Below are 60,948 nucleotides of genomic sequence, written 5' to 3'. Positions count from 1 at the left end.
ACTTCCCTGTACTGTTTATGGCACAGTCATACAGGTCTCCTTTAAGTTCTATAAACCTGCTGTGCTTTTCCTGACCCAGGACCTTTGCACATACTGTTCTCTGCCTAGAATGCTCTTTCCTCCCCCATTCACTAGTTAAGTAATACTCATCCTTCAGATTTTAGCTAAAACATTCCTTCCTCAGGTAGGCTGATCTCCCCAAATAGGCCAAATTCCCCTACTATAAGCTCTCATGCCATCATTTGCCTTTTCACCATAATACTCAGCCCAAGTTGCAAGATTCCATTTGCTTGAATTATTTGATTAATTTCCATCTCCTCATATCTCTATGAGACTGGCAACCTTATTTATCCTTGGTCTCTAGAGAGTGCCTCATTGAATAGTTGTTGAATGAATGCATCAATGAATGAGTTAACTGTGATTTGGGGACCTTCTGAAAAGAAAGGAAATGAAGATTTAAATAAATTATACACATTTTTAATTATCAAAACAGTCACATTAAGGACACTTACATTGCCAGGCTAAAATCAGGAAGGGTTTAAAGTTACTCCCCTTTAGAAAGAGAAATGCAAGTCTATTACCAATACTATGTGAAATCAGCCAAGAGAAAGCAGATCCCTTCTCTTCTGACACAGAGAGGAAGCCATGAATACTGGCAATTACCATAACGGAAGTTTGTCTTTAAGTATAAGAAAACAGATCCTACAAAACGTGACTCTCATCACCTTTGGCGATGACATTATTTTCTACAGTAAACTAAAAATAAGAATACAAATATGATGCCTGTTATTGTAGGACGTGTCTGACATATTACACACCGTTGAAGTGACACATCACTCTCGCGCCCAGAGCATCAGTGGGGAAGGTGATGGAAAACAGTAGATGGATCCAGTGATTATTTGTAATTTCACATTCTGACTCCATCTGCGGCCTCATTAAGGTGATAGAAACATACTAGGAATAAGGCACCAAAAACAAAGGTACAAAGGCCCAGAGGCCATCAGAATGGAAACCTGTAACAGTGACATAGAATTCGTGAAGTAAAGAAATGTCAGCTCTAAAGAAATCATATATAATAATCCACTTCTAAAAATATCTTTGAAAAGGTAGTAAAAATCAAAGTTCGATCTGGCATAATTAACTTGGTTCCTGAGTTTAAAGCCAGGTAAAACCCTGTATCAAAAAACGGTTTTATTCGTGCTGTTTTACATGAATATAGTAGAAAGCTGCTGGTTTTTAAAAGGTATCAAAATGGTAACTCTTAGAATATGTATTAAAAAATTCACAGATCCTTCATCAGTCACAATATTTAATAGTGGTCTCTAAACTATTTGATAAAATGGCTGTTGTTTAGAAACAGTTAAATAGCCAACTCTAGTGACCAAACCAGGAAAAGGAAATCCTGAAGCAGGATCCTAAAACCTGTCACTGTGCATTTTCATATTCTCAGCAGTTGATGTATGGAAATGGCAAAGGTGTGGCGTGGGTTGCTTTTGAAGCAGCTAGCACCCAGACTGCTTCAGTTCTGACTGGCTGCAAAGTACAGGGTGTTAATGGCATAAAGGCAGCTTTTTAGTCACTTTCAGTCATAGAATTGTTTTGTTGTTGTTGTTGTTGTTTGAGACAGAGTCTTGCTCTGTCATCCAGGCTGGAGTGCAGTGGCACTATCTTGGCTTGTTGCAACCTCCGCCTTCCTGGTTCAAGAGATTCTCCTGCCTCAGCCTCCCAAGTAGCTGGGATTACAGGCGCCCGCCACCACACCCACCTAATTTTTGTATTCTTAGTAGAGACAGGGTCTCACCATGTTGGCCAGGCTGATCTCGAACTGCTGACCTCAGGTGATCCACCCGCCTCAGCCTCCCAAAGTGCTGGGATTACAGGCGTGAGCCACTGCTCCCGGCCTTCAGTCAAAGAATTGTGATGAGGACTGGAATGCATTGGGTAGCTCAGCAGTTAGATTTGATAGATTCCAAGGCTGGTCTGGTGAGTTACCTGATTTGGTCTATAGCCCTTCTAGAACTGTCCAGTGGAAACCTAAGTTCCTGAGGCTTCCAGGGTTGGTCCGGGCTCCCTAAGAACATTAGAACCAGGGAAGGTATGGGCTGAGTCTGTGTGCCCATTCGTCAGGCTTGCCCTCTGTTCCAGTTACCTGTTGCTGTGGAACAAACAAGCCCAAAACTTAGGGACTTAAGATAGCAATGTGGTTTTCTGGATTTATGGGGCAGTTCTCACTTGGGATGTATCATGCAGTATCAGTCATATGTTAGTAGAGTCCAGAATCACGTGAAGGCTTCTTCTCTCTCATGTTTGGTGACTGGGTTTGGATGGCTTGAAAGCTGGGGCTGGTCAGGCACTGTCCACATGGCTGCTTGGGCTTCCTCACAGCAGGGCAGTCTCAGGATAGGCAGACTTTTCTTTTCTTTTTTTTTTTTTTTTGAGATGGAGTCTCGCTCTGTCACCCAGCCTGGAGTGCAGTGGCACCATCTCAGATCAATGCAACCTCCACTTCCCAAGTTCAAGTGTTTCTCCTGTCTCAGCCTCTTGATAGCTAGGACTACAGGTGCCCGCACCACGCCCAGCTAATTTTTGTATTTTTATTAGAGATATGGTTTCACCATGTTGGCGAATCTGGTCTCGGACTCCTGACTTTAAGTGATCCACCCGCCTTCGTCTCCCAAAGTACTGGGATTACAGGTGTGAGCCACCACACCTGGCCAGGATAGGCAGACTTTTAAATGGCATCTGGCTTCCCCGATAGCAAGAGTTCCAAGGGACAGGAAGTAGAAGCTGTCAGCCTCTTAAGACCAGGATCTGAAACTGACACAATGTCACTTCCACTTTTGGATAAAGCAATCAGAGCCACCCATACTCAAGGGGAGGAGATAAAACCCTTAGGTCTTGGTGGACTGGAGTGTCAAAGAATTTGTGGCCACCTTTAGTCTTCCACATTCTCCAACCAGGATGAAAAGGGTTTGTTTTTCGTTGGATATTATCCTAGTCTGACCTCATAATGAAATGTTTTGCATTCATGTAGATCTTTACACATTAAAAGACAGTTCATGTGCAGTGTCTCAATTTTTCCTCACAATATCTCTGAGATAGTAGTTGGGCAATGAGGAGACAGAGGCACAGAGGTGAGAGGCCTAGGGTCACACAACTTCCTGGGGACAGAGTTGAGACTTACATCTGAATCTCTTTGCTCTCAGTCCATGCAGAGGGATTCTGGTTTGTTTAACCAGGTCACTTTGCTCTCAGTCACAGAGAGCTACAGAAGATGAAAGCACATTTCCCTTTGGCTGAAAATGTGGCCACAGAGCTTTGCAGGTGAAGTGCAAGTTGTTGGTAAAGGTCATGTTAATATGGGTACTGCAGCCCCTGCTATCGGTAAGAACTCTTTTTTTTTTTTTTTCCTCTGAGACAGTTTGCTGTGCCTCCCAGGCTGGAGTGCAGTGGCACAGTCTCGGCTCACTACAACCTCTGCCTCCCGGGTTCAAGTGATTCTCGTGTCTCAGCCTCCCGAGTAGCTGGGATTACAGGTGCATGCCATCATGTCTGGCTGATTTTTGCATTTTTAGTACGGACAGGATTTCGCCTTGTTAGCCAGGCGGGTCTCCAACTCCCGACCTCAGGTGATTGGCCTGCCTCGGCCTCCCAAAGGGCTGGGATTACAGACGTGAGCCACCGCGCCTGGCTTCAGTAAGGACTCTTGAAGCCACTGTACTGCCCTTCACTCTTGGGAAACTCTTTCCGGATCCTCCAGCGGCAGCAGCTGGGCAGGATGGCAAAGTCAGCCATGTCCTGGGAGCCGAAGCGCCAGGTGGCGTAGCACCTGTAGGCACAGTGCCGCAGCCGGCTGTTGGTGGAATCCACATCCAGTGCCAGCAAGGGCTCCTGGTAGAGCACGAGGAACTGCAGGACGTGTCTGGACAGGACCAGCTTCCGGAACAGCTCTGAGGTGGTGATGCAGGCCCCCGGCTTTTTCCGGCAGCACAGCTCCTCCAGGCACCTGCGGCTCTCAGGGAGTTGGGATGGGAGGCAGCTTCCACATTGGCACCAGACGGGGCTATCCCTGGATCTAGGAGTCGCCTCTTTTCTAAGCAGCTGTATCTCCTCTGGTTGTCCAGGAATTGGGGGTGTGTCATGGAGGGCCAGGGGCAGCTTGGACAAATCTGTGAAGTCCATCGCAGGTCTCTGAAAAAGCAAGTTTCCAAACCTATTAGCAATGACAAGCCCTCAGCTTCTAGGTTCTTTAATTTTATTAACTTATAAAGTTACATTTAATATTACATGAGTTATAGTAGCCATCATTTATTAGGTGTAGATATCAGGACCATGCATGTGTTCTGAAGCATTGCCTCATTCAAGCCTTTGAAGATGCTTGTGAGATAATGTATCCTTGTCTCTATTTTACAGATTTTTTTTTTTTAATTTTTATTTTTGAGAGAAGGTCTCACTCTGTCGCCTAGGCTGTAGCGCAGTCGTGTGATCTCGGCTCACTGCAACCTCCACCTCCCAGGTTCAAGCAATTTTCATGCCTTAGCCTCCTAAGTAGCTGGGATTACAGGTGCACACCACCATGCTCAGCTAATTCTTAGATATTTCTAGTAGAAACGGGATTTCAACATGTTGGCCAGGCTGGTTTGGAACTTCTGACCTCAGATGATCCACCTGCCTCAGCCTCCCAAAGTGCTGGGATTACAGGCATGAGCCACTGCACCTGGCCTATTTTACAGATTTTGGAAAGTGAAATTCAGAAAAGCCAGGCCTCTGTTGAGATGTCACCTCTTGTCCTGACCACCCTATCTAGCAGCTTTTCTCCTACATGATTCCCTTATCACACCATGGTATTCCACATTCTTCACAGGACTTAGCACTATCGGAAATGGTTTGTGTGTATGTGTGATTTTTTTTTTTTTTTTTTTTTTTTCAGACAGAGTCTTGCTCTGTCTCCCAGGCTGGAGTGCAGTGGCATGATCTTGGCTTACTGCAACTTCCGCCTCCTGCGTTCAAGCGATTCTTCTGCCTCAGCCTCCCGAGTAGCTGGGACTACAGGTGCGCACCACCATGCTCTGCTAATTTTTATATTTTTAGTAGAGACGGAGTTTCACCAAATTGGCCAGGCTGGTGTTGAACTCCTGACCTCGAGTGATCCACTCACCTCAGCCTCCCAAAGTGCTGGGATTACAAGAGTGAGCCACGGCACCCAGCCGTGACTTGGTTTTTAACAAAAATGTTTAAAAAGTAAAAATAAAAATAAAAAATGTTAAAAATAGACAAAAGTATATAGAATAAGGATATAGAGAAATAAACTTTTTTTTTTTTTGAGATGGAGTCTTGTTCTGTCACCCAGGCTGGAGTGCAGTGGCACGATTTCAGCTTACTGCAAGCTCTGCCTCCCGGGTTCACGCCATTCTCCTGCCTCAGCCTCCCGGGTAGCTGGGATTACAGGCGCCCGCCACCACGCCTGGCTATTTTTTTGTATTTTTAGTAGAGACAGGGTTTCACCATGTTGGCCAGGATGGTCTCAATCTCCTGACCTTGTGATCCGCCCGCCTCAGCCTCCCAAAGTGCTGGGATTACAGGTGTGAGCCACCACACCCGGTGAGAAAGAAAATATTTTTATACCACTGTACAAAGTTTAAAAAATTTAAAAATTTATAAAGTAAAAAAGTCACAGTAAGCTAAGATTAATTTATTATTGAAGAAAGATAAATATTTTGAAGCAAATTTAGTGTAGCCTAAGTGTACAGTGTTCATGAAGTCTACTGTAGTGCTAGGCTTTCACATTCACTCACCACTCACTCACTGACTCACCCAGAGCAACTTTCAGTCCTACAAGCTCCATTCATGGTAAGTGCCCTATGCAGATGTACCATTTTTAAGCTTTTATATCATATTTTCACTGTACCTTTTCTATATTTAGATATACAAATCTTACCATTCTGTTACAGTTGCTTATAGTATTCAATACAGTAACATGCTATACAGGTTTGCAGCCTAGGAGCAATAGACTACACCATATAACCTAAGTAAAATAGGCTATTCCATTTAGGTTTGTGTAAATAGAGTCTATGATATTCAAACAACCACAGAATCACCTACTGATGCATTTTTCAGAACATATCCCCATCATTAAGCGACGCATGACTGTAGTTCACTTCATACACAAATCCAACAAGAACATTACAAGAATGGAAACACTTTGGTCAGTCTTTCTCAAGAAGAGATGTAAAAATCATAAATATTAGTGAATGGAATTCAGCAATAAATACAAAGAATAGTACAACCCATTCAAATTGAGTTTACTTCAGGAATGCAAGGTTGGCTTAATATTTGAAAATCAATCAGTACAATTCACCTAACAGAAAAAAAGAAGAAAACTCATTGATATTTCAAAAAGAGCTGAAAAAACTTTTTTTTTTTTTTAGATGGAGCTTGTTCTGTTGCCCAGGCTAGAGTGCAGTGGCATGATCTCAGCTAACTGCAGCCTCTGCCTCCCAGGTTCAAGCAATTCTCCCACCTCAGCCTCCCAAGTAGCTGGGATTACAGGTGTGCACCACCATGCCTGGGCTAATTTTTGTGTTTTTAATAGAGACAGGGTTTCGCCATGTTGGCCAGGCTGTTCTCGAACTCCTGACCTCAGGTGATCTGCCCACCTTGGCCTCTCAAAGTGGCATGATCTTGGCTCACTGCAAGCTCTGCCTCCTGGGTTCATGCCATCCTCCTGCCTCAGCCTCCTGAGTAGCTGGGACTACAAGCGCCCGCCACCATGCCTGGCTATTTTTTTGTATTTTTAGTAGAGATGGGGTTTCTCCATGTTGGTCAGGCTGGTCTCAAACTCCCAACCTCAGGTGATCTGCCCGCCTCAGCCTCCCAAAGTGCTGAGATTACAGGCATGAGCCACCATGCCTGGCCATTTCTGTTGTTTTAAGCCACTTAGTTTGTGGTAATTCAGCCCTAGGAAATTGAAGATGCCCAGCAACCAGAACTCCTGGGGAGAATGTGAATGTGAACAACCATTTTTCAGCACTGTTTGTTAGTATCTCCTAAAACTGAACATATGTCTGCCTTATGACTCAGCAATTCCACTCTTAGGTAACTGCCCAGTAGAGTGCCATATGTTGAGCATAGCAGCGTTATTGGCATTAGCCCCAAACTGGACACTACCCAAATGTCCATCAACAGTAGGATGGCTGAATAAGTTGGATATTTATAAAACAGAATTATACAATGAGAATGAACTATACATGGCATCGTGAACAACTCTCACAAAAATAATGTTGAGTAAAGGAAGCCAGACACTCAACCGAGTATATACCGCTTACACACTATATGATTCAGTTTTTAGAAAATTCTAGCAGAAGTAAAATTAATCTTTGGAAACAGGATAATGACTACTTTTAAGAGAGGGCAGTTGGTGGGCTTGGTACAGCTGAGGTGGGAGGACTGCTTGAGACCAGCCTGGGCAACATAGTGAGACCTCGTTTGTAATTTAAAAATATACATTTTTTTCTTTTTTTTTTTGAGACGGAGTCTTGCTCTGTCACCCAGGCTGGAGTGCAATGGCACAATCTCGGCTCACTGCAACCTCCACCTCCTGGGTTCAAGCAATTGTCCTGCCTCAGCCTTCTGAGTAGCTGGGATTACATGTGTGCCACCACACCACCTGGCTAATTTTTGTATTTTTAGTAGAGACGGGGTTTCACCATGCTGGCCAGGTTGGTCTCGAACTCCTGACCTCAAGTGATCCACCCGCCTTGGCCTCCCAAAGTGCCGGGATTGCAGGTGTGAGCCACCATGCCAGGCCAAATTTTAAAAATTAAAAAAAGAGAAAGAGAGGGTAGTGATTGGAGGGGGGCATAAAAGGGATTCCTGCTAGTAATTTTCAATTGTTTAATCTGAGTGCCGGTTACATGAGTATGTTTACTTTGTTAAAATCCATCAGTTTTGATTTGTACAAGTTTCTAGATGTGTTTATATTTAACAGTAAATTTTCTTAAAGAAAAAAAAGACAAAATGATTTAACTTACTGGGACTTCTTCGCCCTTGACATCTTGCAGACTTCTCCCTAGTAGCTGCTGGTTCACCATCCTAATGTGGGATTCATCCACAAAGGACACATACTTTAATGTCTAGGAAAAGATCGTTTAAAAGTTTACTCATTTTTGTACAGAATTATCAAGAATTGCCTATCTAAAAGCAACTGTAATTCCTATTTGCCAAATGATAGACTATTGAACAAGCTGGCTCAAAACTCTCATTAACCAAGAATGAATGATTTCTGAGTCTAAAGGTAAATCAGAAATGGAACCCCATGCTTTTTTTTTTTTTTTTTTTTTTGAGATGGAGTTCACTCTTGTTGCCCAGGCTGGAGTGCAATGGCGCGATCTTGGCTCACTGCAACCTCCGCCTCCCAGGTTCAAATGATTCTCCTGCCTCAGCCTCCTGAGTAGCTGGGATTATAGGCATGCACCACCATGCCCAGCTAATTTTGTATTTTTAGTAGAGATGGGGTTTCACCATGTTGGTCAGGCTAGTCTTGAACTCCTGACCTCAGTTGATCCACCCGCCTTGGCCTCCCAAAGTGCTGGGATTACAGGAGTGAGCCACCGTGCCAGGCGGAACCCCATGCATCTTAACTTGTAAATTCAACACAGCCACAGCTTACTGCTTAATGTTTTTACATTGGACCCCCCAATTGCTGCATAAAATTTCTTTGTTATATTCTCTCAATTTCAGTAACTCTAGATTCAGTATCTCCAGAAATTTGTACTATTGCACCTTAAATTATTTATATGTTTGTGAAATTTCATCTCATCTTGGGCCATGAAGTGGTGATTAGTTTTAGCTGCAAAGATGAACTTTTATTTCAAATTGTGAATGCATATACAATGGACAGTGAATTGTGCATTCAGCTGCTGGAACAGGACAATCATGTTCTTGGATGAGAGAAAGACAAAGAAATCGTCTTTGTTTTTTTTTTTTTGAAACGCAGTTTCGCTCTTGTTGCCCAGGCTGGAGTGCAATGGCGCCATCCTGGCTCACCGCAACCTCCACCTCCTGGGTTCAAGTGATTCTCCTGCCTCAGCCTCCGGAGAAGCTGGGATTACAGGAATGCGCCACCACGCCTGGCTAATTTTTTGTATTTTTAGTAGAGACGGGGTTTTTCCATATTGGCCAGGCTGGTTTTGAACTCCTGACCTCAGGTGATCTGCCCACCTTGGCCTCCCAAAGTGCTGGGATTATAGGTGTGAGCCACCGCATCCAGCCAATCGTCTTTGTTTTTAGGTACCAGAGATTTCTCTTTGGGGGAAATCATGGAGTTGAATGCAGAGGACCTACTTAATAAAGTCCAAATTAATCAAATCAAAACAATACAGATGACGCTAAAATCTCTTTGACTACTCCCCCACCCTAAGCTCCTTTCCAGAAGCAGCCACTGGTACAATTTTGTGTACATATATACACCCACACATATGTATATGTATGTGTGTGTACACTTGTGTATATATAGTATACATGCAGAAAATATATAGATTAGCTTCTGTGTCTAGCGTTTTTTTTGTTTTTACCTATATATCATATATATTGTTCTACAGTTTGCTTTTTTTTCTTTTAACAAAATGTCTTGGAGATCTCCTCTTGTCAAGCCATATATATATACACATATATATAATACATATATATATACATATATATAATACATATATATATACATATATATAATACATATATACACACATATATACATATATATACATACATACATATATACATATATACATATATACATATATACATATATACATATATATATACACATATATGTGTATATATATATTTTTTTTTTTGAGAAAGAGTTTCCCTCTGTCACCCAGGCTGGAGTGCAGTTGCATGATCTCGGCTCACTGCAACCTCTGCCTACCAGGTTCAAGCAATTCTCCTGCCTCAGCCTCCCAAGTAGCTGGGACTTCAGGCGTGCACCCCCACACCTGGCTAATTTTTGTATTTTTAGTAGAGATGGGGTTTCACCATGTTGGCCAGGCTGGTCTCGAACTCTTGACCTCAAGTGATCTGCCTGCCTCAGCCTCCCAAAGTGTTGGGATTATAGGCGTGAGCCACCACGCCCAGCCTTGGGCCAATTATTTAACCTTTCTGAGGCTCAATTTCCTCACATATAGAAAGAGATAATAGTAGCATCTGTCTACATCAGGTTGTTGTGAAGATTGAGTGAGTTAACAGATAAAGCATTTAGAAGTGCTGTGTAAATGTTTGCCATTATTATTATCTATCTCATTTTTTTTAAACTGGTGCCTGGTATTTCTTTCTATGGATTTACCATAGTTTCTTTCACCATTCACCTGTTGGATATTTGGTTAGATGCTATTTCTTCACTGTTGATAATCATATATTATTGATAATTTAATAAACAATCCTGCTTTGAACATCTTGTACTCATGTACGCTTGGGTATTCACGTGAGTGTTTCTCTAGGGCAGGTATGGAGAACTGAAAATGCCAGGCTGTAAAGTATGTCCCATTTAAACATTAGTCACTGCCAAATTGTTCTCCAAAGTCGTTATTCTTCTTTTCTTTTTTCTTTTTTTTTTTTTTTGGCCATACCAATTTAATAAATGACAAAACAGGCTGGGCTCAGTGGCCGAGTGGGTGGATCATTTGAAGTCAGGAGTTTGAGACCAGCCTGGCCAACATAGCTAAACACCATCTCTACTAAAAATATAAAAATTAGCCAGGTGTGGTGGTGTGTCCCTGTAGTCCCAGCTACTTGGGAGGTTGAGGCAGGAGAATCACTTAAACCTGGGAGGCAGAGGCTGCAGTGAGCCGAGATCATGCCACTGCACTCCAGCCTGGGTGACAGAGCAAGACTCCATCTGAAAATAAATAATAAATAAATAAGTGACAAAATTGGCAAGTCCTAGACATAAAAATTTGCCTTCCCTCTATCTTGCCCCTCCATTTTTGTTTCTATTCTTCTCTAAGACCAAAAAATTTATCTGAGAGTTGGTTGATCGGGGTAGAGCCCAGAGACGTATCTATCCACTGTAGGATGAAGCCTGTGATTTGGGCCTAACTTCCGTGCATTTCTCAGTGATTTCACGGAATCTCTCCGTGTCTTGGTGTCCTGTGACACAGCGGCCTCACCGGCTTTGGCTCCACGATGGACTCGCACTTCTTCCTGTAGTAGTATTCGTTGACCACACAGGGCTGACAGCACTTGCACCAGGGATAAACGTGGGAGCGACAGCAGTTACTGGAGTAAGTGTTGATGAGGAAGTCGATGAACACAGTTGCCTGGGGAAATGCAGACAAGCACCATGTTAGTAACTTCCTTCTCCAAACCATTTTCCTAAAGCGTGGAAAAGAGAATCTCTTACCAGACCGAAGTAGGAGAGGGTTGAGCCGATGTACACAACCAGCTGGATAACGTCAAATTTTCCTCCCTAAAAACAGAGTGGGAGAGTTTACTCAGGTGAAATTCAGAGCAACGCTCTTTTGCTTCCATGTGCAATTGTTGGTTCTATCAGGGAGCGGAGCCTCATGCTGTGACTTGGATAGATGCGTTCAAGTGCTGGCCAAGGCAGAGACTATGCAGACTGAAACTGACTCTCAGGCATCCTGCTTCAGCTGTGCGGGGTGTGCTTGGACCCATAAAAGTTTTACATGAGCAAGCACTGGGGCCCACACATTAAGGGGAGACCCACTGAAGGGCTATCGTTTCTCCATACAAGGTGAGGGTTTCAGACAAGCTTCTCCTCCAAAACGGTTGACATTACTTCAGAAGCAGAGGGAAGGAATGTCTGGGTGGCCTCGTGGGTTTTTTTTTTTTTTTTTTTTTTTTTTGAGACAGAGTCTCGCACTCTTGCCCGGGCTGTAGTGCAGTGGCGCCATCTCGGCTCACTGCAAGCTCCGCCTCCTGGGTTCAAGAGATACTCCTGCCTCAGCCTCCCAAGTAGCTGGGATTACAGGTACCCACCAACACGCCCAGCTAATTTTTTGCATTTTTAGTAGAGACAGGGTTTCACCATGTTGGCCAGGCTGGTCTCGAACTCCTGACCTTGTGATCCACCCGCCTCAGCCTCCCAAAGAGCTGGGATTACAGGCATGAGCCACCGTGCCCGGCCCAGCCTTGTGGTTTTTATTCCCAGTGGTCTTTGCATTCTCTCAGCTATATCTTATTGCTTCTAGTCCTGCTTATCACCATCTTACATAGATAACATGCTCTTGAACAGGATGTTGTGGGATATGTTGATTTTTGCATACCTGGCATCTTTTCCTTCCATCTTCAGAAGGCAACACTCCAATTTTCTTTTCAGTCCATGTAGTGTGTGTGTGTGTGTGTGTGTGTGTGTCTGTGTGTGTGTGTTGAAGGGGCTGGGGTGTTGGCCTCTCTGCTGGCCCCTGGGCTGGCTTAGGGCTGGTTCAAGACCAACCACTGGGAGTATGGCATGACCCTGGTCACAGTGATTAGTTCAGCAGTGGGCATGTCATCCATAGTGGGCCAATCAGAGCCAATGACATTTGTCTGAGACCTTTGCTGAACCTTCTGGCAAAGAGGTGTTTTCTTTTCACTGAAGTTGCTAAACTGGTCAGATCAAAGGTGCTGCCTGATACCTTCATAGAGAGATGGCTGCCAAGACCAAGGAGGACGTATATATGACACGGAGGGTGGCAAGTTCTTGATGATGATGTTGTTGTTTGAACACCTGGATCCAACCATGCTTGCAGCTTAAAAATAACCCCTGGATTTTTTCAGTTATGTGAACCCAAAAAAGCCCACTCAAAATGTTTTTTTTTCCCTTAAGCCAATTTGAATTGGATTCTGTTACTTACAAACTATTTTACCGAGAGATTTCTTTCTCTCTCTTGTTAAGTATCAGAGTATTTTTAAAGCCGAATGTTAGAATTGCTTTCCAGGCCCACTCCTGTACTCATCAGATGACTCATTCAGGGACAGCAGCCCGAGGACATCTTCTTCCTCTTTTATCCCATGTATGAAATGCCCAGTGCTAGCTGATGGCTGAGACCAAAACCCTTCCCTCCATGGAGGCCCCACAGCAGTAATTAGGACACAGTCATAGGATGCCGGTGCCCAGAGCTGGGAAAGGAGACTTACGGTGCCAAAAACCAGGATGTCAAAACGGATCCCGAAGACTTTTATCAGAGTCCGTTTCTCAACATTGTTTTCCTTGTAGTACTTGGCGTATCTGTAGGAAGAAAAGGATCTGTATTTATAAGATCTCTTTGAAAGTGCTGGGTTTTTGGGTTTTTTTTTTTTTTTTTTTTTTTTTTGAGACAGGGTCTCACTCTGTCACCCAGGCTGGAGTGCAGTAGCAGGATTACCGCTTACTGCAGCCATGACTTCCTAGGCTCAGGTGATTCTCCCACCTCAGTCTCCCAGGTAGCTGGGACTATAGGCATGCACCACCATGCTCAGCTAATTTTTTGTATTTTTTGTAGAGACGGGCTTTTGCCATGTTGCCCAGGCTGGTCTCGAACTCCTGAGCTCAAGTGATTTGCCTGCCTCAGGCTCCCAAAGTTCTGGGGTTACAGGCATGAGCCACTGCATCTGGCAAAAAATGCTGGTATTTTATGGAAGGAAAAGCCAAAACAGTGGCCCGTCTAGTCCTCCTGGTCTGTCCCCTGGCTCTGTGACAGGTGGCAGGAGAAGGAACACAATCCAAAGCCCTGGGTCTCTCTCCAACCACCTGGAACAAAAGAGCATTCCCCGCTCCCCGTGTCACCAACTGTACTTGCATCATCTCAGAGTGACAGAAAATCAGCTTGTCGCTTAAGATTAAAATGCACATTTTAAACCAACACAGGATTAACAACAAGCAGAGAAATTTAAAAAAAAATAACTTCAAGCAATATGACTATTCCTTAAGGGGGAAGAAGAGGTTTGGCATCTAGAACAAAGTGGGAGTGGGTGGTGATAAATCTTGCATACTAATTACTGGACTGGGGACAGGCACACCTCAGCAAACTGTATTTTCTTAGATTCTTTGTATGTCTATTTGGCAATCATTAATCACAGGGCCAAACTAAAGGCTGAAGTTGTGTTTTTTGTTTTGTTTTGTTTTGAGGTGGGGTCTTGTTCTGTCACTCAGGTTGGAGAGCACTGGCATGATCAGAGCCCACTGCAGCCCCCACTTCCTGGGCCCAGGTGATACTCCCACCTCAGCCTCCCAAGTAGCTGGGTGGGACTACAAACGTGCACCACCACACGTGGCTAATTTTTATTTTTAAAAGTTTTGGCCAGGCACCGTGGCTCATGCCTGTAATCCCAGCACTTTGGGAGGCCAAGGCGGGTGGATCACTTGAGGTCAGGAGTTCAAGACCAGCCCGGACAACATGGAAAAACCCCATCTCTACTAAAAATACAAAAATTAGCCGTGCATGGTGGCACATGCCTGTAATCCCAGCTACTCAAGACGCTGAGGCACGAGAATCACTTGAACCCAGGAGACAGAGGTCGCAGTGAGCCAAGATGGTACCACTGCACTCCAGCCTGGGTGACAGAGCAAGACTGTCTCAAAAAAAAAAAAAAAAAAAAAAAGAAAAAAGAAAAAAAAATTTTTTCAAAAATGTTTTGTAGAGTCAGGATCTCATTCCTTCAACCAGGCTGGAGTGCAGTGGTGTAATCATAGCTTGTTGCAGCCTTGAACTCCTGGCTTCAAGCCATCCTTTCATCTTGGCCTCCGAAGGCTGAAGTTGTTTACATCTCCTCTGCAATCCAGCTTTTGTGAAGGTGTGAAATCATATTACAAACCCTCCAACCAATCCGTCAAACACCTCCTTTTCTAACTCTCCAGTATTTCTCCTTAGGGACAGGTAGGGTGAGGGCCAGACATTTAGAGACCATTCCTGTAACTCAGAACCCACTGGCATTATTCAAAGTAGTTAACCCTAAACTGTTTCCCCAGTCCTGCCTTGCCCTTCCATTGGGCAACACAATAAAGCTCTGGATCATTCTTTCCCCTTTATTCTGCCTCTTGACCGAATCTGGTACTTCCTCCTGTGGCCCTGTCTAGCGTGGCATGGCCTGGTGTGGCCTGGCATGGTGTGGTGTGGCCCCATCTCTCGGGAAAAGTATGTAATAAATTCTTCTTGGCTAGGCGCAGTGGCTCACGCCTGTAATCCCAGCACTTTGGGAGGCGAAGGTAGGCAGATCACCTTAGGTCAGGAGTTTGAGACCAGCCTGGCCAACATGATGAAACCCCATCTCTACTAAAAATACAAAAATTAGCTGGGTGTGGTGGCGGACACCTGTAATCCCAGCTACTTGGGAAGGTGAGGCAGGAGAATCACTTGAACCCACAAGGCAGAGGTTGCAGTGAACAAGATCATGCCTCTGCGCTCTGGCCTGGGTGAGGGAGTAAGACTCCCTCTCAAACAAACAAACAAACAAAATATTCTTTCAGTGGCATTGACCTCTCTCTGTCATCACTCAGTACTAACTTTAAAAATTAAGCCCCAGGCACAAATCATCAGTCACCCATGATATGCAACCCTCACCAGTGCTGCACTCAGGAAAAGTGGTGTGTTTTGTTTTTCAAGAATAATTAAGGAGGCTTAAAACGAATGCTTCATAAAACTTTTAAATCTGCCCCTTCTTCTCACCACATTTTGATGATTGTTTTTAGATAAGGTTACATATACATATATATTTTTTCTGAGTTATTAATTCACCATCTAGTTACAAGATGTGGGGAGAGAAGAAAGCAGATGGCAGATGTTCTGCCAAAAAAATAGTAAGAAACATCTGAAAATGTTTTTAAAAAACCTCTCAAAACCTGACATTGAAATCGATCAGATATTCTCAGGCACTTTAGTGCCTCTTTCTGACTGGAGGGAATTCAATTTCTTTGCATATGACTATTTCAAGAGAGCTTTTTCTCCTGCTGCTATATTGAGTGATTTATCTTTGTTGTTGTTGTTTGTTTTTGTTTTTTGAGACAGGATCTGGCTCTGTCACCCAGGCTGGAGTGCAGTGGCTCGAACACAGCTCACTGCAGCCTCCGCCTCCCGGGCTCAAGTCATCCTCCCACCTCAGCCTCCCAGCAGTTGGGACTACAGGTGCAAACCATCACACCTGACTAATTTTTAAATATTTTTTATAGAGATGAGGGTCTCACTGTGTTGCCCAGGCTGGCTTGAACTCCTGAGCTCAAGTGATGCACCCACCTCAGCCTCCCAAATTGTTGGGATTATAGGCATGAGCCAACGTGTCCAGCCAGTGATTTGTTTTTTAATACGCAAGCAAGCATGCATCGCCACTGCCTACCCTGGGATTGGCATTATCTCCTATGTGAGTTGGTTTGCCTGGGAAGGTTAACATTGTGTAGTAAGCATGTGAATTTCTGCTTCCAGAGTCTTGTTACGGTGGCTCTTAAACTGAAGGCAAGAATCACCTGGGGTGATGGCCGGGCGCAGTGGCTCACACCTGTAATCCCAGCACTTTGGGAGGCCGAGGCAGGTGGATCATGAGGTCAGGAGATCGAGACCATCCTGGCTAACATGGTGAAACCCCATCTGTACTAAAAATGCAAAAAATTAGCCAGGTGTGGTGGCAGGCACCTGTAGTCCCAGCTACTCAGGAGGCTGAGGCAGGAGAATGGCGTGAACCTGGAAGGCGGAGCTTGCAGTGAGCCGAGATCATGCCACTGCACTCCAGCCTGGGGGACAGAGCAAGACTCCATCTCAAAGAAAAAAAAAAAAAAAAAGAATCACTTGGGGTGAGTGTGTTCAAAGGCAGACTCCTGAGCCCCTCCCCCAAAGAGTGGTTGCAGAAGCTCTGAGATGTTTCTAGGAGTCTGTATTTCCAATACAGTTACCAAGTGATTATTCTGATGCAGGTAGTCAGTGGGCCATGCCCTGAGAAACATTGGGCCTTGAACAAGTGTGTTTTTCGTACACTGGAACGGGTTGAGCCCCCAAATAAAATATGTTCAAGTATCTAATCCCTAGTGGCTGTGATATGACCTTATTTGGAAATACAGTGTTTGCAGATATAATTAAGTTAAACATCTCAAGATGAGATTATCCTGGATTTAGGGTAAGCCCCAAATCTAATGACTAGTATCTTTATAAGATAAAGGAGAGATCAAATCGCTTGAGCCCGGGAGGTAGAGGTTGCAGTGAGCCAAAATTACGCCATTGCATTTCAGTCTGGGAGACTGGAGTGAAACCCTGTCTCAAAAAAAAAAAAAAAAAAAAGAGATTGAAGACATAGAGACACGGGAGAAGGCCATGTGAGGATGGAGGCAGAGATCTGAATGACGCTGCTATAAAGTTATGGAATGCCTGGAGCCACCAGACGCTGGAAGAGGCAAGAGAGGACCCTCCCGTAGAGCATCAGAGCCGAGTGTGGCCCTGCTGACATCTCGATTCCAAACTTCTGGCTTCCAGAACTATAAGAAGATTAATTTCTGTTGTTTTAAGCCACCGCATTTGTGGCAATTAGTCATAGCACCCACAGGAAATTAACACAGACACATACTCCTGCTGGGCCTGAGAAGCGCGTCGTGCATTCTGTGTGGCCTGATCCACTTCACACAGGTCGTGCATAAGCGGAATCACCTATTCACTGAATAAGGACTTTTCACCACAGATCATTTTGTAAAGGACGGAATTCTGTAATGTGATCAACTTCTTCAACTTCCTATGTTTTAGAAAGTTATATTTTCTGAAATACCTCCTATAGCCTGTAATTTCCTTCTCTTTTGTGTGTCTGCTGGAAAATAATTTGTCCACTTACCCATCAGACCTCAACAATTTATTTACTTATTTATTTATTTAAGGTTTTTTTTTTGAGACAGAGCCTCACTCTGTCGCCCAGGCTAGAGTGAAGCGGCATGACCCCGGCTCACTGCAACCTCCACTTTCCGGGTTCAAGCAATTCTCCCTGCCTCAGCCTCCCAGTAGCTGTATTACAGGCACCTGTCACCATGTCCAGCTAATTTTTGTATTTTTAGTAGAGACAAGGTTTCACCATGTTGGCCAGGCTGGTCTTGAACTCCTGACCTCAGGTAATCCTCCTGCTTCGGCCTCCCAAAGTGTTGGGATTACAGGCATAAGCCACTGCTCCCAGCCCTCAACAATTTATTTTTGGCCAAAGATTTCTTCAGGTGCTCATTCCAGACAACAAATGCTCTACCACTTTGTTCTAAAAGAATATTAACATCATAATTGGCTCAGGCCTTCAGAGGGCTCCGATCTCTCCAGGAGCAGATGTTCTTGGGCTCAACTCAGCCACTGGAAGGACATTTGCTGACACCTGATTGGTACACTGCCCCGCATGCTTCTGCTGACAGCTAGAAAAACACCCTGGAAGGGCAGTCAAGGGACCATTCATCCTGTCCTCTCTTCTTACTAATGGCCATAAGCCTATTCAGCACAGCTGCAGGGGATGATCAAAAAGTTATCACAATTAGGAGCTGGTTTCATTGCCTTGGATGAAATTCCATTGACCCAGAGGAAGCAAAAAGCATCAGCCCACCTTTAAGTCAAGGGTTTCAAACTCAAATGCCTACAGGGGCCAGGCAGATGACAGAAATGAGTGATGCGGGCCAGGTATAAGCACTAAGGAGTGGCGGGGACAGTGAAGAACCAGAAAGCCCAGCCCCTTTCTAAATAGGACCACTGACACTCAGCTCCAGCCAGTGGCCACCATGTAAGATACGGACCTTGGGTTGTCAAATAGTTTAATTTTTTTTATCAAATAGTTTAATTTTTCAAAAAAGCAGAAAGTCCAAGGTTTTACATAGAATGTCTCAAATTTTATTTTTGTTTATTAATTTTTGAGACAGGGTCTCACTTTGTCACCCAGGCTGGAGTGCAGTGGCACAACCACGGTTCACTGCAGCCTCAACTTCCCAGGTTCAAGTAATCCTCCTGCCTCAGCCTCCTGAGTAGCTGGGACCAGAGGTGCATGCCCCCATACCTGGCTGATGTTTTAAAAATTATTTGTAGAGATGGGGTCTCCCTATGTTGCCCAGGCTAGCCTCAAACCCCCAGGTTCAAGTGATCCTCCCACCTTGGCCTCCCAAAGTGCTGGGATTATAGGCATGAGCCACCGCACCTGGCCTGTCTCAAGTTTTAAAACATCATGCAGGCCAAAAAACAAAAAAACAGAAACAGAAACACATTTAAGGGGCTGCCTGCCAGTTTATGAGGTTGCTTTGAGTAATATATAAGGAATACTCCATCATATACAGCATATGCAGAACTTTGCATAAGATCTTTTCTACTGAAGACAGTATTTCAAAGCCCACGAGGAGAACTCCCACCCAAGTTACTTCAGATAATAGGTTGGTATGAAAGGAATGATGCAGTAGAATGGACAGAAGGATTAGGATCCTTAAGGTAAGAATGGGACTCACTGGAACAATAATAGATGACTTTGAAAAAGCACCAAATAAAAATCCTACAAATGAAAATTATAGGCCAGGCGCAGTGGCTCACACCTGCAATCCCAACGCTTTAGGAGGCCAAGGCAGGTGAATTGCTTGAGCCAGGAGTTTGAGACCAGCCTGGTCAATGTAGTGAGACCCTGTCTCTACAAAAAGATTTTAAAAATTAGCTGGGCATGGTGGCGTGCACCTGTAGTCCTAGCTACTCAGAAGGCTGAGGTGGGAGGATCGCTTGAGCCTGGGAGGCAGAGGTTGCAGTGAGCTATAATTGCACCCAGTCCACTCCAACCTGGGTGACAGAGTGAGACTCTGTCTCAGAAAAAAAACCAAACATTATAACCGTAGATATTTTTAAAAATAAAAAGCATATGATAAAATGTGCACAACTTTTGATTCAATAAGTCTAGAAACTTATCCTAAGGAAGTAACCTGGAATTCAAAGAAAAGTTTATGTGCAAAGATGCACACTGTGGTTACTTGTAATAGAAAAACTGGAAGCAACTCAAATAGTCAATCATGGAGGCGTGGGTGAGAAAATCATGAGATGGGAAGGAAGGGATGGAGTGTGAGTGTGGGGTCAGAGTGATGTGAGTTAGAATTATTCAGCATGTACTATCAGCTGTGGGTCTTGGGCAAATCATCTTCCAGAAACAATATCTTCCTTCCAGGGTTGTTGGGAGATTTAGGGATGGTGACGGGGAGTGCTTGGTGTATGGAAAACCCTCCTTGGGCCGGGCGCAGTGGCTCATGCCTCTAATCCTAGCACTTTGGGAAGCCAAGGCGGGCAGATCACTTGAGGTCAAGAGTTCGAGAACAGACTGGCCAACATGGTGAAACCCCGTCTCTACTGAATATACAAAAATTAGCTGCGTGTGGTGGCACATGCCTATGGTCCCAGAAACTTGGGAAGTGGGAGGATCGCTTGGACCTAGGAGGCAGAGGTTGAGTGAGCTGAGATTGTGCCACTGCACTCCGGCCTGGGCAAACAGAGTGTGATTCCATCTAAAAAAAAAAAAAAAAAAAAGAAAAGAAAACACTCCCTGAATTGTAGCAGTTGTTATTTGTTCACTTACAAAATGGAAAGTTATGATCATTAATGTGATGATTACAAAGAATTTTGAGTGACTGGGGTATGAAAAACCCCACAGAATACCACGAGAGAGAGAGATATATATGCAATGGTCTCACAGGAGCTGTATGAAATAATTGGTACAGATGAGGAAAATTCCCCCAAGGGTTGTTATTGATTATTTCAGGGTAGAGGAATTATGGGTGATTTTGATCCCCCCCTATGCTTTTCTGTTTCCCAATAGTTTTGTTTTATAAACAGTGTGCATCCGCCTGTAATCTCAGCTACTTGGGAGGCTGAGGCAGGAGAGTCGCTTGAACCTGGGAGGCGGAAGTTTGCAGTGACTGAGATGGCGCCATTGCACTCCAGCCTGGGTGACAGAGCGAGACTCCATTTCAAAAAAATAAATAAGTAAAAAATAAAGAGTGTGTGTCTCTTTTGAGAATTTTAAAAAATTATGGAAAAAATTCAGTTATCGCCTAGTTCTTAGAGAAAGTCTTTTTTCATTCATCTTGTTGCCTTGGAAACCAAAATTAGTCTCATCAGTTCCTGGGAATGCGATTCAGCCACTGGGTGAGTTTGACCTGGGCCTTGGAGTTACCTGAAGTTGTAGCCAGGGTACAAGGACACGTTGGTGGTCTTGTCGTCAAGGCGACGGAAACTGTATTTGGGACGGCAGTGATGGAACCAACGGTCTAGGTTGCAGTCCCAGTAGATCTCAATGCCCATTATTCCGCCCTGAAGGATCAACAAGAGACAGTCTCTACGGCTGCTGGGTGTGAGTTATGCAACCGCCAGACATCTCCCTGCATAGCCATGATTGCTTAAGGTTTTTAGAGGAAAAACGCTGAATTGAAGAACCGTATGTACAGCCCCATCTAACTCGCACAAGTGTTATTGTGGCAGCCACCATCGCATCTCCTCACTCTCCCTACCCCCATCTGGGACACATCACCGTTAAACTCATTGTCCTAAAATACAACTTTCAACAGACCACTCCTGTACCTAAACACCTTTAATGCCCCCCACGCCCCCATTAAAGATCAAGTCCAAACTTATTAGACTGGAATTCAGGGAACTCTATCAAATATCTTTTCTGCTTTACCTCCTAGTACTCCCCTAGGGAAAGCTCTTTGCAGATGCGATTACATGAAGGATTTTTTTTTTTTTTTGAGATGGAGTTTCCCTCTTGTCACCAAGGCTGGAGTGCAGTGGTGCAATCATGGCTCACTGCAACCTCTGCCTCCCAGGTTCAAGCAATTCTCCTGTCTCAGCCTCCCGAGTAGCTGGGATTACAGGAGCCCACCACCACGCCCAGCTATTTTTTTTTTTGTGTGTGTGTGTTTAGTAGAGATGGGCTTTCACCATGTTGGCCAGGCTGGTGTTGAACTCCTGACCTCAGGTGATCCGCCCACCTCAGCCTCCCAAAGTGCTGGGATTACAGGCATGAGCCACCGTGCCCAGCCTAAATGAAGGATCTTGAGATGGGAGATTATCCTGGATTATCCAGCTGGTCCTTAAATGCCCCCTCTTGTAAGTGCTCTCTCTCTTTATAAGACAGAGGCAAAGAGCGATTGGACACAGGATAGGGAGTGAAAGTGACCACTGAGGCAAGATGTTATACTGCTGGCTTTGAAGAAATGCAAGGAATGCAGCTCCAGAAGGTGGAAAAGCTGAGGAACTGGATTCTCCCCTAAAGCCCCGGAGGGAGCATAGCCCTGGCTCAGGGAAAATCATCTCCAACTTCTGATCTCTGGCAACATAAGCAAATATGTGTTGTTTTAAGCCACTAAGCTTTGGTAACTTGTTACGGCAGCCACAGGAAAGGAATACACCAAGTAGCTCTCACTTATAAGATTGTTTTGGGATTTGACGAGGTAGCGTAGGTAAAGTCCTTAGCGCAGTAGGTGGATTTACTAAATGCTCAGTAAATGTGAGCCACATTATGAAGACCCAGTGGCCCGGCCTTTTGGCTGTTTGACATCCTCCATCCCCAGACACACAGCCCCACATCCCAGTGTACAAAGCACCACCAACCTGAATTGCCACATCTGAAAAATTATCGCCTGTTTCTCGGAAGATGTCTCCTAGTCGGAAAATGGGACACTGTGGATTCTGAGTCTTGTGGAAGGTACAAGTGATGTTTAAACCTGGCAAGATGTTTCTCCTGTGCATAATTAAAAGCAAACAAACATCTCGATTGAAAACAGATCTGTCTCTTTCCCAGGAGTGAGCCAGTGTGGTGGAGAGGTTCCATGAAAGCCCCAAATGATCCCTGCCTCCTGGGACCCCTGGGCAGTGGCCTCTTACATTGGACCAGGGTTGATCTGTGTGACCAATGGCATATGGCAGAAGTGTTGGGGTCTCACTCCCAAAGACTGTGGCTTCCATCTTGGTTATACTCTTGGTTGCTTGCTCTGTCTCTCTTGGGTCACTTGCTCTGGGAGAAGCCAGCCACCATATATCAAGGATACTCAAGTGGTCCTAGGGCGAGGTTCACGTGGTGAGGAACCGAGCCCTCCCATCAGCAACTGTGTGAGAGCTTGGAAAAGGGTTCTCCAGCCCCAGTCAAGCCTAGAAATGACTGCAGGCCTGGTTGACAGCTTGGCTACAACCTGACAGACCTTGAGCCAGAACCACACAGCAAAGTCATTCCCAGATTCCTGACCCACAGAAACCATGGGAGACAATAGGCGTTTGTTGTTTCAGGCTTCTGAGGTTTGGGATAATTTATTACGCAACAGTAGATAACTAAGACAGCCAGGCAGCCTGGGCACTTACGTGGTGTAGTTGTGGCCGGGGAAGTCGATATTGTTCTTGATGAGCACGGTGAAGTTTTCGGCACTGTTCAAGAGAGCAGGCCTGGGAGAGAGACAGGCAAAATTGCCATTAGTGACTGTGGTGACTTAGGGAGCCCATGGGCCAGTGGGACCAGAGGCTTCTGGTTTCTTGGCTTGGTCTTTGGGATGCATGAAGAGAAATGGATACAGCAAACCTAGTGGGCAAAGCATTCTGAAACTCTCCACAAAGCCCCTCCAGCTCCTCCAAGAATTTCTCCCTTCTTGAGATCTGGTATGGTTTGGCTCTGTGTCCCCACCCAAATCTCATCTTGAATTGTAATCCCCATGTGCCAGAGGAGGGGCCTGGTGGGAGGTGACTGAATCATGGGGGCGGACTTCCCCCTTGCTGTTCTCGTGATAGTGAGTGAGTTCTCATGAGATCTGATCATTTAAAAGTGTGCGGCACATCCCCCACAACCCACCTCCTGCTCCATCATGGTAAGATGTGTTTGCTTCCCCTTCGCCTTCTGCCATGATTGTAAGTCTCCTGAGGCTTCCTGTTAAGCCTGTGGAGCTGTGAGTCAATTAAACCTCTTTTTTTCATAAAGTATTCGGTCTCAGGTAGTTCTTTTTTTTTTTTTTTTTTTTTTTTTTTCTGAGATGGAGTCTCACTCTGCTACCCAGGCTGGAGTGCAGTGGCGTGATCTCGGGTCACTGCAACCTCCACCTCCCGGGTTCAAGCGACTCTCCTGCCTCAGCCTCCCGAGTAGCCGGGATTACAGGCGTGTGCCACCACACCTGGCTAATTTATGTAATTTTTGGTAGAGATGGGGTTTCACCATGTTTGCCAGGCTGGTATCGAACTCCTGACCTCAAGTGATCTGCCTGCCTCAGCCTCCCAAAGTGCTGGGATTACAGGCGTGAGCCACCGCACCTGGCTAGGTAGTTCTTTGTGTGAGAACGGACTAATACAAGACCCAGTGGCATTTACTGTGGCACCTCTCACACTGATGTAATTACACATTCAGGTATGTACAGAGGTTGAGACTTGCTCCGTAATTGGGACTTGTATTTTACCTAAAACTTAGCAAAGTCTCTTATGCGTAGTTACGTAGTTATGTATGAAATAAATATCTAACACCTACTACATGGTGATGGATGTGTTGAATGAATGATTAAACGAACCATTTTAGCTAATTCATATAATACATGAGAAACTGAAGTTCAGGGAGTTGCTTGCCCAGGTCACGTCAAAATCCAGCCCAGAGGCAGGCACACTGGAGATGCAGTTTATTTAATGAGTGAGTTGATGGCAGAGCTGGAACTGAAACTATAGTCAGTCAAGGGCCACTTGTCTTGAACAAGGACTACTTGAGTGGAGGCTGCTGTATCTCCCACAGCTGGGTGATTCCTTCTGTGACAAAGAAATGCCCCTGACCTAGAAATGAACCTGAGTGGAGCTATTAGCGATTGAGAACCATGAGGGGTGATGCTGCTGAGCGCACCCCCCATCTCGGCATTGGAAAACCTTCGCCTGAGCCTTCTATAGGCCAGCTTGGGGCAGTTTTCTCTTTGCCCCACAATGCTGAGGGAATGATCCTGAATCACGTCGGTCTAGAACTGCGCTGTCCAATATGGTAGCCACTAGACATGTGTGGCTATTTAAATTCAAATTAAATTAAAAATTCAGGCTGGGAGCGATGGCTCACACCTGTAATCCCAGCACTTTGAGAGGCCAAGGCAGGAGGATCGCTTGAGCCCAGGAGTTCAAAACCAGCCTGGGCAACATAGCAAGACTCTATCTATCTATCTATCTATCTATCTATCTATCTATCTATCTATCTATCTATCTATCTATCTATTATCTATCTATCTATCATCTATCATCTGTCATCTATCTTTCAAAAATTCGGTAGTCACATTTCATGTACTCAATAGCCACATGTACCTAATAGCTGCCCTATTGGACAGCACAGATACAGAAATTTCCATCACTGCATCAAGTTCTATTGGATAGTGCTGGTCTAGAACCACCACACTTCTAGGGGCAGATTGTGTGTGTGTGTGTGTGTGTGTGTGTAAGCCAGGCATGGGGCTTACCTTACAATAACTGTACAAGTATCATCTCATTTAATCCTTACAACAGCCCTATGAAGTTGGTGAAATTGTTATTCAGCTTTTACAGGTGAGGACACTGAAACTCAGAGAGGTTAAGCCATTTGCCCAAGGACACACAGCAAAAATGTGTTAGAGCTAGGAATTGAATCCAGGTCTTTCTAATTATTCTCTGCTGAAATACATCAGCCCTTGTGGCTTCTGAGATTTAACATTGTGACTTTGTGTATTGAAGTGAAGCATCAATACAAGGAACCACCAAATCTGTATGTCATTGTAAGCATTTAATTTGAGAAAACTTCCTTTCCCTCCCCTCTTTTACCCTCACCCCTTTTCCTATTTCCTCCCCTTCCCCTTCTCTTTCCTTGCTTCATCCTTCCCTTCCATCTCCCTCCTTCCTTCCTATCCTTAATCACTCAGTATGGACACTGACAAGTCAGAAGGGATCCTGCTGTGGCACTAGAGGAGGGGGTCTGGGGGTACCCTGGAAGATCTGGGGGAGGGAAGGGGGCCAGGGACACCCAAGGATGCTCAGGGTAGTAGCTATTTACCAGTTGGTACAGGATTGTTATAATAGTTTACCAACCACCATGGCCCTCCCAGAGACACTAGTTTGTGCCAAGCAGTGCATCCAGAGTGCAGGGGTCCCCAAGCCGGTAGGACCCAGGACTTTGCAGGGCTGTGCTGAGAGGGGAAGGCCCAAGCAGCCTCGGCAAGGCCTCATCTGGTCGCCGCTGAGGGCCACTGTGTCTGTCTCCCCATGCGACTCACCGGGGTGCCTCTTCCACTGCCTCGATGGGGCACCAGGCAGAGACTTCACAGGTCTTCTGCTTCCCTTCATATACTACACACCTTCCGGTCTGAATTCCTATAGGGGTCAAAGCATCGTAGAACCACAGATGTGAAAGAACTGCGGAGAGGATGTTCTCCAGGAGGGACATCATTAACTCAACCCAGGCGAGAGACTAGGCTTTGACCAGGCTTTCCAACCCACGCAGCTTCAGCTTCCATCAAGCCCATCCTAACCACAATGAACACAAGGCAAGGCAAACAAGCAAAACATAATAAAGATCAGAGAGAACACAGAAAGACTGTGGATTCTGCTGGCTCTTTTGTTTCTTTACAAGAAAAGGTGCCCATGAGGGGAGCGAAACAGGTGTATGCTCTCACTTAGTATAAATGGACTAGAACATGGCTTCTCAAAGGGGCACAAGTCCCCCAAGGGGTACACAGCCTGTCCAGGATGTGCAAAGCCATGAAATCAGCATGGCACATCTTCCTGGAGTGTCAGGATGATTAATCAGTTTCCAAGGGAGAATTAATTAAATAGTGAGCAATGTTAAAAAAACTTTTATACCAACTCAAATACACATACAGTATGGAGTAGAATGCAGTAATGGGCATATGCCTTTTTGTGTGTGTTTGCATTATAACCACTGATTTTTTTTTTTTTTTTTTTAATATTTGCAGTATTTTAAAAATTGCCCTATGCCTTTTTTTGTTTGTTTGTTTGGTTTTTTTGATGGGGTCTTGCTCTGTCACCCATGCTGGAGTGCAGTGGCACGATCTTGGCTCACTGCAACCTCTGCCTTCCAGGTTCAAGTGATTCTCATGTCTCAGCCTCCCAAGTAGCTGGGATTACAAGTATGCACCACCATGTCTGGCTAGTTTTGGTATTTTTAGTAGAGACAGGGTTTCACCATGTTTTCCAGGCTGGTGTCGAACCCCTGACCTCAAGCATCCATCTGCCTCACCCTCCCAAAGTGCTGGGATTACAGGCATGAGCCTCTGCACTCGGTGCCCTGTGCCTTTTTAAGTTAAAACGTGAGATAAAGAAACTCTGCAGGTATCTCAATAGCACTGCTCTTAGATATAAATAAAATCAAATGAAAATAAAATAAAACAGTACAAAAAATGTTTAAAAAATAAAATAAAATAAAAAACAAAAAAAATTCTGCTGGTTAATATGGGTATTGCTGCCAGGTTCCCTGGGGGTATAAGTTTATGGTCCTCAACCTTTGAGGAAATTCAGGGGGAAAGTTTAGAATACTCAGATGATGCTATAGGCCATGTGAATTTTCTACCAATTAGAATCCTGAACCTGCTAGGTTTTTAGGAGCTTCTTCTCTCACTGGAAAACTGGAGTCATGTTTACAGTCAGCAGCTGGTCTGCTGGGGACAGAGCCGAAGCATGGGCAGACTCGCCTATGGCTTGGTGATGGTGGAAGAGGGCAGCTGAGAGCAGAGGCTGAAGACCTGAACTGGGCATCACAAATGTCACCAAGATGCCAGACCATCCACCCCTAGGGTCTCGGGAAAAGAAACAGAAGGTACCTTTGCTCTGCGGGTCCATCCATCCCTTTTTACAACCTCGGTCAGAGGAACAGAGCGTCCTGCGGGTGGGATACTGCAGATAGAAGGATGAGAGAGTGGGGAGTAAGTGACGTGTGTTACTAAGACGTGGAGAAGCAATTCGATATCCACCAGGATGTGCACACGAAGGCTTATAGCAGCACTACTCAGAATCGCCAAAAAAGTGGAAACCACGCAAGTGGCCACTGACGGATGAATGGACAAATAAAATGTGGTACATTCATACACAGAATCTTATTTAGCCATAAGAAGGATGAAGCGTTGACACAAGCTACAACATGGATGGACCTCGAGAACATGATGCTGAGTGAAAGAAGACAGACAAAAAAGGCCACACCATGTACGATTCTATTTATAGGAAATGTCCAGAACAGGCATCTATAGAGACAGAAAGTAGACTGTGGCCAGACACAGGGGAAGGGGAGAATGGGGAGTGACTGCTATCAGATTTTGGGTTTCCTTTGTAGGTGATGAAAATGTTCTGGAGGCTGGGCACCGTGGCTCATCACGCCTGTAATCCCAGCACTTTGGGAGGCCAAGGCGGGCAGATCACCTGAGGTCAGGAGTCTGAGACCAGCCTGCTCAACATGGTGAAACTCCGTCTCTACTAAAAATACAAAAATTATCAGGCATGGTGGTGCGTGCCTGTAATCCCAGCTACTAGGGAGGCTGAGGCAGGAGAATCGCTTGAACCCAGGAGGCGGAGGTTGCAGTGAGCTGAGATTGCGTCACTGCACTCCAGCCTGGGTGACAAGAGCAAAACTCCACCTAAAAAAAGAAAGAAAGAAAGGAAGGAAGGAAGGAAGGGAGTGAAGGAGAAAGAAAGAGAAAGAAAGAAAGAGAAAGAAAGAAAGAAAGAAAGAAAGGAAAGAAAGAAAAAGAAAGAAGAAAATATTCTGGAATTAGACGGTGGTGATGGTTGCACAACTCTGTGAATATAATAAAAACCACTGAATCGTATGTACACTTTAAAATGGTGGGGTTTACGGTATGTGAATTATATCCCAATACAAATAAATAAAAATGGGAAAAGCAGAGGTCTGGGCAGCTAGGGATCACTTTCAGGGATGTTGGCTGGAATGGAGGACAGGCGGCTTGGTCCAAGTGGCCTTGTGGCTGAAAGGACTGAGCAGGGCAAACAGGTGCGGGGACTCAGCAGGACACATGGAACTGAGAGACATTGGCCAGGACACTCGCCTGGCCCAAGAAAACGAGACCAGCTGGGTCTCAGGGCTGAAGGACAGAACACGGAAAAGAGAAATGAGCTGCCCTGATTTATGCATATTTCTCTTCCTGTTTTCTAGGGAGCAGGCTTCATGGCCAGTCTTGGGGAAGCCAGAACGTGATATAGGTGTGAAAATAGCCTCTGCCCCTTGTCATCTGTGCAATTTGTGGCTTCTACAGTGATTCAGGTCAAGGACCTAGGTCTTGGACCCAGGTATATCTGGTTCAGCAGTAGCTGCACCATTTTCTAGCTGAGAGACCTTGGCCAGCTCACTCACTTCTCTGAGCCTCAGTTTCATCATCTGTAAAAGCAGGGTGAACAAATTTGTCTTTTTTTTTTTTTCTTTTTTGGAGACAGAGTCTTGCTCCGTCGACCAGGCTAGAGTGCAATGGTGTGATCTTGGCTCACTGTAACCTCCACCTCCTGGGTTCAGGCAATTCTCCTGCCTCAGCCTCCTGAGTAGCTGGGATTACAGGCATGCACCACCACGCCTGGCTAATTTTTGTATTTTTAGTAGAGACGGTGTTTCACCATCTTGGCCAGGCAGGTCTTGAACTCCTGACCTCATGATCTGCCCACTTTGACCTCCCAAAGTTCTGGGATTATAGGCGTAAGCCATCATGCCAAGCCAACAAATTGTCTTGCATGGTTGTTGTGAAGATTAAATGAGTTATGAAAAGAAAGGGTTTAGCACATAGTACATGCTTAATGAATGTTTCTTGTAGTTTTCAAACTCTCTCATGATCTCTTTATTTCCCAGGCTGCCTTGTCACGTGGCATGCCGTTGGTCTCCACCCCTTGTGGCTCCCCAAATTAGATTATGAACCCTTTGAATACATAGCCAAGGTCATCTCTTTGTAGCCCAAGTCCCTGGCAAATAGTAGGTCTTGATAGTCACGGAAGGAATGAATGTGTGATCATTCACTGTGGCTCATGGAAAGTTACATTTTCATTATCAACTGGAGATGAATCTCAGGAAAGAAGAGAAATCAGTTTTATTTTGCTCTCCAAAAGGAATTCTAAAATTTAAAAAAAAACAGCATTAGTTTTGTTTTAATCTTCTCTTTTGTGATTGTTGCATGGATTAAAGATGGCCACAAATTCTTCGTCACTTTCTCCATTGAGAGGTGGAGTGTTTCCCCTACTTTCTGAAGCTGAGCCTATGCTGTGACTGCAAAACCAATAGAAGCAGCAGAAGGAATGCTGTTGCCAGTTCCAGGCCTAAGCCTTAAGAAGGCCTGGAAGCTTCTATTTTTTTGTTTTGTTTTGAGGAACCTGAGCCACTATTAGAAAGTTTGACTACCCTGCTGGAGAGACAATGCTGACAGACCTTGAAGAGAGGGTAACTCTTAGGGGTTCCCAGAGAGGAAGAGATGTCTAGCTATCCCTGGGTGCCAGTTGAGGCTCCAAGGGATGCCAAACCCAGCTGCCATCAGACTGCAGCTCCTTGAGAGATCCCTAGTGAGACCAGCAGAAGAACCATCCAGCTGAACTCAGTCAACCACTGAACTGTGAGAGTTAATAAAACGCTTGTGTTAAGCCCGCCATGATCAGGGTAGTTTGTTTTGCAGCCACAGATAACTGGAGCAAATATCTATTCATGTTAGTGTGTAACTGGAACTTGGTCATATTTACCGAGACAACCCGAGATAGAGGGGTGTTGATGGGCAGAGAGGAGGCAAATGCCCAATTAGACCAGCCCAAACCAGCCTGGAGCATAAGTTAAAATCCCAAAGAGTCACATGTGCTCTCTGGGCTGGTAGTGCCTCCATGGAGCCTGTTGGGTTCCAGCCACTCTGAGTGACATCCTATTTGAGGAATAACATGTCATTGAATCATAACAACTGACATTCATTGAGTGCTTATAATGTACCATGCCTTGTTTTAAGCATGTCACAGGTATTCACTCATTTGTTTCAATGATCCGAACAGCTAGGTTTTATTCTCAGCCCCATTTTACAGATGCACACAACTTGGCACAGAGAGGTGAAGAGTCACCTGCCTGAGGTCACAGAGCTAAGAATTTAAGTTTTGAACCTTTAGCAGTCTAGCTTCTGAGCCCAGGCTCTTAATCTCTGGGCTATCCTAACTCTTTTTCTTCCAAGTCTCAATAAGTCCAAAAGTGTCTTTATGTGTACATGGAGGTAGAGTGTGGTGTAGAGATGACCAAAGGATGGGACAAAAGGGAAACAGGCCCCCAAACTGGATTGGAGACGGAACACTGCTGGGGAGGGAGACAGAAGGGAGCGCTTGGCTGGCCTGGCTGTCAGAGGTTTCATCTGAGCAGCAGGGACAGTTAAGGGGTGATGAGGACAAAACAAATGTAGAAAGCTCTCCTTTTAGAGGGAGTGTTATCAAGATAGACACCAAGGGAATGTTATCTTGGTTCTGAGTTTGGGTACAAATGATGGCAAAGACTGTACTCAAAGACAGCACTTTTACCCAGAGGTCCTGGACACTCAGGAAGCTAGACCTTATTGCCAGAGTGGTCCCGTGAGCAAAACCCCACCGGCAGGGCTGGTCCTGCTCATCAGTGGAGGATCTGGCTGGGTATCACTAGCGCTGCTGCAACCGTCAGTGTTGGAAATGGTCCCTGGTACAGCACAGTTACGTTACCTGAGAGGGAAGCCTGGGAGGTTGGGAGTTATAGGTAATGCCTAGCAGTAACACGCTGGTATAGATAAACTTAGAAGAAAAGCTGGTTTAAGAGCAGAGAGCAGGATGGTGAGGTAAAGAATAGGACAAATACAGTTTTTGTTTTGTTTTGTTTTGTTTTTAGAGACAAGGTCTCACTATGTTGCCCAGGCTGGTCTTGAACTCCTGGGCTCCAGTGATCCTCCTGCCTTGGCCTCCCAAAGTGCTGAGATTATAGGTGTGAGCCACCGTGCCTAGCCCAGAATAAAGCAAATATGATTTGATAGGGAAGAAGCTCTTCCAGAAAGAGGCGGCTCTTTGGAGAGGGCAAAGCCAAGTTGGAAAGATCGTCTGGGGTGGTGGCAGGGAGTCATGGGGGCACATGCACGTGATGGAGAGGCTGAGACTCTAAGAAGTGGATGAATGAGCAAGAGAGCTGTGTGCTAGGGTTTTCCAAGACCAGCCCTGCAGACAGTTCACTGTGAACCGTCGTAGGAGAAGCTGTCAGTGAGGACACTCAGGTCCTAACCCTGGCTCTGCCTGCAGCAAGCTGTGTGACCCTGGGGAAGTCACAACCTCTCTGAATCTGTGTTCTGGTTTGTAAAATGCCATTTTTCTCCTAAAGTCATTGTGAGCCTCAAATCAAATGTGAAATGTTGTGCAAATGCCAAGAATCACCATTGTCATAAGCTGCGAAGAGAGCCAGAGATAGAAAGAGCAGGGTTGCTGTCTGCACGGGTCCCTAGTGCTAGAACCAGAGACCGAGGCAGGCAGACAAAGATCTGGTGGCCATGGAGGGACATTGCCACATGTTCTCTCTTCCTCCACTCAGCCCAGCCCTACCCCACAAAAGAGGCAGGTGCTCAGCAAATATTTGTGGGCTCAAATACACCCCAGGGTCCTCATTTCTGCTTCTTCCAACTTGCACCTCCCCCAGGAACTCTTACGACCTGACCCACCACTCCAGGTCCCCTCCTTACCTCAGGACACAACCGCTGCTCTTGGCCTTCTGTTTTGAGAAAGTTTGTCATCACGAAGAAAGAGTTCCCCTGTGGAGAAGGAGAGGCTAAGAAAATGCAAGGCCTTTGAAAAGAGAACTACTTAATTATAATAATCCAGCTTGCTGGGCGAACCTCTCCACTTTTCTAAGCTTCTAGAAATCAGGATCTGTGGGCAACTTGGAATATGCCGAGGGGTTAATATCAAAGCTGGACGAGCAGCCCTGCTGAGCTGAGGGAGGGTGAAGGAGCATTTGAATGGGTTGAGGAGTCATTTATCAATGCAGTCTCAAAACAGCCTTTTCCTGTTTTTCTTTTTTTTTTTTTTACACAGTAAAATCTCACTAAATTGAAACTCAAGAGACCTGGGGAGGCGAGGGTAGGGGAGCAGGCTTCATCAGAATACTGTTCAGATTTTCCCAGACTTTAATGAAAGGGCACTAGGGCATCCCACCACCTGAGCAATCACAGGATTTTAATGACCCACTGTTAGAAACAAACAGATAGCAGCTTGGGCTTTATGGGTTTTTGCAAAGCATTTTAGCTCCCCAGGCCGCAAACATGCCCCTTTGTTCCTCCTGCCCCCTTATCTGTTTTTTGGCCTCCTCAACCCTACTTTAATTTCTCCTTTTTGGCAATTCTGCTTTCATTTTCCCTGCTTGCAAATTTAGAAGTCACACGCCTTCTCTCAGTGACCGATGCCTTTCTTCTTTTTGTCATTTACATCCTTTCTTTGTGGAAAAATGTACCCAAGAATGGTCTCCTGGAGTCATTTTTGTTGATGAAATGCTACACAATCTAAAAGGGCTGGTACTCTTTGGTAGAAAGTTCTCTGTCCTGAATCTAGGCAGACCTTGCTGGCTTGGTGGCTGTGCCTCTAAAAAGCTGTGTATAAATCAAGCATGAGTGAATCAAATCCTGTTTTCAATGCACCAGGACATGAGGCTATTTTGAGAAACCCTGTAGGACTTGATAAAGCAAAGAATCATCTCCTGGATCTCACCCAGTTTTGCAGTTTTTAGGTTTTCTCAGTTGGGATGTTCACAGAGCTTTTAAAATAGGACCAGCGTTTTTTCTGGAGTGAGGCTCCAGATCCTAGGGGAAAGGAGCAAGGCCCTGGCGATGGTGACCAGCAACGAGCCTGGGAGATGCTACGAGGTGCTTACCTGCAAAGGGAAGGTGTAGTCTGCGGTGTCAAAGACACTGTGCACCAACTTCTTCACTCCGTTCTCCACGATCTCCTCTTTCACCTCTGCTATCCCCTTCACCTTGGTGTGCACAGAACTGATGACAGGCTCTTTCCGCTGGTACAGCTTGTCACTCACCAGAGCAAAGCTAAATGGAAGACATGGGAAAGCATCAACGGGAGGCATAGCACAGCGGGTTGGGATGCAGGCGTTGGAGGATGCAGGCACTTCTGTTCCAATCCTAGCTCTGCTGCGTGACTTGCTTCCATGTGACTTGTTTTCCCTCTCTGGACAATGGGAAGAATAGTCATACCTGCCTCATGGATTGTGAGGATGAAATGAGGGATGTCTGCAGAATCCTTTGCCCAGTATCTGGCACATGGTGAGCACTTGCTACAGGAAAGCTACTGCCCCCAATCCTATTCTTTAATATTCCCTAACATGGACCCTCATAGATAGGAGAGCTTCTCAAGTCATAAAGTCCCGACCTGGTGGGTTCACCAGCTTTGTCTGGAGGCTCAGTAAGACATCAGCACCTTCCAGTCTAAGGCTGTATCTGGTGCATTTTCAGAAACACCCACCTGCTTTTTATCAATAACATTGAAAATGGCAGCTGCTCTCTCCTTTTTTTTTTTTTTTTTTTTTTTTTTGAGACAGAGTTTTGCTCTTGTTGCCCAGACTGGAGTGCAATGGTACAATCTCGGCTCACTGCAACTTCCACCTCCCAGGTTCAAGTGATTCTCCTGCCTCAGCCTCCCAAGTAGCTGGGATTACAGGCGTGAGCCACTACGCCCAGCCTCTCTTTTTTTTTTATTCCAGAGAAAGGGCCTTGCTCTGTTGCCCATGCTGGAGGGCAGTGGCGTGATCGTAGCTCACTGCAACCTCCAACTCCCGAGCTCAAGTTGATCCTCCCACCTCAGCCTCCTGAGTAGCTGGAACTACAGGCATGTACCACCATGCTCAGCTAGTTTTTATTATTTTTTGTAGAGACGGGGGTCTCTTTATGTTGCCCAGGCTGGTCTCGAACCCTTGCCCTCAAGCGATCCTCCTGCCTGAGCCTCCCAGCGTGTTGTGGTTACAGGTGTGGGCCACCACACCAGGCTGCAGGAGCTACTCTTTATTGAGCACTTCATATGTGCCAAGTGCTCTACACGCACCATCTCCTTTAATCCTCACAACAGTAGGAGATAGTTACCAGGATTACTGGCATGTGCCTCTGCACCCAGCCTAAAGGGTTTATTTTATTATGTTTTTTTGAGATGGAGTCTTGCTCTGTAGCCCAAGCTGGAGTGCAGTGGCGCCATCTCAGCTCACTGCAAACTGCCTGCTGGGCTCAAGTGTTTCTCCTGCCTCAGCCTCCCGAGTAGCTGGGATGACAGGCGCGTACCACCACACTTGGCTAATTTTTGTATTTTTAGTAGAGACAAGGTTTCGTCATGTTGGTCAGGCTGGTCTTGAATGCCCAACCTCAAGTGATCCACCCGCCTCAGCCTCCCAAAGTGCTGGGATTACAGGTGTAAGCCACCGCACCCAGCCCTAAAGGGTTTGTTTTAAATGCTTTGTTTACTCATTCAGACTTTATTTATTTAGTCCCTTCTCTCTGCCCAGCTGCTGAGTGATATTAGCAAGTCTAAGATGCTGGCTGCCCTCTATGAGCTGACCTTGGCAAGCTGAGACAGAGTGGGCCAAGGCTGAGTCCCAGCTATTCTCCACCTTGGCTGTGTAAATCACCCAGGGAGCTTTCAAAATTGCAGGTCCCCAGTCCCATCCCTGGAGACTATGATTCCACAGGTCGGGGGAGTTATCCAGACACCCACATATTTTTTAAAAGTTCCCAAGTGATTCTAATGCATAGCCAGGGCTGAGAACCACTAGTAGGCTCCTGAAAAGACAGCTCAGATTTGACAATAGCACGTACATTTGAAGAAGAGCATTCCCCACGGCCCAGCAATAAAACTCTTACATTTGTGCCCTAGAGAAACTCTTGTACATGTGCCGGAGGAGCTATGGACAAGAATGTTTCTGCAGCATTGCTTGTAAGAGGGAAAGCAGGAAATAACCTAAATGTACTCAAACAATGAATGGATAAATAAATTGTTGGATTCATACAATGAGATGCTTTGAGCCAGGCACAGTGGCTCACGCCTGTAATCCCAGAACTTTGGGAGGCCGAGGTGGATGGATCACCTGAGGTCAGGAGTTCGAGGCCATCCTGGCCAATATGGTGAAACCTCGTCTCTACTAAAAATAAAATTAACTGGGTACGGTGGTGTGAGCCTGTAATCCCACCTACTCGAGAGGCTGAGGCAGGAGAATCGCTTGAACCTGGAAGACAGATGTTCCAGTGAGCTGAGATCGCACCACTGCACTCCAGCCTGGGCAACAAGAGTGAAGCTCTGTCTCAAAAAACAAAACAAAACAAAAAACAAAGAACAAAAATGAGCTGGGTGTGGTGGCACATGCCTGTAGTCCCAGGTACTCTGGAGGCCAAGGTGGGAGGATTGCTTGGGCCCAGGAGGTCAAGGCTATCGTAAGCTGTGATTGCACCCCTGTACTCCAGCCTGGGCAACAGAGTGAGACCCTGTCTCAAAAAAATAATAATAAAATAATTTTTTAAAATGAGATGCTTTGCAGCAGTGAAAATGAAATGACTAGGCCTGACATAGTGGCTCACGCCTGTAATCTCAGCATTTTGGGAGGCCAAGGCGGGTGGTTCACTTGAGGTTAGGAGTTCAGGACCAGCCTGACCAACATGGTGAAACCCTCTCTCTACTAAAAATACAAAAAATCAGCCAGGTGTGGTGGCATCCGCCTGTAATCCCAACTACTCAGGAGGGTGAGGCAGGAGAATCGTTTGAACCGGGGAAGTGGAGGTTGCAGGGGGCCAAGGTCACACTACTGCACTCCAGCGTGGGTGAGTAACATTGATGAACCTTGAAAACAATATAATTTATGGCTGGAGTTCAAGCGATTCTCCTGCCTCAGCCTCCCAGGTAGGTGGGTAGCTCGTGCCACCACACCCAGCTAAGTCAGAGACCAGTCACAAAAAGCCACATATTGTATGATTCCATTTATATGAAATATCCAGAATAGGTAAATCCACAGAGACAGAGAGTAGATTGGTCGTTGCAGGGGACAGAGTGGGGAGAAATGGGGAGTGACTCCTGAGGGCCATGGGGCGTCCTTTTGGGGTGACGAAAATGTTCTGGAGCTAGATAGAGGTGGTGGTTGCACAGCCCGAAATGCCACTGAATTGTTCATGTTTACAGTGGTTAATTTTATGTTATGTGAATTTCACCCCAATAAAAAATTATATATTTTTACATATGTAGACATATATGTGCTGTAGAAATATTAAAACAAACAAGGGAATTAAAAATGTCAAATTCAGGATTTCTTTTAGGCTGGGCATGGTGGCTTATGCCTGTAATCCCAGCACTTTGGGAGGCCGAGGCAGGTGGATCATCTGAGGCCCTGGGTTCGAAACCAACCTGGCCAACATGGCAAAACCCCATCTCTACCAAAAATACAAAAATTAGCCAGTTGTGGTGGTGTGTGCCTGTAGTCCCAGCTACTCTGGAGGCTGAGGCAGGAACCCGGGAGACGGAGGTTGCAGTGAGCTGAGATGACACCACTGCACTCCAGCCTGGGTGATAGAGTGAGACTTTGTCTCAAAAAAAAAAAAAGGATTTCGTTTAGAGATGGAGTCTTGCTATGTTGCCCATGCTGGAACACAGTGGCTGTTTCACAGGTGCAATCAGCATACTACAGCCACAAACTCCTGGGCTCAAGTGATCCTCCCATCTCAGCCTCCCGAGTAGCTCAGGCTGCAGGTGCAGCCACTGTGCCTGGCTGCAGGATGTTTATAAAGCGAAAGGAAAGAGAATGGGATGAAGGATGAGTTTGCAGGGAGCAAAACTGGATTAGTAATGCTTTATTTCTTAAGTTGGATGGTGGTACGTGGGTGTTATATTATTCACAATACATTTTAGTATTTCTATAAATTTATTTATTACTTATTTGAGACGGAGTCTCACTCTGTTGCCAAGGCTGGAGTGCAATGGTACGATCTCAGCTCACTGCAACCTCCGCCTCCCAGGTTCAAGTGATTTTCCTGCCTCAGCCTCCCAAGTAGCTGGGATTACAGGCACCCACCATCATGCCCAGCTAATTTTTGTATTTTTAGTAGAGACGGGGTTTCTCCATGTTGGTCAGGCTGATCTTGAACTCCTGACCTCAGGTGATCCACCTGCCTTGGTCTCCCAAAGTGTTGGGATTACAGGCATGAGCCACTGCACACGGCCAACATTTATTTAAAAAGAAGGATTTTCAAGAAAGATGTTGGGGTAAGATACCCAGATTTGAGACCCAATCAGCACACATGAGACATAGCTATTAAATAGAATTCCATAGACAAATATGATAATACTTGCTCATTAATACATTTCAGCCCAGCATCCCAACACATACATGGGCGTGCAGTGCTTTCTCATGCTGAATATTGCAACGTTCTCCTGGAACAACACTGGGTCATGTGACCCACCATTTGGGAAGCTCAGTTCTGATCTCTCATGTTCATCCCACAATGTGCAACATATGATCGATCAGCCTTCATGGAATCAGGCCCTCTCCTAAACAGAAAACCTGTCTCTGTGTCATCACGAACATGTAAATTTTAAGAATTAAAACGCTTCAGAGCTGCGTCAAAGACAAAAAGGGAATGAAAGCGAGTTTGCACACTTCACCTGTCGGGGGGACCCTGTGATCATGAAAGTGAGTTTGTAGTGTCCTCCCTTTGGAAAGAAAGTGCTAATGACCATCCCAGAAATACTCTCCCGACCTTGCTGGTGACTAAGGCAAGCCATGTCACCCCTCCAGGTGGTTGGTTTAATCCCTGAATGAAGAGAGAACTCCCAGCCTCCGCAATCCTCATGACCTTTTTGCTCTAAGAGGCTATAATGTTATGCATTCTGTAGAAGGCAAAGCCGCTGGTGCCTGGAGCTAATGGGAGTGTGAAGAACCTAGGGATTTCACTGGGCTGGGGAGGATGGGTAAGTTGTGGGGGTGTGGTGGTGTGCGCCTATAGTCGCAGCTACTTGTTAGACAGAGGTAGGAGGATCCCTTGAGCCCAGGAGTTCAAGACAAGCCTGGGCAACACGGTGAGACTCCAGTATCTAAAAAAGAAGAACAAAGCTGGAAAGACTTTGGGAAGTAGAAGAGAGCTAATGGGAGAGAATCCAGGGCTACTGATATAGTTTGGCTGTGTCCCCATTCAAATTTCGTCTTGAATTGTAGCTCCCATAATTCCCATGTGTTGTGGGAGGGACCTAGTGGGAGATAATTGAATCATGGGGGCAGTTTCCCCCATACTGTTCTTGTGGTAGTGAATAAGTCTCATGGGATCTGATGGTTTTATAAGAGGTTTCTTCTTTTGCTTGGTTGTCATTCACTTTTTGCCTGCCACCATGTAAGACATGCCTTTCGCCCTCTGCCATGATTGTGAGGCCTCCCCAGCCATGTGGAACTGTGGGCCCATTAAACCTCTTTCCTTTATAAATTACCCGGTCTTGGGTATGTCTTTATTAGCAGCATGAGAACAGACTAATACAGCCATCAAGGGGCACTCACAGGCAAGTCTGGCTGAGGAGGAGCCCTGGAGTGGCAGAGAAATAAGGATGGAGGGTGAGGTTGGGCCCATGGAACCCTCAGGCTGCTTGCTCTGGACCCACCAGATGGAGACGAAGGTGCCCACCATAAAGTCATTCTTCAGAGTTTCAGTCCACATGCTCTGAATATGAGTGACTGTCACAGACTTACACTGGCATCGCAGGTGGGATGGGCCCCATGCCAGCATGGTTAGATTGTTCTGCAAGCTCTGCAGGGAGGACCTCCCTTTCAGCAAAGTTCCTCTCCATCTTACAGCCCCTGGGCTTCCAGAGCAAAGGTAACATCAAAGGGCTGAGCCCCCAAAGTGTATCCCTTGTATCTCTTAGCTCACGCCTAACTCAGGCCAACAAACATCTTTATGGACCCCTAAAGAATGGTAGCTCCAGGCACTGTGCCTTCAGTGCGGCACAGAGAAGCTTGGCGTGCAGCCTCTGCATCTTTTATTTAAAATTCCAAGAGGAGAATCTGATCAGGTCCATCGCTGGTCCACCCAGCCATGGTGGGGACTCAGCAAGGGGCAAGGACCCAAGAGATGCTCTGAGAAGAAAGTTGGGGAGAGCCAGCACCCCCAGGGCAAGTTAAATCCCGATTGTATTAGTTTCTGGTTGTTGCTCTAACAAATTACCACAAACTTAATGGCTTTCAACAACACTAATTTATTCTTTTGCAGTTTTGGGGGTCAGACTCCTAAAGTCAGTCTAACAGGGTAAAAATCAAGGGTTAAAAAGAAAAAATATAAATTAAGATCACAGCTGGGTGTGGTGGCCCACGCCTGTAATTCCAGCACTTTGGGAGGCTGAGGCAGGTGGATAATTTGAGATCAAGAGTTTGAGACCAGACTGGGCAACATGGCGAAACCCCATTTCTACTAAAAAGGCAAAAATTAGCTAGGTGCGGTGGTGGGTGCCTATAATTCCAGCTACTTGGGAGGCTGAGGTGGGAGAATCATTTGAACCTGGGAGGAGGAGGTTGCAGTGAGCCAAGATTATGCCATTGCACTCCAGCCTGGGTGACAGAGCGAGACTCCATCTCAAAATAAATAAATAAATAAATAAATAAATAAATAAATAAATAAAAAAGATCCCAGCCCAAGTCATTCCCATAGGCAATGGGAGTGTCTTCTAGATATCTCTTTATATCCACACCTAGACACACAAATAGATATATTGATATTACAAATGTGGCTGCAAGCTGTTTTGTAACTTGTTATTTTTATTCAATAATATGTTATTAATTCTTTCTATGACAGTAAAGATATATCTGTGATAAAGATAGATCTATGATACACAGTCATTTTCAGTGGCTAAAGAGTATGCTAGTGTTTAGATTGAACATATGAAATGGCCCATTTTGGCTGGGCATAGTGGCTCACGCATGTAATCCCAGAACTCTGGGAGGCCGAGGCAGGCAGATCACTTGAGGCCCTGAGTTCAAGACGAGCCTGGCCAACATGGTGGAAATTCCATCTCTACTAAAAATACAAAAATTAGCTGGGCGTGGTGGTGCACACCTGTAATCCCAGCTACTTGGGAGGCTGAGGCAGGGGAATTGCTTGAACCTGGAAGGCAGAGGTTGCAGTGAGCCAAGATCGTGCCACTGCCCTTTAACCTGGCGACAGACTGAGACTGTCTCAAAACAAACAAACAAACAAAAAAACAAAACTGCCCATTTTGCATTTTGTAGGCCATAGCTATAGAATATAGGCAGTTCCATATGGTTCAAGCTAAAAGGTACACTGTGATAATTTATCAACCAGCCTCCAGGATGGATATTTACTGGAACCTTTGTTCAATTTTCCCAATTATAAACATTTTTTGGTAACCCTAATATAGTCCTTACCATGTGCCAACCACTCTTCTAAGTCCATTTTGCTAACATATATTAACTCTCCCCCGCCAAAACAAAAACAAAAAACCAACTCTATAAGGAAGGTACTAGTATTACCCCCACCTAATAGCTGAATAAACGGTGGCATGAATGAAGTGAGAAGCTTGTCCAAGGTCACATGGTAAATGGCAGCACCAGCTCCAAACACAGCCATGCGGCTTCACAACCTCAGCTCTCTTAAACGCAACAGTAAATGGAATTCTTTTTCCAATTTCCCTTTCAAATGTTCATTGCTGGTGTAAAAAAAAACCCACACAATTAGCTTTTGTGTGTTGATCTTGTTCCTTGCAACTTGACTGAATTGGTTTATTTGCTCTATCTAACAGTTTTCTTGTGAATTCTTTGGGATTCTCCCTATATGGGATTGTGCCACCTGTGACTAAAGATAGTTTTACTTCATCCTTTACCATCTGGATGCCTTTTATTGGTTTTTCTTGCCTAATTGCTCTGGCTAGAACTTCCAGTACAATGTTGAACAGCAGTGGTGAAAGTGGGCATCCTTGTCCTGTTCCTGATCTCAGGGAGATGCACTCAGGCTGTGCTCCTAACCACTGTGCTCACTGTCTGTCCACCCCGCATTCAGGCTGCCAGGAATCCCTGCACAAGCTTCTTATCACACCTAAGACATTAAGTCCATAGGACAACTCCTGGGTCAAAGGGTGTGCACATTTTATATCTGAGTTCATTTTCCCAAATCACAAAAACTTGAACCATTTCATGCTTCTATCAGCAAAGCAAGAGTGTGCACACTGCCTCTTCAGGGGGGCTTGGCCCGGCTCAGTGGCTCACGCCTGTAATCCCAGCACTTTGGGAAGCTGAGACAGGCAGATCACTGGAGGTCAGGAGCTCAAGACCAGCCTGGCCAACATGGTGAAACCCTGTCTCTACTAAAAATACAAAAATTAACCAGGCATAGCGATGTGTGCCTGTAATCCCAGCATTCGGGAGGCTGAGGCAGGAGAATCACTTGAAACCAGGAGGCAGAGGTTGCAGTGAGCTGAGATTGCACCATGCCCTCCAGCCTAGGCGACAGAGTGAGACTCCATCTCCAAAAAAAAAAAAAGTGGCTTTACAAATAACAGGATGGTCATGTGAACTTGGCTGGGACAGTAGAGGGTCTGGTCGCCAGGTTGGGAGCACATGGCCCGTAGGATGGGGGCTGTGAGTTTGAAGAAGAGGACAGACATAGTAGCAGTGTGCAGCCATTTGAAGAGTAGAAGAGGGACACAAGGCAGAACTCTAACCAAAGGCGAAAGTTACAGGGAGATAGATTGTGGCTCAGTATAAAGAAGAAATGTCTAACAGGGCAGTACCAGAGCAGAACAAGCTTTCCTTTTGGTTGCTGCTGGTGCTGGTGAGGAAGATGATGATGATAATTTTCATTTACCCCATCAACTTCCCTTTCTCTCCTGCCCCATTTCCATCTGCATTTAAACATCATTTCTCATCTTAAAAATGTCTCCCCTCCCCAGCTTAATCCCTCCTACCGCCACTCCGTGCCTCTCTTCTTTATAGCCAAGTCCCTTGAAAGAGTGAGTCACCAGGCTGGGTGCGGTGGCTCACGCCTGTAATCCCAGCACTTTGGGAGGCTGAGGCAGATGGATCACGAGGTCAGGAGTCTGAGACCAGCCTGGCCAACATGGTGAAACCCCATCTCTACTAAAAATACAAAAAATTAGGTGGGTGTGGTGGCACATGCCTGTAATCCCAGCTACTCGGGAGGCTGAGGCAGGAGAATCACTTGAACCCAGGAGGCAGAGGTTGTGGTGAGTGGAGATCACGCCACAGCACTCCAGCCTGGGTGACAGAGGAAGACTGCGTCTCAAAAAAAAAAAAAAAAGAAAGAAAGAAAGAAAGAAAGAAAGGGTGAGTCATCACATCCACTTCCACATCTCAATTCACTAACTCCTCTACCCACTCCAGTCTGGCTCCCACCCCCATCCCTTCTCTAAAGCCTTTCTTGCCAAGTAAACAACAACTTCATTGTCACTAAATCCAATAGATACACCAAGGACCTGACCTTCCTGGAACTCTCAGCAGCAGTTGACACTGACTGTGACCATTCCCCACTTCCCTCACCTCCTTCCCTTAGCTTGCAGGAATCCACTTGTGCCTGACTTTCATTGGATCGCCATGGCTACTCCTCAGAATCTTTTGGGGACTTCTGCGCTCCCACCCTTTAAAGGTTAGCACTCCTCGGGGGCGTCTTCTAGGCCCTTTTGCTTTCTTATCTACATCTTCTCTTGCCGGTCGGTTGCAGCTTCTTCCAGGGTCTGGTTGCCGTCTATATGCTGGTGATATAGAAACCTACATCTCAGCTCCAGATTCATATATCCAACCATCCATTCAACATCTCCATTTGTACACTCCATAGACACCTCAAACTCAATGCCTTCAGTCCTGACCTCATCTTCCACCCCAAATTGACTGTTTCTCCTGCATTTCCTATCCCAGCAAGTTATTCCAGTACCCATCAGTTGCCCAAGCCAGAAGCATGGTGCACTCCTTGACTCATCCCCTCCCTCTTGTCCACTCACCCGTTCAGTTGCCAAATCCTGCTGTTTCACTTCCTAATATGCTCAAATTCATCTACTTCTCTCCTCTGCCTCTATCACCTCCTCAGTCCAGGTCACCATCAACTCTCAGATCTGGACATCCCAATAGTCTCCTAAATGCCCTCCCTTCCTCCAATCTCACCCTGTCCCCTCCACTCTCTACACTGCAATACTTCAGTGAGAGCATAGACTTTGGAGTGAGGTTCAATCTCAGCTCTATTGCTTACTGACTACACGACCTTGGGTAAGTGACTTAATCTTTCTGAGTCATTGTTTCTTCTTTTGTAATAAGAGGATATTAGGGCTGGGTGCAGTGGCTCATGCCTGTAATCCCAGAACTCTGGGAGGCCAAGGCGGGTGGCTCATTTGAGGTCAGGAGTTCAAGACCAGCTTGGCCAACATGGTGAGACCCCATCTCTACTAAAAGTACAAAAATTAGCCAGGTGTGTTGGTGCACGTCTGTAATCCCAGCTACTCAGGAGGCTGAGGTAGGAGAATCGCTTGAATCCGGAAGGTAGAGGTCGAAGTGAGGCGAGATCGTACCACTGCACTCCAGCCTGGGTGACAGAGCGAGACTCTGACTCCCCCACAAAACAAGAGGATATTAGTATTCTACTGGGCAGGGTTTCTAGTTCTAAACAACAGAACTCACTCTGCTGAGTTGAAGAAGAAAGATTGTCCAGAAAAGACAAATCTGCAGAGGCAGAGAATAGATTCATGGTTACCTGGGTTGAGCAACCACCAGAAGGAAGTGGGAGTGGGGAGTGACTGTTAATGGGTGTGAGGGCTCTTACTGGGCTGATGAAATGTTCTGAAACTGGATTGTGATGATGGTTGCACAACTTGGTAAATTTACTAAAAGTCATTGAAATGTATATTTAAAACCGGTGATTTTATGATATGTAAGTTATACCTCAAAAAAGTTGTAAAAAGAGACTTTCTTTTTTTTGAGACGGAGTCTCATTCTGCCACCAGGCTGGAGTGCAGTGGCATGACCTCGGCTCACTGCAACCTCTGCCTCCTGAGTTCAAGCGATTCTCCTGCCTCAGCCTCCCGAGTAGCTGGGATTATATAGGTGCCTGCCACCATGCCCAGCTAATTTTCGTATTTTTAGTAGAGACGGGGTTTCACCGTGTTGGTCAGGCTGGTCTCCAACTCCTGACCTCAGGTGATCCACCCACCTCGCTCTCCCAGAGTTCTGGGATTACAGACGTGAGCCACCACACCTAGCTGATATTATTTTTTTTGAGATAGGGTCTCACTCTGTCGCCCAGGCTGGAGTGCAGTGGCACAAACACAGCTCACTGCAGCCTCAACCTCCCAGGATCAAGCAATCCTCCCACCTCAGCCTTCCCAGTAGCTGGGACTACAGGCACACAGCACCCTGCCTGGTTAATTTTTTTTCTGAGATGGAGTTTTGCTCTGTCGTCCAGGCTGGAGTGCAGCAGAGTGATCTCAGCTCACTGCACCCTCCGCCTCCCAGGTTTAAGAGATTCTCCTGCCTCAGCCTGCCAAGTAGCTGGGATTACAGGCACCTGCCACCACATCTGGGTGATTTTTGTAATTTTTTTTTTTTTTTTTTTAGTAGAGATAGACTTTCACCATGTTGGCCAGGCTGGTCTCGAATGAACTCCTGACCCCAAGTGATCTGCCCACCTGGGCCTCCCAAATGCTGGGATTACAGACGTGAGCCACCGTGCCCAGCCATCTTTTTTTTTTTTTTTTTTTTTTGAGATGAAGTCTCACTCTGACCCCCAGGCTGGAGTGCAGTGGCATAATCTTGGCTCACTGCAGTCTCTGCCTCCCAGGTTCTAGCGATTCTTTTGTCTCAGTCTCCTGAGTAGCTTGGACTACAAGCATGCGCCCAGCTAACTTTTGTATTTTTAGTAGAGACAGGGTTTCACCATGCTGGCCAGGCTGGTCTTGAACTCCTGACCTCAAGTGATCCACCTGTCTCGGCCTCCCAAAGTGCTGAGATTACAGGCATGAGCCACTGCACCCGGCCAAAGTTAACGATTTTGAGATGGCGAGATGACCCTGTGTCATCCAGGTGGGCCCTGAGTGCCATTACACACGTCCTTATAAGAGAGAGGCAGAAGGAGATTTGACACACACACAAAGAGGAGAAGGCCATGAGAAAACAGGGCAGAGAGGTCTGAAGATGCTGGCCTTGGCTGGGCACAGCGTTCCCATCTGTAATCCCAGCACTTTGGGAGGCCAACGCAGGAGGATCACTTGAGCCCAGGTGTTCAAGACCAGCCTGGGCAAGATGGTGAGACTCCATGATATGACAGAGTTGACCTGACCCAATCATATGAGCCCCTTAAAAGAAGAGAGTGTTCTTTTTCCGGTCCCGGGAGAGAAGTCAGAGATTTGAAGCATGAGAACAATGCATTATGTCATAGCAGGCTTGGAGATGGAGAGGACCATGTGGCAGGGAATGTGGGAGGACTTCAGAATCTGAGAGTGGCCCCAGGCTGACAGCTAGCGAGGAGCAGAGCCCAGTCCTGCAGCCTCAAGGGATTGAATTTTGCCAACAACAAAAATGAGTTTGGAAGTGAATTTTCCCCAGAGTCTCCAGGCAGGAACTCAGCCTGCTGACACCTTGATTTAGGCCTGTAGGACTGTGTTAATTTCCACTGCTGTGTAACAAATAGAAACTAATACAGCCTCAGACACCCCTCATTCCATAGGGAAGCTCACGGTCTGCAGAGGGACAGAGTGGGGCCCTCTAAGGCATGGGGTCCAAGGAAGGGGATCCCCTATTGCATGGGTCAAAGGGCAGTACTTCCCTCCATTCCTGAATTTGAATTCTGTGCACACCCAGCATCCAGTGTTATTCCTTGTGTATCAAAGTGTTGCCTGGGGCATATGTTTGGAAAGCTTGGGTCTCCTGTTGTGTCCTAGCTGCAAGGGAAGCTGGGACATTCAGCTGTGACATGGATTAGGGGGGTGGAACTCATAACACAGAGCATTCCCTAAACATGGTTAGGCTGTTAGGGTCATGATCACCCACTCCCACAACCAATCTTCCAGGATTATGTAGGAGAATCAAATAGGCCAATACATGTCACATGCTAAGAACAGAACCCGGCACATGCTAAGTCCTCAGCAGTACTCAGTAGGTGTTATATTTCAAGCAGAATGATCTCTCTAAAATGAAAATATGAGCATAAAACCCTTCATGTTTTCTGTTATGTTTGAATATTTTCTAATAAAATGCTGGGGGCTGGGAGGACAGCTCTCCATGCTTTCTCAGTGCCTGTGGGATGCAGCTCAAGGCGCCCCATGATCTGGCCCCTGCTGGCTTCCCCAGCCCCACCTTGGCCTTGCCTTCTCTGCCACTGTACCGGCCAGCTATGGGCCTGTGAAAAAGCCAGACAAACTGCTCCTTCCTCTTCCCAACACTGTGCTACCCATGCAGCGGGGCTGGGAGGCTCCAGCCCAGGGTGGGAGGCTGGACTGGGGCGGCATCTCTGAAGGCCTGCGGGTGCAGGAGAGAAGCCTCCATCATTACCCCTTGAAACAAGAAAATCAGACGCGGAGGCAGCTTTTCATAAGTCCACAGCCATTCATTTGAAAGAATCATGTTTATCTTTTGACATGATATGCTTCCAGCTATTTTGGTGTTTTGGTGTTAGACATGAAAAAAAGGACGCGGATAGATGGTAGTAGGCAGGTGTTTTAATTGCTTGCCTGATATCCTTTATTTATTTATTTATTTATTTATGGGGTCTCGCTCTGTTGCCCAGGCTGGAGTGCAGTGGTGCGATTTAGGCTCACTGCAACCTCTGCCTCCCAGGTTCAAGTGATTCTCCTGCCTCAGCCTCCCAAGTAGCTGGAATTACAGGCATGTGCCACCACGCCTGGCTAATTTTTGTATTTTTAGTAGAGATGGGATTTTGCCATGTTGACCAGGCTGATCTTGAACTTCTGACCTCAGGTGATCCACCTGCCTCAGCCTCCCAAAGTGTTGGGATTACAGGCGTGAGCCACCACGCCTGGCCCTTTATTTATTATTTTTTATTACATATATATTTTAAGAGAGGGTCTCAGTCTGTCACCCAGGCGAGGGTGCAGTGGCGTGATCACAGCTCACGGCAGTCTCCACCTTTGCCTGGCCTCCTTCACAGTGCCGTGTTAGTCCTCAAGCCTCTCCTTGGTCTTCTTCAAGTTGGTAAAAGGCATCATCGTCCCTCAGGAATCTACAGCCATCTTTCACCTCCTAGCAAATCTATCATTTCTGCCTCCAAAACACATCCCAGCTTTGTCCACCTCTCTCCAGCTCCACCAGCCCATTCTAGCCCAAGCCTCCATCTCCTCGCATCTGGTGACTCCAGGAACCTTCTCACTGGTCCCTCACCGTCATTCTTGTCCCACTACACTCTATGCTCTGCACAGTGGCCCATGAGGCTTCTAGAAACATGAATGAGATGGTTTCACTTCTCTGCATAAGACTTTTCAGAGGCTTCCCATGGCACTGAAAATCAAATAGCAACTCTTCCCCTGACCTGCCCTCAGCTCTGGCTGCACCGTCCTCTCTCCCCAGGTTCTGGGACATGCTGTCCTTGCTGTTCCTCTTGTGTTTCCAGATCTTTGCATTTACTGTTCTCTTCGTACTGTGTGTCACATGGCTGGATTCTTCTCCTCCTACAGGGTCACTTCCCAAACTGGGTTATCTCTGACCTTCCCCTCAAGCTCTAGCACATCACCCAGGTGTCAAGGGTGGGATGAGAATGTGGCAGACCTCCTGCTTCTACTTCTCTGAAGAGTCAGGGGCAGGCTGGGCGCAGTGGCTCACACCTGTAATCTCAGCATCTTGGGAAGCCAAGGCAGACGGATTGCTTGTGGCCAGGAGTTCGAGACCAGCCTAGCCAACATGGCAGAATCCAATCTCTACTAAAAATACAAAAATTATCTGGGTGTGGTGGCGCGTGCATGTAGTCCCTACTAGGGAGGCGAGGCAGGAGAATCGCATGAACCCAGGAGGCGGGGGTTGCAATGAGCCAAGATCATGCCACTGCACTCTAGTCTGGGTGACAGAGGGAGACTCTGTCTCAAAAAAAAAAAAAAAAAAAAAAGATCAGGGTCAGAGGGGCCATGCTTGGGTTGGATTTGGATTTGCTCCTCCTGGCGTCTGCGGCCTCCCCAGCCTCTGTGCTGGGCTCACTTCTACTCAGCTGGGGAGGCCCAGACTCACAGGTTTGTGGCCACCCACTGGGAAACAGGTGTCCAGCCAGGAGCTCCATTTTAACAGCCACAAACTAGCACAACAGCACCATCTCCACGGCGACAGCCAGCCTGGTCCCAGGAATGACAGCACAGGCTCATGTTGGCGCCAGTGGAGGCTGACTGGGCAGTGGAGAAGCAGCAGCTCTGAGTGGAATTGTTTCCTGTGCCTCTCTCAATCTTCCTTAGTCTTCTGTGGCCATTGGAAAAGCTTCTGTGAGGACTGGTCTCCAGGGAAGAGGGAAATCCTCCAAAGAGAATGCAACCAACTTTTATTCCTTTGCTTACAATCTTCCCATGGCTTCTCAACCCACTTGGAATAAAATCTAAAGAATTATCCAGCCGGGCGCGGTGGCTCACGCCTGTAATTTCAGCACTTTGAGGGGCCGAGGCGGGCAGATCACCTAAGGTCAGGAGTTCGAGACCAGCCTGGCCAACATGGCAAAACCCCATCTCTACTAAAAATACAAAAATTAGCCGGGTGCAGTGGCATGCACCAATAGTCCCAGCTACTGGGGAGGCTGAGGTGGGAAAATCACCTGAACCCGGGAGGTCGAGGCTGCAGTGAGCCAAGATCATACCACTGCACTCCAGTCTCGGTAACCAGAGTGAGAACCTGTCTCAAAAAATAAAAAATAAAAATAAAAAACAATTCTCCAAGGTGGTGCCACCATAGGCGGCTTGGTTTAAGCAACAGCTTGGTGGTCACAGAAACCAAATAGTAGTAAAGTACCAAGGTGAGCTGGCAACCTCCATGGGCCAAGAAGCACATCCCAGATGAGAAGCAGGGCTCCTGGTGGGATTCAGGAAGGGGCCGAGGTAAAAATAGGAGGTAAGCAATTGCTGATGGAGTCTCTACAGCCCAGCTGCAGGGCTGAGACAAGCCAGGACTAGAGAGGTAGACTTAGAAATCCCTAATTTCTGGGTTTTGGAAAGACCTTGTAATAGAACACTGATTTTTGTCTGCCTACCCTTCCCACTTCCTTTTCCCATTTGTCTGGTAACAGAATCTTCCTTCCTAAGGAAAATCCACCGGACGTGGTTCACGCAGGGCTCACACGTCTCCCTCGTCTTCTCCCTACTTCCTGCCACGGGAGCCAGCACATGACCCAGGCTGGCCAATGGGATGACACCTTGGCCCTGGCCACAGTGATTGGTTCAGGGATGGATCTGTAACTCACATCTGATCAATCAGAGTCTTTCCTGAGACTTTCCTAGCAGAGCTATCAGGAAAGACTTGTTTGCTCCTCTGAGGTTGTTAAAAGAAGAGAATGTGAGGATATCTTGCTACATACAGAGGTGTTCAAGAAGGAAGCCAAATAGAAGCAAATGGAGCCAGGATGTAGGGAGAGGGATCCGCTCTGATGACATAGTTTGAACTCTTATCTTCATCCATGTCCGAGGACAGCACCATCTCTTCAGCTGCCCAGTTACATGATCAGATAAATTCCCCTTTGAGGCTTTGTGGTTAACGTAAGTTGGGTTTCTGTCACTTACTGCCCAAACGATCCTGGCCGACACAGACCTGCTTAGCATCCTATCTACACAGACCTCCAACACAAACTCATCTTGTAGCTGCATCCCTGCCTTTGACTCCAGATCTGAACTTGGTTGTGAGAATAGGAGAAGCTGAACAGCCTCTTGGTTAATTTCCGCCATAACCAGTCCCTGCTTTGTATCCCATTACAAGGAGGGATACAAAATATCCATTACAAGGATAAGGAGACAGGATAAGGCCCTGTCTCCTTATCCTGGCTTTTAGTCCTTCCAGCCCCAGTAGGGACAGCTGGCCAGAACCTGTCACTTGCTGCTGTATCCTGAACATTGCTCGAGCCTGTCTGGATTTCCACCTATGGTCCACACCAGTCCTACTTGATGCAAAATACATTCCCCAATTCCTATGCTCCATGGGTCTACCCATTTCACAGATGGCTAAGTCATGGTTACACGAACTTAAGGCTTCACAGAGCAACTTAAGGCAGCATTTCCCAAACTGTGTACTGTGAGACTCCATTTGGCCGTTTAGTGAGGTGTTAATAGACAGTCCATTAACCAGGAGTAAAAAAGCAAAGCTGGCGATAGTTTTGTCTTCCATTTTATATTTTAAAATACAAACAGTAGAGAAACTTTTATTTGAAGGTTATCTTCTAAAGTTGGCACTTAAGATGAAAATCATGGCTCATCAAAATTGCCTTTTAAACCCTTAAATTGTCCACAAAGCATAGCAAACACCTCCCACTTCCCAGTGGGTCCGCTGGAGCCAATTTTGCCTCCAGATCTAGAACAAGTTGCTGTTTTTACAGTTTTGCTCCAGGTGAAGGTGAAGGAGTTGACTTATTTTAGGGGTCATGTGGTTGAAAAATATGTACCTAGATTAATAAGTAGAGCAGCAAGATGCTCGCTAAAAAGCACGTGGGAGCAGAGACTGACGGAGGGAACACCAGATGCCAGTACCCCATCTCACACCTACTCCAGGGAACCCGGTTGCTGAATCATTGCATTATTTATATTGTTCTCTCTCTCTCCATGTCCCCATGGAACATGTATAACTGAATTTGAGGGAGTTAAATACATATAAGTTATGATTTCACCATGTGAAAGAAAAATATTTATCAATACAAGGTGTTCTCATAGTAATCTGTTTTTAGAAATTTTATTATTATACAAGAATCTGCTTTTAATAAATTGAAGGCTGGCCATGGTGACTCACACCTGTAATCCCAGCACTTTCGGAGGCCAAGGCAGGTGGATTGCTTGAGCTCAGGAGTTCGAGACCAGCCTGGACAACTATGGCGAAACCCTGTCTCTACCAAAAATGCAAAAAATTAGCTGGGCGTGGTGGTATACACCTGTGGTCCCAGCTACTCAGGAGGCTGAGGTGGAAGGATTGCTTGGGCCTGGGAGGCATAGGTTGCAGTGAGCTGAGATCACACCACTGCACTACAGCCTCGGTGACAGAGTGAGACCTCATCTCAAAAAAAAAAAAAAAAAAAAAAAAAAAAAGAAAGAAAGAAAGAAAAGGAATTGTAGGCCAGACACAGTGGCTCATGCCTATAATCCCAGCACTTTGGGAGGCCAAAACAGGAGGATCACTTGAGGCCATAAGTTTGAGACCAGCCTGAGCAACGTAGGGAGACCCCCATCTCTACAAAAAAAATAAAAAATTAGACAGCATGATGTGTGCCTATGGTCCCAGCTACTTGGGAGGATGAGGCAGGAGGATCACTTGAGCCTGAGAAGTTGAGGCTGCAGTGAGCTGTGATCATGCCACTGCACTCCAGCCTAGGGAGACACAATGAGACCCTGTCTCTAAAAAAGAAAGAAATAAAAAGATTGTATGCTGGGCCCAAGAATGTCAGGAAGTCCCATCACTTGCTACATGAAATTGTGACATACAATCTATGTATTAATGCAGAAGGGAGCATTTACTAATTATGCTCTTTACCATTGGTCCTATGATAGCTGATTTAAGTAATATGTCTTATTTTAGATTTCAGCACATATATATATATAAATAGATATATAAATAGATATATAAATATATATAAATAGATATATAAATATATATAAATATATAAATAGATATATAAATATATATAAATAGATATAAATAGATATATAAATATATAAAAATATACATATAAATATATATAAAATATACATATAAATATATATAAATATATATAAAATATACATATAAATATATATAAATATATATAAAATATACATATAAATATATATAAATATATATAAAATATACATATAAATATATAAATATATATAAATATATATATAAATATATATCTAAAAAATATATATAAATATATAAAAATATATATAAAATATATAAATATATAAAAAAATAAAAATATATAAATATATAAAAATATATATAAATATATATAAATATATAAATATATATTAAAAAATATATAAATATATATAAATATATAAAAATATATATAAATATATAAATATATATAAATATATATAAAAATATATATAAAAATATATAAATATCTATAAATATATAAAAATATATATAAATATATAAAAATATATATAAAAATATATATAAATATATATAAATATCTATTAAAAAATATATAAATATATAAATATATACAAAAAATATATAAATATATATAAATATATAAATATATAAAAATATATAAAAATATATATAAATATATATAAATATATATAAAAAAATATATAAATATATAAATATATATAAATATATATAAATATATATAAATATATATAAATATATAAATATATAAATATATATATAAAAATATATATAAATATATATAAATATATAAATATAAATATATATATAAATATATATAAATATATAAATATATATAAATATATATAAATATATAAATATATAAATATATATACATATATATAAGTATATATGTATATATATAAATATATAAATATATATAAGTATATATATGTATATATATAAATATATAAATATATAAATATATATAAATGTATATATAAATATATATATACACATATATATGTATATATATATATATTTTTTTGAGACGAAGTCTTACTCTGTGGCTCAGGTTGGGGTGCAGTGGTGCAATCTCAGCTTATTGCAACCTCCGCTTCCTGGGTTCAAGCGATTATCCTGCCTCAGCCTCCCAAGTAGCTGGGATTACAGGCACCCACCACCATGCCCGGCTAATTTTTGTATTTTTAGTACAGATGGGGTTTCCACCACGTTGGCCAGGCTGGTCTTGAACTCTTGACCTCAAGTGACCTGCCTGCCTTGGCCTCCCAAAGTGCTGGAATTACAGGCAGGGGCCACCGTGCCCAACCCAGCATATTTGTTTACCATTCGGTATTTGTTGAACAGTAAACATATGAATCAAATAATAGTAATCCTAATAATAGCATTATTAATAATAGGAGCTAACACTTAATCAGGGATTGCTATATGCCATATATTTCTCAAACAGCTTTGCATTTATTAGTTCATTTAATATTCCTATCAACAATTCTCCCCATTTTACAGATGATGAAACCAAGGCTCAAAGAAGTGAAGGATTTTTGAATCCACATTTCCAGATCTCAAATCCTGAACTTGGACCTGGTTACTTTGAGGGCCAGAGCAGAGGATGTATATAAAAATACATACATGTATTTTATATACATATATACTATTATATAATCAAAAAGATTATTATAATAATTATTATTATTATTTTGAGATGGAGTCTTGCTCTGTTGCCCAGCTGGAGTGCAGTGGTGTGATCTCGGCTCACTGCAACCTCCACCTCCTGGGTTCAAGCGATTCTCCTGCCTCAGCCTCCCGAGTAGCTGGGATTACAGGCACGCACCACCACGCCCCACTAATTTTTGTATTTTTAGTAGAGACAGGGTTTCACCGTATTGGCCAGGCTGGTCTCAAACTCCTGACTTCATGATCCACCTGCCTCGGCCTCCCAAAGTGTTAGGATTACAGGTGTGAGCCACCGCTCCCGAACTCAAAAAGATTATTAAGATTATTTTAAAAAATAGATATCAGATATGGAGCTCTTATCCTATGTCAGTCATCATGATAAGGGCTGTTCATGCCTTTTTTTTTTTTTGGTTAATTGCCACAACCCTATGAACAGATGCAGAAACTGAGGCTCAGAGAAGTTAATGACTTGGCCCAGAAGACATAGCCAGTATTATGAAATAAGTTACCCTAACTCTTAGTAAACTACACTGCCACTCTCTATAGATACAAATTGCCTCCATCATCATTATCAATCAGCACAGAGAATAAGAGGCACTCATCATCAGGGAAATTCAAATCACAACCACAATGAACTACCACTTCACACCCACTAGCATGGCTATAATAAAAAAGACAGACAATCGGCTGGGCGTGGCGGCTCATGCCTGTCATCCCAGCACTTTGGGAGGCTGAGGTGGGTGGATCACTTGAGGTCAGGAGTTTGAGACCAGTCTGGCCTACATGGTGAAACCTCGTCTCTACTAAAAATACAAAAATTAGCCAGGAGTGGTGATGCACACCTGTAATCCCAGCTACTCGGGAGGCTGAGCAGGAGAATCGCTTGAACCGGGGAGGTGGAGGTTGCAGTGAGCCAAGATTGCGCCACTGCATTCCAGCCTGGGCAGCAGAGCAAGACTTCATCTCAAAAACAAAACAAAACAACAACAACAAAACCCAAAAAGACAGACGATAACAAGCGTTGGTGAGGATGTGGAGAAACTGGACCCCTCACACTCTGCTGATGAGAATGTAAAAAACTGCAGCTGCTGTGAAATTCAGCTCCACATTCCCCCCAAAGGTGAAACATAGTTAACATATGACCTAGCACTTTTATTCTTAGGTACATATTCAAGAGAAAGGAGAATACATATCCACATAAAACCCTGTACACAAATGTTCACGTGGCATTATTCATGATAGCCAAAAAAGAGAAACAACCCCAATGTCCATCAATGGATGAATGGATAGATAAAAGTAGTCTATCCATGCAATGGAATATTACTCAGCCATAAAAAGGAATGAAGTATCGGCCGGGTGCAATGCCTCACGCCTGTAATTCTGACACTTTGGGAGGCCGAGGCAGGCAGATCACTTGAGTCCAGGAGTTTGAGACCAGCCTGGACCACATAGTGAGACCCTGTCTCTTAAAAAAAATTGAATGAAGTATCACCATATGCTACAACATGGATGAGCATTGAAAACATGCTAAGTACAAACAGCCAGCCACAAAGGACCACATATTGTGCAGTTCCATTTATGTGAAATGTCCAGAACTGGCAAATCCATAGAGGCAGAAAGTAAATTGATGGGTGAGAAGGAGGAGAAACAGTGTTGGAAATGATGGCAAAGGAGTGTGGGATTCCTTTTGAGTTGATGAAAATATTCTAAAATTGATTGTGGGGATGGTTGCACAACTCTGGGAATAATCTGAAAATCATTAAATGGTACCCTTTAAATGGGTCAATTGTATGGTGTATAAATTATCTCAGTAAGTTTCTTTTAGAAAAAACAAAAACCAAAAAGCAGGGCCTTCCTGACATTGGCGAGGATCTAAAGTTATAATACATTTTCAAGCCTGGTCCTATTCCTCCCAAGCACGGTGACTCAGATGCCAGCATGATCACCAGGTGTGCCCTGAGATCCTTGCCTCCTCCCTGGGGTTCCAGGGTGTTGCCCTGCGCTTTCCTACCTTCCCCAGGCACGCCCTGCCCTGCTCGCCCTGGTGGGCCTGGAGTAGAGCTGAAAGGAATCCCGCTCGTCCTGTGGCTTCTCTCTGCTGCAGCCTGGCACTGTTTCCTCTTGCCTGCTGCTGCTTCCTCCCTCCCGCCCAGCTGGCTGTGAGAGCACGTCTCAGATTCGAAAACCATGTGAGATTCAGAATGTGCACCTGAAGCTGCCCCCTGGGGCTTTCTGTGCTGTCGGCCACTGCATCGATCTGGGTCCTCCCCAGATCCCACTTACCAAACGTAGGAAAAGATGATCACGTGGAAGAACCACTTAATGGTGCCATAATTCATGCTCTGGATCCGAGTGACTTTGTTCGTCTCATACTGGAAAACATCACTGCAGCTGCAGCAGGCCGGCATGGTGACAGGCTCCCTCCCTGCACGGAGCTGGACCAGAGCTCTACTCTTCCTGACAGGGCCACAGCAAGCCCCCTCCCAGTAACTGCAAAATGAAACGTACTGGTTTTTAGCAGGAGTCTTTAACTTCAAGCTCCTCCAATGACTGCAAAGTTGGGGCGGGCCTTGGCAGTGGCCCCACATGTGGCTGCAATAAACAAGAAGCACCAAGTCCTATGGGCCCGGCTGGCAGATGACCTCGCCCCAGCTGGCCTCCCCCAGATGCCTACACAAAGATGGTGTTCAGAGGATAGGCATTTTTAGAATTCTCACTTTTCCCCCCTTTCCTTTCACTTTTTTGGTCTCATGTCTGTTGGGAGAAAGGGGCAGCCTTGCAAATGTCACAAGACCCGGAGCTTCCACTGTGCCTCAGAAAAGGACTGAGATCTTTCCATTGCCTGAAGCCCCACTCAGAGATTGATTCATTCATTTCTACAACCCTTTATTCAGCCCCTGATGTATAGGAGCTCTGGGTAAATGAAGATCTCCCCCTTTTCTTCCACTGCACCTTATAATACTCTGGTCTGCAGTTGGTGGGGGAAATCAGATTTGCAGGGGTAGAGGTGGTGGAGGTGGAGGGGCTTTATTTTTCTGCCAGATCTTTCATGCTTGACCCTCTGAGTTACTCTCCACCCTAGTCTGCACCCCGGAAGGTCGACCCATGACCTAGACCAATCAGCCAAAGATCACCAGGGACACAGTGGCAGTCCAACAAAGTTAGGTTTATTGACCTATTCAGTGAGGGACACCACCCACCAGAAGAGCTACTGCATATCACCAAACAAAGGAAGACAGCGATTTATTATAGGATTCCGAGGAAAGTGGTGTTTAGATAAAATCTAAATGAAGTCATGTTTTGATAGACTCAAAGCAAAACAGGTCTGTACAAAGCTGTCAACTTCAAGTCTGGATTGCAAAGAGGACCCAGGGCCCTGTTTCCTAGGAAGCAACATAGCTAAGATAAATGTCAAATGTGTACAGAAACTCTTCATCTGAAGCTCTGCTCCTGAGTTGTAAATTGAGGCTGCTTCTCTGTGTCAAGATGACTTAGATCCTCCAGGCAAAATTGGAATATTTCAGTCTTAGTCATGTAATTTCAAACAGCAAAGTTTCTGAAGGTCTCTGATTTTAAAGGACAATGTTTCAGCAGTCACTCAAAGAAGCAAGGTTGTATTATCACTTTACAGCTACAGAGAAATATTGTTCCCTGTTATCTTTACAGCTGGCTTGATCCATTTCTGTTATTCCAGCCTGCTAAGTGGCCAGGTAGATTTTTAGTTTTTCAGTCTAAACTGTTTTTACTTTCCCACCCATACAAACTGCATCAGGGTTCCCCTCACGTTCTGGCTTCCAGGTCAAGAGACTGGAGAGCAGTGAGGATGGACGTGACTCCCTGGCCCTGCCCTTCTCAGTTGTATATAGGTGGAGCTTCTGGGCACCACTCCCTCCTTTAGTCCTGGGAGTGGAAAGGGCTCCCCACTCTTGCCAGCCCCAGGCAGCTCACTATCTCCTATTGCTTTTTCTTAACTCTGTCCACACCTTTGTAAATGGTTCCATCATTAGTTACCCCACTTGAGTATGCCATTGCTTTCCTGCCGGGAATCTGAGTGATACGGTCATCTTCATCTGTAAAAAGAGGAGATTCACAGGTAAAGCCTGATGCTTAGAACATAGGCTCTAGGGGACTAATGGCCTAGCTTCCAATCCTGGCTTCACATCTTACCAGCTCTGTGACCTTGGACAGCTCTGTCTATGCTATTCATTCCCTCATTCCCAAGAGCACCAGGAATAGTAGATATGGCAGTGAACAGGCAGACAAGTCAAATGTCCATCAACTGATGGATGGATACACAAAAGGACAAAAGTCCATAGAAGGGAGTATTATTCAGCCATAAAAAGGAATGAAACACTGACCCATGCTCCAACATGGATGAACCTTGAAAACATTACGCTTAAGTGAAAGAGGCCAGACACAAAAGGATAAATCTTTTATGACTCCATTTATAGGAAATGTCCAGAATAGGTAAATCACTTCAGTGTTGCTCTTGCTACCACTCAAAGACATCTATTTTCTTGTCTTTCTTTCTTTTTTTCTTTCTTTCTTTTTTGTTTTGTTTTGTTTTTGTTTTTTTGTTTTTTTGAGATGGAGTCTCCCTCTGTTGCCCAGGCTGTAGTGCAGTGGCAAGATTTTGGGTCACTGCAACCCCTGCCTCCTGGGTTCAAGCGATTCTTGTGCCTCAGCCTCAAGAGTATCTGCAATTACAGCCATGCGCCACCACACTCGGCTGATTTTTGTGTTTTTAGTAGAGATGGGGTTTCACCATGTTGGCTAGGTTGGTCTCGAACTCCTGGTCACAAGCGATCTGCCCACCTTAGCCTACCAAAGTGTTGGGATTACAGGTGTGAGCCACTACACCCGGCCTGTTTGTTGTCTTTCTGCTGCACTCTTGCACTGGTCCCTCATGCTCTCCCCTCTCCACTCCTTCAGCCCTTGTCTGCTATTTCACCACTGCTACCTCCTCCACTCCATGGATTCTGTTCTCAATGAGGTTACCAAAGACTTCTCAGTTGCCAGACTGGGTGGATATATTTTATTCCTTATGTTACTTGATCTCTTGGATGCATTCAACATCACTGGCTACTTTCTGTGTCTTGGACCAGTTTTTTCCCTTGGTTTCCATGACTTTCCTGGGTCCCATGTTCTCCTGGTTTCTCATTTGTACTTCTATGACTCTTTATCTTATCTTTCTTTTTAAAAAATTAATTTAATTAATTTATTTCAGAGACTGGGTCTTGCTCTGTCGTCCAGGCTGGAGTGCAGTGGTGCAATCATAGCTCACTGCAGCTTCAAACTTCTGGGTTCCAGTGATCCCCCTACCCAGCTGCCTGAGTAGCTGGGACCACAGGCACATGCCACCAAGCCTCGTTAATTTTTTTTTTAATTTTGTAGAGATAGGGTCTTGCTATGCTGCCCAGGCTGGTCTCGAACTCCTGGCTTCAAGTGATCCTCCTGCCTCAGCCTTCCAAAGTGCTGGGGTTACAGGCATAAGCCACTGCATCCAATTTTTGTCTTATCTTTCTCTGGCTCTCTTCTCCCTGTAAATATCAGTTCCAGCAAATTGTCTCTCAGCACTTTTTATGATTCTATCAGGATAGGACAGGTTATGCTGCAATAACAAAGCACTCTCAGTGTCTCATGGCTTATAGCAGTGATGAATTAATTCTCACTCACACTATATGTCCATCATGGGTCTCCCAGAAGGCTCAGCTCTCTGTAATCACTCAGAGATCGAGGCTAACGGAACAGCCATTGTCTTGAACTCTTTAATGAGAACTCTGGAGAGTCTCACAGCAGCAATGAAATGTTCTGACCTCGTGATGGAAAGAATATAAAGTTACCAAAAAAAAAAAATTGGGGATTGAATGGCGGATTTCTTAGTCTTGTGAGTGTGTGGGTGTGTTTACAATTTACAGAAAATCAAGTGACATTCTTCAGCAGAAAACGGAGTTTTTTTTTTTTTTGAGGAAACACTTATCTCACAGACTGCAAGTGCAGGAAATGTGTGCAATCTCATGAAAACCTATTAATAGAATCAGAAACCAAACTGTCCTGTGTCGAGGTTGCTCTTTCAGTTTGTCTGAAGCCCGCCTCTGTCTCTGTGTGCCCATTGCGAGTCTCTCTAAACACTGGCTTCCTCTGTTTCTCCCAGGGCACGTGGTTCAGCAATGCTCTCCAAGTTAGGTTCCACAGTTCAAATGCAAGCCCGGATCCCCTGCCCAGTTCCAGAACTCAAGGGGAATGAATCTGATTGGCCTAATTCTTTATCCATGGTCCAATCAGCTATGGCTGTGGGCGGGGCCATAATCTAACATGGCGTCAAGGGCCAACCTCCGTAAGGGGAGAAGGGAGGGAGGAAAGAAAGGAAGGTTGGGGAAGAGAGAGAGGAGAGGGGTGGGAAGAGAGAGAGAGAGATAGGGAGAGAATGAGAATGTGACTCTCAGAGAATAGAGGCTCCAAGGCTGAGAGACTGCTGGTTAAATACCCCAATTCCTCCCCGAGGTGGGACAACTCTGAGACAAGTCTAGGCAGTCTCCAGAGGGCCTGAGCGGGTCTGAGCCCAGATGCCCACAGCCGTGACCTGCTCTT

General features: G+C 45.2%; 1 protein-coding gene across 1 annotated transcript; it reads right to left on the bottom strand.

Annotated features, from left to right (window-relative positions):
• Positions 1–461: 461 nt before the first annotated feature.
• On the bottom strand, positions 462–56,911 carry P2RX7 (purinergic receptor P2X 7). Its single transcript, XM_054444658.2, has 13 exons — positions 56,641–56,911; positions 33,793–33,961; positions 32,609–32,677; positions 27,731–27,803; positions 26,168–26,264; positions 23,283–23,363; positions 22,539–22,668; positions 21,103–21,239; positions 13,135–13,225; positions 11,396–11,461; positions 11,163–11,312; positions 8,031–8,132; positions 462–4,191 (listed from the first exon to the last, which is right to left on the bottom strand). The coding sequence occupies exons 1-13, from the start codon at positions 56,763–56,765 to the stop codon at positions 3,694–3,696; spliced, it is 1,788 nt and encodes a 595-aa protein (XP_054300633.1). The 5' UTR covers positions 56,766–56,911; the 3' UTR covers positions 462–3,693.
• Positions 56,912–60,948: the final 4,037 nt, after the last annotated feature.

Source organism: Pongo pygmaeus, chromosome 10 (genome assembly GCF_028885625.2).
Source record: "Pongo pygmaeus isolate AG05252 chromosome 10, NHGRI_mPonPyg2-v2.0_pri, whole genome shotgun sequence".
Classification (NCBI taxonomy): Eukaryota; Metazoa; Chordata; class Mammalia; order Primates; family Hominidae; genus Pongo; species Pongo pygmaeus.
This window is presented reverse-complemented; position numbering and strand designations above follow the sequence as displayed.

Bases quoted from the DNA above. Each gene is read 5' to 3' on its own strand.
- P2RX7 (XM_054444658.2), bottom strand. From the start codon at position 56,765: ATGCCGGCCTGCTGCAGCTGCAGTGATGTTTTCCAGTATGAGACGAAC. The intron at 32,678-33,792 runs GTAAGCACCTCG...CCTTCTCCACAG, and splicing joins ACTACACCTTCCCTTTGCAG to GGGAACTCTTTCTTCGTGAT. The intron at 13,226-21,102 runs GTAACTCCAAGG...TTCTTCCTACAG, and splicing joins TACCCTGGCTACAACTTCAG to ATACGCCAAGTACTACAAGG.